This window comes from Rhincodon typus, chromosome 9, assembly GCF_021869965.1.
Source record: "Rhincodon typus isolate 14 chromosome 9, sRhiTyp1.1, whole genome shotgun sequence".
Lineage (NCBI taxonomy): Eukaryota > Metazoa > Chordata > Chondrichthyes > Orectolobiformes > Rhincodontidae > Rhincodon > Rhincodon typus.
In genome coordinates this window covers 35111890-35170433 of record NC_063340.1, presented here as the reverse complement: position 1 = coordinate 35170433, position 58544 = coordinate 35111890, and the positions used below count along the sequence as shown (strand labels likewise).

The 58544-nt window shown below is 40.1% G+C and overlaps 2 protein-coding genes across 6 annotated transcripts in view; both read left to right on the top strand.

Moving 5' to 3' along the window:
- The first annotated feature begins 1017 nt into the window (after window positions 1-1017).
- Window positions 1018-19054, top strand: LOC125484022 (connector enhancer of kinase suppressor of ras 3-like). 5 transcript variants are annotated; one of them, XM_048601106.1, is made up of 5 exons: window positions 1019-1170; window positions 4523-4728; window positions 9070-9159; window positions 15603-15835; window positions 18856-19054. In XM_048601106.1, exons 1-5 carry the CDS (start codon window positions 1088-1090, stop codon window positions 18862-18864), a joined length of 621 nt encoding a protein of 206 aa, XP_048457063.1. In that variant the 5' UTR covers window positions 1019-1087; the 3' UTR covers window positions 18865-19054. The 5 variants fall into 5 exon arrangements, with proteins under 5 accessions (XP_048457065.1, XP_048457063.1, XP_048457064.1 ...); XM_048601107.1 differs by lacking the exon at window positions 18856-19054 and adding an exon at window positions 17599-18793; XM_048601108.1 differs by lacking the exons at window positions 15603-15835; window positions 18856-19054 and adding an exon at window positions 15418-15539 and having other exon boundaries at window positions 1018-1170.
- Window positions 19055-56411: 37357 nt separating this feature from the next.
- Window positions 56412-58544, top strand: part of ipcef1 (interaction protein for cytohesin exchange factors 1) — a 162926-nt gene continuing 160793 nt past the window's right edge. The window contains exon 1 of the mRNA XM_048600998.1: window positions 56412-56450. Coding sequence (XP_048456955.1) covers window positions 56448-56450 — 3 coding nt within the window. The 5' untranslated portion in view covers window positions 56412-56447. The remainder of the gene's footprint in view (window positions 56451-58544) is intronic.

Below are 58544 nucleotides of genomic sequence, written 5' to 3'. Positions count from 1 at the left end.
TGCTATGTAAAAATTGATGATATGTATGCTACATTTACAACCGTGATTGTACTTCAAATGTAGGCATTGGCTATGGAGTTTGTTGCAACATCCTGAAGTTACAAAAAAATACATAGTTGTTCTTGAATTTAGGAGGGTTTGTTTCTACTTTCAAAAAGCAATATGAAGTTATTTCTATGATGTGGAGGTGCTGGTGTTGGACTGAAGTCAGAAGTCACACGACACCAGGTTATAGTCCAACAGGTTTATTTGAAATCACAAGTTTTTGTAGCGCTGCTCCTTCTTCAGGTGACGTGAAGAAAAACACACAGGCACAGAATTTATAGGCCGAGATATCAAAAGACCGTACAAATGATGTGAATGGAGTGTCGACAGGCTGAATAACAAGTCTGCAGGCAATTAAAAGTGTCTATGGTGTGAGTAAAGTGTTACCAGCTGAGTAGCATGTGAAGGGATGACTATTATCTGATTAATTGAGGCAGAGAGGTAATTACATAAACTAAAATGGTTCTAGAGACAAACCAAATGGCAGAATAACACGATAGATGTAAAAGTCGCATGCCGAGGGTCTGACCAAAGTAAATAGTAATCCAAAACTGTACATGCTAATTAAGGTAGAGCGGTCATAACAAGTTACCAACATGATGGTCTCTTTCTAAAGCTCTTTCCAAGCTCTCTTTAAAACAAGGTATAGCATTTCAAGAACTGAATTTTTAGGGAAGTACATAGTTTTAATTTTTGTCAAATGGCACAGTGTGGGAAAATGTGTTAAAATTAATTGCATTTCAAACTATAATAAAGAACAGCAAGTTTTCGAAATCTTGCATTGTTCTGAAGGAAAAACTAAATGTTTAAAGCTGTCCAACAGATGTGGAAATATTTTCCAACTTCTTCTCCTCTTGGCTGTCATCCAGTCAAGAATTGACATGGAATAAGCTGCATGGCATTGATCTCATTTTAACCACATTCCCTTGCATCTCCCTATTCCCTCACTCTGTATAAAGTAAGCATTGCCTTTTAGTTTTTGACTACTTTTTCTTTCCAGACCAGCCCATCACAAACTGCAACTCCATCAACAGCCAGCACAATGGAGATGTCTCAAAAGAAAGAAAAACCTGCTATTAAGGATTTGTACATCCCACCGCCACCAGCTGTTCCATATACGCCACGGTATGAAAAGCCTGTGAAATCTCAGAACAAAAGCTTCTTGTATCATTACAGCTTTAAGTGAGAGCTTACATGGGTCTACACAGGACGAATAAATATTGCAGATTTGATGCTGAGTGGTTAATTTGGAATAGCATGGGAAAATATGCACGCATTCTGTTTACAATGTTTCTGCAGTCAAATGCTACCAGCTCAACATTTGGGTACGTAGCCTTTAATTTATGATGACTGAAAAGAAAGCTACTGACTCAATCATAGAGGAAGAAATAGAAACATAACCAGATTTGAACTCGATCCTTTCATTTTAATGTAGTGTGTAAACAAGAATGGGGTGTTCTTGACTAACATTGATGTGTAACCCTGGGCCAATGACACCATGCAATAATGAATGAGAACACTATGCTATGACCTGGAAAGATCTCTTTCACTCCTCTTTAAAAGATGCATTAGATAATGTAAAAACGGCAACTTGAAGCAAGTGGAAATCTTGTGGCATTAATTTTTTTTGTCCCTCCACTCCTCTCTAATAACTGCTGTCTCTTTCGGTGGATAAACATTACATTTAGTGCGTAAACAATATTCCATTAGTGGACATATTTCATCATTTGAAATTCTAACTCACTCTACCTTCATACTATCATACTGTGTCTATTTATGTTTAAAATACTAGTCTTTGACCCACACCTTTCTCCCCAAACTGAATACGAAATTAAACCATGTTATGAACACTGTTTTCTTGGGGCACCTTCACTGAGATTATTACTAATTCTCAAAAGTAAAATGCTGCCAATGCTGGAAATCTGAAACAAACACAGAAAATGCTGCAGAAATGCAGCTAGTCTGACAGCTTCTGTGGAGAAAGAGAAATAGAGATAACGTTTCCAGTCTAGGATGACTCTACCTCAGAACTGAAAGAGGTTGGAAAATAGCAGTTTTTGTACTTTTGATCCTCGTCTGCCTCTGTTAAAGGGAATAGTTGGTGTGGAGGGGGTGTCTTGGCTGACAGCAAAGTAGACAAAACACATGTAAAATTAATCGTCTGTCTGTAATGAAGAGAAATGCTTATGCTGCTTGTGAATGATGGTTCCTTGCCGAAATTGTGTTAGACTAACTTGATTGAGTCCTTTTTGGAATAACTAAGAGGGCTGTTGAGGATTGATGTGCTGTTTGGCATATAACCTTCCAAAAAGCATTTGATTGAAGTAGCACATGATAAACCTGCTAACAAAATTAAAACCTGTGAGAGCAAGTTGAGTGGTCATAGATATGGAATTGGCTAAGGAGTGGAAAGTGGAGACTAGTGTTGAATGATTTGTTTTTCAGGTGCGAGGGAAGTATACAGTATTGTTTCCAGAGGTCCATATTGGGACCGTTGTTCATTCTAATCCCTACAAACCTCGACTTGAGTATTAGAGAGTAGTAGCAAAGGTTGCTGATTAATACATTTAAGTTTGTTAAAAGCAATGAGGAGGTAAATTGGTGAAATTACCAGACACATGAAGTTTAAATCTGATGTAATAGATTGTAGAACAATATATTTCTTTTGGATGAAATAAGTGAAGTGATCTAAAATGAATGGTACAATCTTAAGGAAGAAAAAGACCTAGGGATGCACATACACAGATCTTTTGAAAGTGACAGGACAAGTTGAGAATGTATTTTTGAAAAATTGCACATGGGATCCTAGGCTTCATTAGTAGAGGAAAAAGTGTGAAAAAGCAACAAAGTTATGCAGAAGCTGTGATATCCTATCTCAGCTGTAAGGGCTGGATGGAAAATGTATATAAACAAGGTTGTATTTTATACATGCCAGCCAAAGAGTACATGCTGACTTTTGGGGACTGGATTTCTGCCTTCTCATGAAGGTGGATATACTAACCAAACCCCTTTGCCCTGCCAGAGAATTACTAACTGTGTGAATTTGAAATTCATAACACTTTTTTGATTCTGATAAGTAAATTATCTGTTTGAAAGAATTTACCTTTAAGGAACACTAGTAGAAACATGCCAGACTCATTCTTCTGTCTCCAGAAGAGAATACAGTTTGCTAATTCCCTCTCTAGGCTAGCATTAATAGCAGAGATGTATTGAGTTACATGTCTTATAATGAACCCTCAGGCCAGCAAGCAAGGTGATATTCTGTGCATTTACCTGCATGGACCACCAGTTATATCTGACTGAAAACCGATTTCTGTCTGGTTTTGTGGATAATGGTTTGCTTTCCTAAAGGTTTAAATCAAGAATGAGGCAATGATTCCAGTTCAGTTAGTTAGAAATGAAAATAAGATAATGTGATCTTTCAGCATCTGTGTAATTAAATGCCAGGTGGAGTTGTCCTTTTTATTTTAATAGGAACATCAAGTGTTTTGCTGTAGGTATATTATCCAATGAAACTGTATCCAAAGATTATCTCCTTTTCTGCATAGCAATATTTCCATTAAACAATATTTTAGAAGTCTGTTCTAACCGGCACAGAATGGGAAGTTTGAAAACTCTTGGCTTTTTGAATTGTAACTGATACCTTTTTTTATGCTTCTAATTTTAACTTGGAGCACCTTTTTCTCTAGCAAAGTATGTAGCAGCTTTGCATCTTTATTATACAAGTCATAGTTGCTGCTTGGAGATAGCCTTTAATTTTAATCTTAATTTAATGTAGCACGTTGGTCTCATCTTGCCCCCCCAGTATGATAAGTAATTCAACTCATATATATGTTTTGAATCTGCCAGTACATCTGTTACATTGCTGACATTCCTATCGTCTGACTGTAGGGATTTTCCCACCACTGGTTTGTGGTTTTCAAACTTTAATGTATTATATCAACAATTGATAAAGTCTGGGGATTCCTCCCGTGTAACTTCTGAAAAATAGTAACCAAAGGGAAACAATACTGTTATGGTAAAGATTTTCTATTTGATGCTATAAAAGGACACGGGTCATTTTTTTTATAAATATAGATTAGTATTTTTCAGTTGGTGTCTTGATGCACCCTATACTAATCCTCACCAGCCAAGAGTTTGATGATCTTGTTCAGTTAGTAAAACAGAGTCTTGATCTGGACAACTGAATGTTAGATTAGCTGCAATCAGTATATGAAAGTTGTGGATTAAAATGCGGGTAGTGCTATATTTACCCACGTTAGTACCTAAAGTGTAATTTCTTTTGTATAAAGTACTTACGATTTCTGGGCAATATAATTAAAAATGTACATTCTTACTTTTCACTTACGATTAGTTACAGCTAATAAAAGTTATTTCAGTAACTGAACTGAATGTGCTATTTTGTTTTAACAGTTGTTTATGCAACCATGAATTCAAAAAGATTGTAAATAAGTTGATGCTTTATTCTTACATTCAGGAATGACCAGGGTGACCTGGATTATGAAGAGGTCAGCAAGCATGGACCAGTCAGGCCTGTACCAAAGGGTTCTGAGTCACCCAATTCTTTCCTTGATCAAGAATACCAAAGGCGGCGGTTTACCATTGCAGAATATGATCAGTTGCCCCCGTATGCATTTGAAGTGCCTAAACCCACCAGAATGCGGGACAAGACACAGCTATATGGTTTGTTATTTGTTGTCTTCTGAAATTACATGGTTGATTTTTGCTTAACTCTCCAACCCTCCTTGCAAACCTCAAATTCCAAACTTCCTGACTCACTGAACAGGCTAGACTTGTTTCCAACAGTGTTACTGAAGATTGAGGTCATCTGCATAGGCTGTCTTCAACGTTCCTCAACATAGGGTTCAGATAATGTCTTTAAATCATCATCAAATTTTAAAAGCTGGTTTTCTTTAGGGGTGTGGCAACAAAAGTTTGCAAGTATTGCAGTGCTTGCAGTGTTTTTGAATCTCCCTTAAGGCCATTCTTCTGCAAAGACTACTGTGGAAAATATTTGGAAATATTTTAAAATGGATATGTAGGAGCACAGCGGGTGGTGTTAAAGAGTTGAAAGAATATTACTGGTGGGGTTTTACGGGGGCCTGTTTTGGGACTCCTTTTGTTTAATATCTTCAGAAGTAGAGGTGATCGGGAGCAAGGAGTCACAAGTGCAATGACTGAATTTGTAGATGACACAAAGTAAAAGGAGATGGAAGACTCAAAACCTGAACAGAACAGAAAATGAAAATGTACTTGGAAATTTGACATATAGAAAATTAAAGACAGTTTCAACAAGTAGAAAGTTCATTATATGCAAACAAAAAAATTCCAAAATGAAACTTTATTCATTTGGAAAGAAAATGAGCATACAAAAAAAAAATCCGTAGTTCTGATGATAAATTGAAGCTAATGCAATAATGTGGTGGTAGTGAATGAAAATAATATTGGAATTTATTGGAAGTTCAAAATACTGAAGGAATCCTGCCACTATCTAAATCACTGTTGCAATCAGATTTTTGATATGGCAACCTATACTTTTCACCTGCAGTGTCCTTTTAATGTGTGGACAGTCAAATCTGAATGTGCGTCCACAAAATGGGCCGTTTATTTCATCATTGGTGCTTGGGGAAACCTTAGCAGCGATGCCTTTTCTGGCCTTCCTCTAGGCACATTGCATGTTGCAAACTTGGCATAGATAGTTTTTGAAACACGCTGAACCAAATTTCAGTGCTTGCCACCACCAGTTTGCTGTGAGTGCTGTCCTGAGGAAATTTGGAAGGATTTTTAAAAAATTGTCATTTAATATTGTCAACTTGTTTGCCATGTGACGATTTCCCCACAGAAGATCCAGCTGACAATTACACAGCTGCTCTCATTTTTGCTTTACACAAAGATATAGCCACTATTAAAAGGATATACAAGAAAGAAACAGGAATAAATGAAGGATTAGATTGAGGAATTGTGTAAATTTGAGGAGGAAAAGTTTTCTTATCTTGACCTTTCCAATTTTCCTGTCACAAAAGCATCTGTCCATGACAAGTGTAGGCAAGAGATTCCTCTTCTTAGTCCTTGTAGGGATGAAGTTTTGCCTTCACACTGAGCATGCACTCCAGCATGTTGTGTGGCACAACCACTGTGCTGAATGGGGTAGATTCTGAACATATCTAATAACTCAGAACTGGATACCCAAGAGACTCTGTAGGCCATCAACAATGGCAGAATTTTGTTCAACCCTCAATCTTCAACCTCTTGGCTCGGCATATCCCTCACTCTGCCATTATAGTGGCTCAATCAAGAGTGCAGGAAGGCATAGGCAATAGTAATATCAGGCATACCTAAAATTGAGTTGTGAACTAAGTGAAACAATGGCATCAAGAATATTTGCATTTCAGACAATAAAAGCAGCATGGAATAGATATAGCAACCCACAACTAATTATTAAAATCAAAGCTCTAGTCCCACCACTTCCAGTATGAACATTTAATTGCCCATCCTCAAAATAGGACAAGGGTCTACAACTATATCCCCGGCCTCATTGGTAGGGGAGCCTAGCATATCTATGTGAAAGATGAGTCTATGTATTTGTGTCAATCTTCAGTCAGAAGTGACAGTTGCTGATCCATCTCACCTGAAGTCCTCAATATCTCAGCTGTCAGTCTTCAGCCAATTTGATTCACTCATGATTACAAAATGGCTGAAGTGACTAGACACTTCAAAGGCTGTGAACCCTAATAAAAATTCCAATAATAACAGCAATTAATGGTCCTTGTGCTCCAGAACGAGCCATTCTCCTGGCCAAGCTGTTCCAAGGCAGCTTCTACACTGGCATTGGTAGATTGGTGTGGTTAGTTTGCAGCTTCACTACAATTTGTATTATGCAGCAACCAAGGTGATTTGAATGCAAGCCCCAAAGTTTGGTCTTTTTTCCCCTCTCCATTCCTATGTTTCTGTTATCACTATTATTTAAACCCCGATAAATTAGAAGTGATTATCTATTTGTATATTTAAAAGTTTTAGAAGTCACACAACACTAGGTTATAGTCCAACAGGTTTATTTAAAATCACAAGCTTATCTCGTTATCTCTCCATCTATACATGCTGTGCCTGTGTGCTTCTGTCTACCTAATGAAGGAGCAGTGCTTTGAAAGCTTGTGATTTTAAATAAACCTGTTGGACTATAACCTGGTAACGTGATTTCTTACTTTCTCCACTCCAATCCAACACCAGCACCTCCACGTCTTAAAAATTTGTATTAATGTTTTGGGGGGGACTGGGGGAGGTGACAGTTGGTCAATTTTTAAATCGGTGGCAGTCCACTTTTCAAAGGTTCAAAAATGAATAAGTTAAATGCATTTTGTTGGAGTTTTTCATGTTGTATTCATCAGGACATTTTGTAGGAAAACAAATTCAAGGGGCATACCAATATTTGTAACTCATGGGAGGAAAGTGCTGATTAGTTGTCAAGTGTCATTTAATTGGTCAAGACATAGCCGTGAAGAATGCATCTGTTAATGCTAATTGATTAGTTAACTGCCAAGCCTTATTAAATTTTAAACTAGGCAGGTTGACTTTGGATAAGGCATTGTAGTGAGAAATCTATTTTGTTCGGTTGAAACAAGAGCAATGCAAAGAACAGGGTCTTGTGTATTGACAGATGTATTATTCAGCATATGCAGTGCACCACACCTGTGAGCCAGATTAATGATCCTAAATTGTCAGAATAATTCTTTGCACGCTATAGATTATCCAGAAAACATCCATTTGCAGAATTGTATGAAATGCTGGACATTCTTGTGAGCTTTGCAAGTGAAGGCTGGTTGCTTATGGCCATATCCCTTGGCTATTCACAAAAAGATAATGCAGTTTGATGCAATATGCTGCCATCAAGGCAAAATGAGTTTCTGCATATCACGCAAATGTGGTGTTTGATAGGAGTGTCATTACCAACACGATGCCAAATATGTGGTTTATACATCCGAAAGGCTGACAGATTATTTCAAGTAGTGTGTCCTTTGCAATGAGCTAGATATTGTGCATACCTGATCACCTTGCACTTTGAAAATCAGTGTCCAACATTAGATGAGGGTCTGGAGAGTTAATTTTGATATCCAAGTAAATATCCCCATTCAGCACCACAAAAATAGTATCATCTGGTCATTATCATATTATTTTGGGAGCTTACTGTGTGTCATTTGGCTGCTGTTTCTTCTATTTTACAGTAGCGGTTACACTTCAGAAGTACTTAATTAATTGTAGAGTACTCTGAAACAGCCTGAAAAGTACTACATAAATGCAAATCTGACTTTTTTTTTGAGACACATTAAACTGAGGACCTTCGGTCCCCCTCAGATGGATATAAATAATCCTTTGGAGCTATTTTGCATAGCAGCAGAGTTCAATCAATGTCTTTAGTCAATATTTATGGTCTAGTCAATAATTTTCCCTCAACAAAAATCACTGAGGTAGATATTCTGGCCTCTGTCTCATGACTGTGTCGGACCTCGCTATTCCAAATTGGCTGCCACATTATAAAACTCACTGCATACAAAATGTATTTTATTAGCTGCAGAGCACTTGGAACCTCCTGTGTGTGAAAACTGCTACATTATTTTAAGTCTTTATTTATTCGTGTTTTCTAATTGCAGGACCTACTGACACTTGGGCTGCATTATAGCTGTATACTTGCCAAAATAGAAAGTAGAAACCACGTTCACACAGTATGCCACATGTGGGAGCCAATGGCAATGAATTTTGAAGATTTGTATCAAGCTGTTTGGCCTTTGATTTTGTAGTTGGGTTATGTTATTTAAAATCCACTTTTAAAATCAACGTGAAAGCCAGCTTCTTGAGTCACTCTAAGTCATTTCATATGGTTTCATTCCAGCCACTTTTCTCAAAGACGACTACATTAATGCTTGAACTTTTTTGCAAGTTTAATATGTTAGATTGGTCTAAGAATTTAAGAGAATGTTTGGCTTATCAGGAAGTGGTGTGCTCAGAGGATTAAAATGCTCTTATTAACAGGAAGACCACGACCTCTGTCAATGCCGGTGAGTGGGAGCTGGATGGCTGAAGTTGAAGCTTGTTCACGGCCCAGAGCGGAGGGAAGGAAAGGTTTGTTAGAAACTATGATTATGCTCTAAAAAAGAGCCACATCGGACTCCATGCTAACTCTTTGTCTCTCCTCCAGTATGCTGTTTTTACTTATCGCCTGGTCTGTTTGCTTAATCTATTCAGAATATTTAAGGAGTTTTCAGATGTCCATGTGATAAAATTGTCTTTTTTGAAAATTGTGTGGCAAATAACATAGTAAAATGGCTGTTCTGAAGAATGGTCACTACCACAGAAAGTGGTAGATGCAGGTACAGTTACTACATTTAAAAGACATTTGGACACCTTGGGGCGGCACTGGTTAGCACTGCTGCCTCACAGTGCTAGGAACACCGGTTCAATTCCACCCTCGGGCACCTGTCTGTGTGTGGTTTGCACATTCTCCCTGTGTGTGAGAGTTTCCTCTAGACGCTCCCATGGTCTAAAGATGTGAAGACTAGGTGGATTGGCCATGAGAAATGCAGAATTACAGGGATGGGGTAGGTCTGGTGGGATGCTCTTCAGAGATTTGGCATGGACTCAATGGGCTGAATGGCCTGCTACCACACTGTAGGGAATTCTGTGAATCTACATCAACAGGAAAGGTTTAGAGGGATATGGGCCAAATGCAGGCAAATGGGATTAGTTTAGTTTGGGAAACTTTGGCATGGACGACTCGGACCAACGGGTCTATTTCTGTGCTATATGACTCGACCACTCCGACTTAAAATATTAACTACTTTCTCTCCACTGATACTGCCAGACTTGCTGAGTTTCTGCAGTTTGTTTTTGTTGTCGATATAAATTGACTTGTTTAATATTAAGTTTTCTGTTCCTTTTTGTGTGATACTGAGTGTTTAGACCATCTTTGTATCTTGTGCACATGTCAGCTTAATAGTCCAATCAATGTTAGGAACATATTTGGGTTCAATGGTGAAGGGATGTTCATTACAATTACAATTACACTTGCGCATAGCCTGTTGAATATGGGCTTTTGAACTGGCAACGAGACATCCAAAAGTTCTCTGTAGACTATCTGGAACAGCGCATTCAGTGTATTTGCTGAGCCAATTAAATTGACAAATTGTTAACAAACCGTGGAGATTCTTAACCAGGAAACTGCAACTGATTCTAAATCAAAGTACAATTGATCCTGGAAATTCTGAAATAACAACACAAATGCTGGAAACACTCAGCAGGTCATCAACTTGAAATATTAACTCTGCTCCTCGCTCCATAGCTGCTGCTTGATCTGCTGAGTAACTTTGAAGTCAAAGTTTTAAACTAATCAAAATAGTTTAAAAATGGTCACTCTAGGGATTGTAACTAATCACTATCTTGGATTCAGAATGATGCATTTAAATCATGAAATATCATGTGGATGGTTTCAGCAGATGATTTAGACCAAAAGACATTGGGCAGAAGTAGGCCATTCAGCTCATTGAGTCTGCTCTGCCATTCAATGAGATCATGGTTGATCTGACAATTCTCAGTTTCATGTTCTGCTTTATCCCTACGGCCTTTTCTTCCCTTACTGATTTAAAAATCTGTCAATCTTAGCCTTGAATGTATCTGATTACCCAACCCTGACAGCTTTCTGTGATAAAGAATTCCACAGATTCACTACCCTCAGGAAAAAAGAATTCTCCTCATCTGTTTTAAATAGAGATGACAACCTTTGAATATGCAATTATGCAATCCAGATTCAGAGTTTCCTACAACAGGAAACAGCCTCTTTGCATCTACCCCGTCAAGACCCTTAAGAATCTTTATATGCTTCAATAAGATCTCCTCTCCTCCTAAACTCTAATGAGCATAAGCCCAAGCTACTCAACTTCTCCTCTTCAGAAAATCCATCCATGCCAGGAATCAACCTAATGAACCTCTTCTGGACTGCTTCCAATACCAGTATAACTTTCTCTGGCTAACGGAACCAGAACTGTTCACTATTTCAACAATAGTTCAACTAGAGTCTTGTATAGTTTAAGCCAGACCTCCCTACTTTTGTACTCCATTACCACTGAAATAAAGGCTAGCAGCCCATTTGTCTTCCTTATTACCGACTGCACTTAGATGCTACCTTTGACTTGTGTGGTAGGATCTCCAAAGGTCATTCTCCATTTAAATAATATTCAGCCTCAGATTTTCCTGTGTTATATTACATAGGGTTTTGCCTTATGTCATCCTCACTAGTTGCCTTCCCACCGGTTTTGTCATCCACAAACCTGGTAATAGCATACTCGCTTCCATCACAGTTAACCATTAAATTATATATTGTAAATAATTGTGGCCGCAGCACTGATCCCTTTGGCAACCCCTAGTTAGGGCTGCCATCTTGAAAATACCCCCTTTATCCCAACTCTGTCCTTATTGCCAATGACTCCCCAACATCATGGGATCCTGAGATAACAAGGTGCAGAGCTGGATGAACACAGCAGGCCAAGCAGCATCAGAGGAGCAGGAAGGCTGACGTTTCAGGCCTAGACCCTTCATCAGAAAATCAGATTTTATGAAGCCATGCTGACTTTACTTGATTATATTATGTCTCCAAATATTCTGCTATTATATGCCTTTATACCAGACTCTTAACATCTGTCTTTGGGAAAATATTATGTTAAATTGCTAATCCTTGCCTAATTATTTTGTCTCCCTCCCTTTTGAATAATGGTGTTGCATTGTCAGTTTTTCAATCCCCTGGGACTTCTCCAGAATCTAAGGATTCTTGGAAGATAACTGCCAGTGCATCCACTATCTGTACAGCTACTTTGTTTCAATAGCCTAGAATACAACCTATCTGGTCCAGGGACTATGTCAGCTCTTAATGTCCTCTACTGTGAAGTCTGATGGAAAGTGTTTAATTCTTCTGCCACCTCCTGGTTCTCCATTATTATTTCCCCAACTTTGTCCTCTAAGAGGCCCATGTTCATTGTTGTCTCACTCTTCCTTTTAGTATATCTAAAGGTCTTTATTGTCCATTTATGTAACTTGCTAATTGGCCTTTAAAGTTTTATTTTCTGCCTTTTAATTGTATTTTGGTTGTCTTTTATTGACTTTTCAAACTTTCCCAAAGCTCTGATTTACCACTCATCTTTTCCACATTTTTTAAAGTTTCTATTTGATACTGCCCTTAAAATCCCAGATTAACCTTAGTCAGTTTATCCTCTTCCAGGAATCCTCCCTCCTCACTGTGACAGATCCTTGCTGTGAGACAGAATGTTTTAAAATGTCTGCCATTGTTCATCAAACATCTTTTCTGCTATGCTCCTTTCTCAGTTCACTCCAGCCAGCTCTGCCCTCCTTCCCATGCAGTTGCCCTTTTAAAAGCTTAGTACAGTTGTGATCCAAAGTTTCTCTCTCAAACTGCATACTAAATTCTACCATTTATGGTCACTGTTTGTTAGAGGATCTTTTGTTCAGAGATCATTTATTAAACTTGCCTTGGACCAAATCTAAATTAGCTTCAGCCTCCTCCCTCATTGGATCCACAACATATATTGAATTTTTCCTCATGACTACCCCTGATAATTTGATTTTCTCAATCAACGTGAAGATTAAAGTCATCCATGATTAATGTACTGCCTTTTTTTAGATGTCCTCATTATCTCCTGGTTTATTTTCAGTCCTATGGAATAGTTTCTATTAGGCAATCTATAGACTATTCCTACCAGCGTTGTCTCCCCCTTGTTACTTACTTCCACCTGTATATCGTCCGATCCAAGATCGTTTCTTGCTTGCATACTAAATCCATCTCATACTAACAAAGTCACCCCACCACTCTTCCTTTCCTGCCTGTCCTTTCAAAAGCTCATACATTGCAGAATATTTAGTTTTCAGCTTCAGTCTCTTAACCAAGAGATCATACGAATTAACCTCTCTATGCCATTAATTAATTTATATTGCTTCAAATAGTATGCATGTTCAAGTAAAGAGCCATTAATTGTGCCGTGTTTTTTTTTAAATTTCTGTTCCCCCTTTGTATCTAATCTCGGGTGCATTTTTTCTTAATGCTTGAACTGTCTGTCTCATTCCTGCATATCATTGTCAAAACAGTTACCCTGTAATACCACCTTATCCTTTTGCACTCCCACCCCACGCACATTCTTCATTCTTTCTGCCCCCACCCCCGGCCCCAATCTTTAAGCCGTGCATTTAACTCCTTTGCTTTACTCACCCTGTGCAAACTTGCCCGTAGCTTATATTGTAATGCTGACATTATCAACTTGGGAGATTCTGCATTTTTGTTTGGCTACTAACTCTTCAAAATCTTTCAGCACAACTTACTTTCCAGTCTTATTGGTGTCATTTATACCAATGTGGACAGCCACAACTGAATCCCTCTAGCTCTGAGGAGATGTCCTTAACTCTACCACCAGGCAGGCAACACAGCCTTCAGGACTCCTACTTATAGCTGTGGAGAGCAGGATCTATTCCCCTAATTACTACCCCTACCACTGCTATGTTCTGTACCCCCACATGAACGGCTGCCTGTGCCATAGTTTTGTGGTCATGTTGCTCATCCTCCATGCAGTCTCCACTCTTATTCTCATGAGTTATGAGAACCTTGTGACTCTTGAACAATTGCAGGGACTAAGGCTGCTCTAGAGCTGTCCCATGAATCCCTTTACCTGCCTCATGTACAATCACACTCCCTTATTTTTGATCACAGATCAAGTTTGAAATGTCTCTTCTAAGTGATATGAATGCCTCCTGGAGTAAAGTGTCCATGTAACTTACCCCTTCCTAATGTGATCCAAAGTCTGCAGTTTGGACTCCAGATCATAAATTGCTTCAACTGCAAATACTTGCTACAAATATATTCACTGTAGATCACTTCTGTGTCAAACAAATGCTGTTGCAATACATCATGTGACTTGCTGTCTCTCTTATCTTTAAATTATTTATTAGTCACTCCAGTATCCCTGCTGATTATACTTTATTGTATTATTTCCTTTTCTTACCGTACTCTTTATAAATCTTGCATTTAACCAGTTTTTTTCCAAAAGAGAGAGAAATGAAAAAAGCCTGGAGACCTGAACACAAACTGAAGACCTTATTTTCACTTTGTAGACGAGAAGCACTCAATCAGCTGCTCTGTTTAGGCAAAAATCAACACTTCCCTCCTCCTTCCACTGAACTGAGATACTTAACTCCTGAACTCTTATTGTAATTCGCACCACATTGGTTACTTGTGTACGGTCCCAATGCAAAGGTCCTAGCTCACACAGGACCTGAGTTTTAGCCAGTTCTTAATTTGGCTACACTTAGACTTTTAAAACTGCCTATTTCCCTTTGCGATGCCTCTCGCCTGGAATGTCTACTTTTGAGACACTAGCAGCTTTGGATCCGCAGATCACAACAAATGACTCTCAACTGCCATCTCATGCAACTTATTCATGGTTTCAAAAAAAAATCAGTTGCAGAATATTCCAGCCATGAAGCGCAATATAATTATGCCTTAACTGTACATCACCCAAATTTACTGTTTATCCGTCAAGTACAGGAACGTAATGCTATTTCAATGATGCTTCCAATACAACGTATTCTCCTCAAATAAGGGGACCAAAATTGTGCACTATACTCCAGGTGCAGTCTCACTAATGCCGTGTACCATTGCAGCAATAAGTCCCTAATTTTATTACTTTCTTCCTTTAGCAATAAATGCCAAAATTCCATTTGAATTTATTATTGCCTGCTGTTCCTGCATACTCATTTTCTGCGATTCCTGTATGAGGACACCCAAATCCCTCTGTACTAAAGTTCTCAAGTTTTTCTCCATTTAAATGTTATATTTGCTTTTCTGTTCATCTGATCAAAGTGGATAACTACACACTTTACACATGTTAAACTTCAACTGCCAAATCCACATCATTTGTAAATTTCTTACTCTTCATTGATACTAAAATAGGTGGGAAAGTAAGTTGCAGTGCTTGAGTGCCAGTTTAAAATTGAGGTGAAATGAAGAATATTTTTGAGGTTTGCAAGTCTCTGGAACTCTTATCCTGAGAGCAGTGGAGACAGGTTCTTTGAATTTATTCCAGGCTGAGTTTGATAAATTTTTGATTGGCAAGGGAGTCCAGATTTATGGGAAAAAACAGGGAAATGGCAATGGAATTGAGACCACAATCGGATTCACCATGACCTTATTGAATGGAGAAGCAGACTGAAAGGGCCAAATGGCCTATTGCTGCTGCCTTGTTCCTCAAAACAGACTGATTTCTCTGTTTTTTTTTAAATATGACTGGTATTTTGAGCTCAAAGTCGGGAACTCTGTTTGGGTTGCAGCATGTGCAGAGGTACTTGCAACTTTCCCAAGTGTTGATTTCAAAGGATGTGACATGAGTTGTCAAAGGAATACATACGACCTAAGGGAAAATGGATGAATCTAGTAAGATTTTTATATTATTTAATTTGTTTACTTTCCAAGTTTCCTTAACTTCAGCTCTAAGAGATAAAATAATCTCTTTCAGGGGATGACTTTCTCTATAGATACTTCAGCAATGATAGAATTCCACCAATCAACGAAGATTGTGCTGCATCACATATTTCTCAACCAGCTGCTGGCAGACATTCTGGAAGGGCTGTGAGTGGGAGATATTCTGTCAGCCCTGAAACTCGCAACAGTATGATATTCCCTAATCAGCAAGATGGACCCCAAAAAAGCGCAAATTCACCACATAAAAGCTCATTGGAACATTCAACGGTCAGTTGGATTACAAGATTTAAGCTATTACCTCACTGAATTTTATATTTTTTTTGCCATTCATTTCATACTTGTGTCTGAGAGCAGTATACTAAGCTACATGTTGTCTCATTTTGTGATGCAATCACTGAGAAAAATAAATTGGTGTCACTTGGTCAATTTTTAAAGTCAGAGTAAAGATGCAGGTCTTAAGAGAGTCCTGTTAATTGTGCCTTATGCAGTGACTAAATAGATTACAATTGCAATCCAATTTTATCCATTTGATTTTATAATCACCACCTCCTAATAAATGTACAGCAAAGTTGCATCAATTTTATTTTCCTCTGGAGATCCTAGGCTAAGGTTTTAAGTCTGAGAGTATATGAACTGAGCAATGTGAGAGGATTTTGCATTGACTTTCATAGTTAGCTCTAGACTGACGTTTGTAGCATCTGCACATTTTTTTTTCTTGAGTAATGAGTAGAATTGAAGAATGTTACAGAAACAGAAAGCAGGGCAACAGTGTACATTTGCAAATGCAATTACTTTGATATGTGGAAATGTATATACAAAACTTTGTAATGCATGATTCATCAAGCAACTTATTTGTTCTGAATATCCTGATTTCCCTCTTGTGATTGACTTACAGAGCAGCCTTGTTGTAGTCCAAAGTGTGAATGATGTAATGAGTGAACTGGTTTTTGAAATTATCAGACCACTGATCTAAATTGTATTTGCATTGTTAGCTAAATCTTTTATGCAATACATTTCTGAAGGGGCAGAGAAACTCTTAAAGGGCATACTCAACTGGTATCATGTACCAACCTGGATTGAGGTGTCAGATTCCTGAAATTTTTTAGTGCTCCTTCATGTTTTAAAAAAATCAAATCTTTGATATCTATTATCATTTGAGTGAAATCATAGAAATTTTCAGCTCTTCAGGAGACCATTCAGCATTTCAAGGCTATTCTAGCTGCTGTGGAACCATCCAGCCTAACTTGCTTTCCAGTGCCTGGTCCATTGCCTCATAGGTTGCAGTACTTCAAGCATATATCCCAAGTAATTTTTAAATGTTTAGAGGATTTTTGCCTCTTGCACCTTTTCATGCAGTGGAGTGAAATCTTCTTCACCATCTGCATGGAATACTTTCTCCTCAAATTATTTGAAAGCTCCTACCTGTCGTGACAAATTTTTGCATGAAAATGTCTTAAACATGTCCCTATGTACAACTCCAAATCATTGATGTATACCAAAAAAAGGCAAAGGACCTAGCACTGAATCCTGTAGAACCCATTGGAAACAGCTTTTCAAGGACTCTGTGACAGAGCAATTTTCATTCTACCACTATGCAAGTTCTAAGTTTCAATACCTTTTTATACTTGTATGTTTCTCCTTAGATTTGTTTTCTTTCAATCTTGCAATCTGTTGATATTTATACTATAGTTAGACTTGGGTACTTTTTGCTGTTAGATTTTTCTTTTTTGATAGATTTAACACATTCTTGTTGAGACTGTTCTGAAGATAATGTATCAGTATAGTTTTTATTTTCGAATGCTGCCATTTTAGAATTGGGGTTAATGCTTATTTTTCCCTATATGTTATTGTATCTATTTTGCGTATTTTTGGGCCATTATTGAACGATTCTAGATTGGCTTGTATTTGGCTTTAAGTCCAAGTCAAATGTCTGGTTTTTTTTACTGGTTTGTGGAAGACAGATGCTTCTGGGTGTGTGAATCAAGGGCATGGAAGTTATTTGATGGACAGCTTGTTTTTGTTTTCTTTAGTGAAAGATACCTGAAGAATTGTGATCAAGAAAATTCGGTGTTCAAATTTCAGTTCCTCCGAAGGTCATTGATTATCCTGAGTTGTGATCTATGTCTGCTCATTCCCAGCTCATAAAGACCACAATCAAATACTGACTAAAATATACTTTTCTTAAACAACATTGATTTCTTTGCTATTGTTTAATGTGCAACTACTTCAGCAGTGAAGTCATTGAACTATACAAATATGTTGAGAAATTTCATAAAACAAAAATAATCAAAACCAAAGTTTAAGAATGTGCACTAAATGTGTGGAGTGTTTAATTCATTCAGGCAATGAGTTATAGTTCAGAGCAACTGGGCAATTTTTCAATGCTCTTTTCCTGTGATATGAATGGAAATACACGTAATGAAATGAGGCATCTGTATGATTCTGGTCAAGAAGGATGGTGTGGATCTCTAAAGTGGTAACTATAAGGATTGGGAGTTCCAAGTTTAGTCTAGAAGTGTAGTTAATTGGGACACAAACCTGCATGTCAATTTACTTGCCAAATAGTTAATTATGCACCTGGATTACTGGATTGTGTAGATTTACAACTATTTGGATGTTAATAGAGTATTTAAATATATATAAAAATATGCTTTACAGTTTTGTTTTTAACTTGTACAATGTTCAATGGTCTACCATGGCTATCAGTGTATAAACTAATTTGTAATAAGTGTGTTGATAGGGTTCAGTAACATACCCCTTTGCTTAAATTGGCAAAATTTGCACAAGAAAGGCATACAAATATTTATATGCAAAGTTTCTGACTGTGTCTATTTTTTTTAAAACATCTCCCCAATAAATTCCATTTCTAGATTTAAGGGGAATGGAAATGTTTATTGTACCTGTTTCAGGGAGTCAGTGTCTATACATGTTTATTTTGGGCTGAAAGAAACAAAACATCAACGGAGTTAAAACAGATTAACATTTCAAATATCATTTGGAAAGATTAACACACTTCAGAATGTAAATAACTGTAATATGACTTTGTCATTGCTTAAAACATGGTGTTAAAACTTGCAGGATTACTGATTAAAGGTGCAGTTTTTTACAAAAATTGTCACTTCATTTTGTGCTATTTGGTGAAGATGCTCTAACATAGAATTGGAGCTCAAGATTCACTTACACTGGTTCGATTTCTGGTGCAAAATAAATTGTATTTATTAAAAATCTGGGTGTTCTGTTGCATGGTTATAACTGTCTACAAGTCATTGCCTGCATTTATCATTCAGGTAAATTGATGGGGGAAGCAGCCAAGGAACGATTTTCTGAATGGGAACTGTTGGTGCAAAACTTCCGGTACTGACAGTGAAAAAGATGTGAGCTACCCTTGATGTTGCAGTCTGTATTACCAGCAGTTGATGTTTCTTCTTGGCATGTACCTGGAAATTTAGTCTAATATATTTGAATAATAAACATTTCAGAACTAAATGGTTTGCTGTATTTACAATATATACAATAATTGAGATGAGGTTGATTTAAAGGGAGAAACTGCAAATACTGACAATTTTTTTTAAGGGTTTACTTGTGTAAAAGTCAATTTTTTTGAGAACAACTTTTATAGGTCACAAGGCTTGGAGTTGTTTTTTTTTAAACAGGGTAGTGGATGATTTATGTGCCCTTATTTGGGCCCAATTAAAATAGGACTAAAATCGTGATTAATAAAAATAAACTATAATTTTCATTTTTTGATTTTTTCCTTCATAATATGGTCACTAATTTGAATCAATAAAATCAACACCGAGAAACGCTCTACTTTTTTTGCATTTACAATGAAATCAAATCATTAACATTTTCAGGATTATGCCTTGGTTCTGAAATTTTTGGACTTTTTGATCCTTGATAAAAACAATGATGAGCTTCTACATAAGATGTACAAAAAAGTTGTTTGTCCGGACCAAAAGTCACAGGGTTGACTTCTACATGCAGTTCTCCTTTTACAGGAGAAAGCAGACACATGGGAGATCACTTAAACTACATCTAAAGATGGGTTAACATTGTGGAGCTGTAGCTGAAATGTTCATCTTCCTGCATGTTGATGAACTTGCTGTATTGTTTTTAAACTGAGAATGGTTTGTGTTAGTTTATTGCAGAAAGAATGTTGATTCAAAATCACATGTAGACTTAGCATTTCTAATTATTAATTTTGAAATATCTCAATTCTAATTAAAGTAAATGATGCAATTGATCTTTTTATCATCATCTTACTGTTTACGCCCTAAACATCTATGGTTGGAGATCTATATACCTGTAAAACCAAAATTAATGATAATGCAAGTCTGACGGTTGTTCATAGTTACCAATACCTTATTCCTGCTGAAGCTTCTGACTTCCAGGTATTTATGTCTGACCTTCCTCCTATAATTTAATGTCATAGCTTGCAAATTGTAAATTGTCAATCGTGGAGGACTGCTCTGACTTTAAAACAAAACTTAAATAAAATAAAACCATACTTTTGACTATGCCATGATATTTTAAAATATTATAAGAATAAGAAGGCAGCCCCCTCAAGCCTACAGTAAATAAAGTGCAGTTTCCAAATCATCAATCAGGTGGGATTAGAAATAAATTGCCTGCAATAATCCCAGAGCAAGAACATAGAGATTACGATTTACTATGTTACTCAAGCAGAGTTGCCATTTGATGGAATTGGATCTGGAGAGATCGATCTGTGGTTTTATACATTTTTTTTGTACATTGGTAATGTGACCATGTTGACGTTTGCCTTCACTGGGGGAATCAATAGCTACCAGCTTCGAATCCCACCGTGGCAGATGGTGGAATTTGAATGCAATAAAATATCTGGAATTAACAGTTTGATTCGTGATAGTCAGCATGGATTTGTGAGGGGTAGATCATGCCTCACCAACCTTATTGAATTTTTTGAAGAGGTGACCAAACACGTGGTTGAAGGTAGAGCAGTAGATGTGGTATACATGGATTTAGGTAAGGCGTTTGATAAGGTTCCCCATGCAGAAGGTAAGGAGGCATGGGATAGGGGGAAATGTGGCAGATTGGATTCAGAATTGGCTGACGCTTAGAAGACAAAGGGTGGTAGTGGAACGGAAAATATTCAACATGGTGCTCAGTTATGAGTGGTGTACCATGAGGATCTGTTCTGGGTCCTCTTCTATTTGTGATTTTTGTAAATGATTTGGATGAAGGAGTGGAAGGGTGGATTAGCAAGTTTGCAGACGATACGAAGGTGGGTCACGTTGTGGACAGTGCGGAGGGCTGTCCTAGGTTACAAAGGGACATTGATAGAATGCAGAGCTGGGCTGAGAAGTGGCAGATGGAGTTTAACCCTGAAAAGTGTGAAGTGATTCATTTTGGAAGGCCAAACTTGAAAGCGGAATACAGGGTTAACGGAAAGATTCTTGGCAGTGTGGAGGAGCAGAGGGATCTCGGGGTTCATGTCCACAGTTCCCTGAAAGCTGCCACCCAGGTGGATAGAGTTGTTAAGAAGGCGTATGGTGTGTTAGCTTTCATTAATAAAGGGATTGAGTTCAAGAGCTTTGAAATTATGCTCCAGCTATACAAAACCCTGGTTCGGCCACATCTGGAGTATTGTGTCCAGTTCTGGTCGCCTCATTACAGGAAAGATGTGGAAGCATTGGAAAAGGTGCAGAGGAGATTTACCAGGATGTTGCCTGGAATGGAGGGAAGGTCTTATGAGGAAAGGTTGAGAGAGCTAGGGCTTTTCTCTTTAGAACAACGAAGGATGAGAGGTGTCTTGATAGAAGTGTACAAAATGATCAGAGGTATAGATAGACAGCCAGAGACTTTTTCCTAGGGTGGAGGTAGCTTTTACGAGGGGACATAGTTTTAAAGTGAAAGGAGGTCGATATAGGGGAGACATCAGAGGTAGGTTCTTTACTACCCTCTCCGGCAATGCATTCCATGCCCCGACCACTCTGAGTAGAGTCGGCCTCGTTAGGGGCATTTAAGCGGCTATTTGATAGGCATATGGATGATAGTGTAAGGTAGCGGTGGAGGTTAGATAGACCTTAGGTTTCAGGTAAAAGTTCGGCACAACATCGTGGGCCCAAGGGCCTGTACTGTGCTGTACTGTTCTACGTTCTATGTTAACAATCTAATGATGACCGTGAATCCATTGTCGATTGTCGGACAAAGCCATCTGGTTCATTAATGTCCTTTTAGGGAAGGAAAATGCCATCCTTACCTGGCCTGGCCTACATGTGACTCCAGACCCACAGCAATGTGGTTGACTCTTAACTGCCCTCTGGGCAATTAGGGATGGGGAACAAATTCTGCCTAGCCAGTGACGCCCTCATCCCATGAATGAATAACAAAAAAGGACTGAGGAGAGATTTGATCAGTTGGGACTATATTCGCTGGACTTCAGAAGAATAAGAGGATATCTCATAGAAACTTACTTTGTATAATCCTGTTAAAGTTAAGTGCAGGAAGGATGTTCCTGATGACTGGCAGGTCCAGAACCAGGGGTCACAGTTTAAGGTTACAGGTTAGCCTATTTAAGATGGAAATGAAGAGGAATTTCGTCTTTCAGAGAGGTGTGAGCCTGTGGCATGCTCTGCCAGTTAATATGGCTGAGGCCAAAATGTTGAACTTTTTCAGAAGAAGTTAGATATGGTTCTGATTTGGATGATCAGCCACAAGTGTATTGAATGGCAGAGGGGCTGAATGGCCTACTCCTATTTTCTATGTTAACTAAAACATTCTTGGTCAGTTCATTTGTCCATGTGCATGTGAAGCAGTGCGAGGACTATATGAAGTATTGCCCCTGTACTGACTTGTAGCTTCTATCTTAAAACTTTTATTATAAAAGGCCACTTTGTTTTAAACTGTATTTTCATAGCTGTTTAAACTTCAAGAGCAGGAATCTTAAGTGAATGATCACACTTTTTTCTAAATTTTGTTAAAATGGTTTTAAATTATTCCACTGTGCTGGAGGTCAGTATGATGCCTTTAAATGATTTTATCTGTCAAACTAGGTCAGGATAGCAGATCCTTTCTCTGAGCAGCAGTGGATGAGTTGGACTATGTAAGTCCAGCAACTTGTGTGGTCACTTTTCTTCAGGAGCCAGCGCACAAATAACAAGAATTGTTGGGATCATTTTTCACAATTTGCCATGATAGAACTCAATTTTTCAGTTGCTAATCCAAGATCAAAACATTTGGTTACCATCAAGAATTAGGCAGCAAAATGTGGGATTGATACCAGGGACCTCCTTTGATTTAGGTGTCAGCATTGCAGACTAATATCCATATTCCACCAACATTTATATGGGCAGTGCTAGCTAACCAGGCTTAACCTGCTGAAGTGTTATCCTAAGACTTCAAGTGATACGGTTTTGACTATTTCCTTTTACTGCTTGTTTCATTATGGGCCTGGAATAAAGATGCATTACTTCAGAATTGTAGATTGTGATGTGATTTGATTTGTAAATCATACATAAAGCTTTTGCAGACTTCTGTACTTATCCTTTGTTTAGCTGGAACATTGGTGTAGATGAGATTTGAATGTCCTTGATCTCCATAGCATCAAGAATTCTTAATCCAGCTGTAGATAATAATGCATATTACTGTAAGCAAAGCAACCTCCTGCCTTAAAAATACTTAAGGTTCTTATCTCTCCATCTCAACATTCCCTGCCCATAATAATTGAGTGGACTCCGATAACCAGCCACCTTGCTCTGGAGGTCAGTAAAGTCCCAAGCCTGATTTTTGTTGAATTGGCTTCAGATAGAGAAACAAGAAATGATACAATATAGTAATTCACCTCTGCCCCAGATTATGGAAGTGAAAACTTTTGTCAAGCTGACTACTTCTCATCGCTATTGAGTGAAGTTTGATGCTCTTGGATGGGTGTGACAGACCTGGATCTAGGGAAGCTGTAATAACTTCTTTTGGTTAAATGATAAACCAAGGTTCACCTTCAACTGGGTCATTAATCTCTGAAGATGAGTGCATTTTCCATTTATATTAATTAAAAACTTGTAGCCTACTTTTCTTTTGTTTCTCCTTAGCATTCTCTTGTTCATGAGATGACAGTAAACTGGGGAAAAAGAACCTAAAAGAACTGTGGTTGCTGGAAATCAGAAACATAGAAATTGCTGGGGAAACTCAGCAGGTCTGCCATATCTGTGGAGAGAAAGCAGATTTAGTGTTTCAGGTCCTCTGACCCTTCTCCAGAACTGATTGGAGCTAGGAGAAAGTTGGTATATGTACTAAAGGTGGGGTGGGAGGAGGTGAAGATGGAGCCTTGGGGATAGAAAACAATAGTTAGACAGACCAACAAATAGGTAAAGGTCAGCCTGGGGGAATTAATAGCTCCTGTTGAGTTTCATTGTGGCTGACAATGGGAAGGTTGAAGTAACAGCCCATGTGATGACCAGGCCTGGTAACTGGGGGTTGGGGTAAGGGCATGGGAAATGATGTTCAGACCCTAAAATGATTGAACTCGATATTGAGTCCTGAAGGCAGTAGGGTTCCCTAGACAGAAAATAAGATGCTGTTCTTGCACTGAGCTTTACTGGAGCTCTTCAGCAAGCCTGAGACAGAAATGTTGACCAGGGAACATGGTGGTATGTTGAAGTGGTACATAACAAGATCATCAGTCATTTTTGCGGACAGAACTTAGGTGTTCCACAAAGCTGTCACCCAGTCGGTGTTTCATCTACCCAGTGTAGAGAATACCACATTATGAGCAATGAATACAGTAGACTATATTGAGTGAAGTGCAGCTAAATTGGTGTGTCTGGACCTTGGATAGTGATGGGGGAGGAAGTAAACGGGCAGCTGTTACACCTTCTGTGATTGCATGGGAAGGGGCCATGGGAATGTTGGGAGTGGAGTGGGGAATATGTGTCTAGGAGTGGCAACCTGCTAGAGATGGAGGAAATGCCTGCTAATGATCTTCTGGATGTGGATGCTGGTGGGGTGGTAAGTGACGGCGGGAGGACTCTTATCGCTGTAATAGGAGAGAAGAGAGGGGGTGAGGGCCGAAGTTGGGGAGATAGGTCAGAGTCTTGTGAACCATGGTAGCAGGGAATCGACTGAGGAAGTAGGTAGACATTTTGGAGGCCCCCTTGTAGAAGCTGGCATCACCAGAACAGATACGATGAAGATGGGGAAACTGGGAGAATGGAATTGTCTTTTGGGAAGTGAGGTGTGAGCATGTATAGTCAAGGTAACTGTGGGAGTCAGTGGGTTTGTAGTGGACATTGGTGGCCAGCCTATCGTTGGAAAGGGAAAGAAATGTCAAGGAAGGGAACGAACGAATTGGATGGACCAGGTGAGGGTAAGAGGAGAGTGGAAGTTGAAATCAAAATTGATAAACTTTCTCAGTTCTGGATGAGAGAGGGAAGCACCACCAATAATATCATTGAAGTACCAGAGAGAATTATGGGTGCAGTCCCAGCAGGATTGGAACAAGGAATGTTCCACACACCCCACAAAGATACAGGTATAACTGGGGCCCATGCAGGTACCCATAGCCATCCCTTTGACCTGAAGAAAATGCGAGGAGATAAAGGAGAAGCTGTTCAGAGTGAGGATGAGCTCGGCCAGGTGAAGGAGGGTGTTGGTGGATGTGGACAGTTCAGGCCTTTTTTTCGGAAGAAGTGGAGAGCACAGACCATCCTGATGGGGGATGGAAAATTTTTAAGCTGATATAAAGCATCGGAAGATTTGTGGATGTCATTAGGAAGGGACCCAGCAAGGGGAGAAAAAGAATAGAGTTGAGGTAGAAAGATGTGCTCAGTGGGATAGGAGCAGGCAGAAGCAATGGATCTGCCTGGGCAGTCCTGTTTCTGGATTTTGGAAAATGAGGTAGAAGCGAGCTGTGTGGGGTTTAGGGACTATGCGCTTCAAGGCAGTGGGGGGAAGATTAGTGACTGTTGTAGACACACTACCCTGGTACACCAGGTGGAGTTATGGTCCGGGGGAGATAGGAGTTGCCTGAGAGCTGGAGCTCAGCTTCTGTAACGTAGGCGTCGGTCTGCCAGATAACAACAGCACTACTCTCGTCAGCAGGCTTAATCACAAAGTCAGGGTTGGATGTGAGAGAATGGAATGCAGTCAGTTCACAGGGAGATAAGTTTGAATGTGTAAGTCTGGGGACGTGGCATCATGCAGAGAAATTAAGGCGGGGTCAGTAAACAGTTCCATAGGCATCAGTGATGTTTCAATAACTGTTTCAGTGGCCCCACGTACATTTTCTCTTGCTGAAAGTAACTGCTGTTCTGGTTTATAGCTCACAATTAGTAATTATAGTAATGTTTTACATTTTGACCTTGAAGTTATTATTGCCTATCCCTCTTAATGTATTAACATGCCAGAACTCAATGGAGTTTAGAAGCATGTGGGGGATCTAATTGAAACTTGCAGAATACTGAATGGCCTGGACAGATTGGATATTGGGAAGATGTTCCCATTGGTACAAGAGACTAGGACCCGAGAGCTCAGCCTTAGAGTAAAGGGAAGACCTTTTAGAACGGAGATAAGGAGAAACTTCTTTAGCCACAGAGTGGCGAATCTATGAAATTCACTGCCACAGAAGGCTGTGGAGGGCAGGCCATTTGAGTACCTTTAAGACCGAGATAGATAGGTTCTTGACTGTCAAGGGGATCAGGGTTAGGGGGAGAAAGCGGGAGAATGGGGATGAGAAACTTATCAGCCATGATTGAATGGCAGACTCTATGGGCTGAATGGCTTAATTTCTGCTCCTATGTCTTATGGTCTTATTATTTAAGAACTTATTCAGCAACTAGTTACAACACATTACCTTTTGAAAGAAGTTTCTGAATGATCATCTTGTATTAAAGCAGGCTCAAGCCTATATAAGGGAATGGATGGTAAGCCTGATCAGCTAAAATAGACTAGCAAAATTAGGATATAGTGCCAATGTCTGGATAAATTTTGATTTTATCCTTTGCTTTGCATGTTAACAATTTGGTTCTTAAACATTAAAATGCTAGTTTGATTTCTGGTGATTTTAAACTGTGTTCATCACAGATAATGCTGGAGAACTGAACACTTTTCCAATCGTTTTAGGACTCCCAATTTCGATATTTAACTTGTCAGTAGTATTGCAGTTAGTGCATTCTGTTCTGCCCTAAAGCAAAGTCAGAAATCACACGACACCAGGTTATAGTCCAAAGGGTTTATTTGAAAACACCAGCTTTCAGAGCCTCAGTCCTCCTTCAGGTGTTAGTGAGAGAGATAGTATCAGACACAGAATTTATAAGTAAAAGATCAAAGGTTCACACCATTGATGAGGATGTACTAAACAAACCTAAGACGCTGTTAAATATTTAATCAGTTAGATGGTTTTATTTGATTTTAATATGTATATGTAAAACTCTGAATTCCTTTCAAGTCACAGTCCTGAGAGAACTAAAGGTTTTATCAGTGAAAATAAGAGGTGACATTTTAGGTCAGACAATGTATGTTAGTTGTGAGGCCTTGTTTAGAATCTGTTTTGTGATTTAGTTTGGACTCAGACTGGTTTTTTCTCTAAAGTAGGAATTTATAAACACCATACTGACTGACTGACTAACTGTCTATTAATTGTGTGTTTATTGAACAAAATAAAATATATCTGCAAATATAAATTCACTCCATAGATTCACGAATGTGTGGAGGAGGGAGGGGGAGTCTCACTCCCAGGCACGCACACGCACACTTTTTTTTACCTCCCCCACACCGCGTGCTCGTGCTCTCTCTCTCCCCCCATCCCCCCCTCCTCTTTCTCCCACCCCCCTCTTTCTCTCCTTCTTTCTGTCTTTCTTTCTCTCTCGCACACACTCTCTCTCTCGCGCCCCCCCCCGCCAATTCCCCTGTCTCTGACACACCCCCTCACTCACACACACACACACACACACACACGAATCTATGGGGTGAATTTATATTTGCAGATACATTTTATTTTGTTCAAAATGCACAGAATTTGTAGACAGTCGGTCAGTATGATGTTTTATAAATTCCTACTCTAGAAATAAAACCAGTCTGAGTCCAAACTACAACACTATCAGATTCTAAACAAGGCCTCACAACTAACATACTTTTTAGGTCAGAAAATGTCACCTCTTTACAAGAATAAAACCTTTTTGTTCTCTCAGGACCATGGCTTGAAAGAGATTCGGCGATTTACATATACATATTAATCTATTAAAACCTTTTAGCTGATTAAAGATTTACAAGTATCTTAGGTTTGTTTTGTACGTCCTCATCAGAAGTTTCTCCTTATCTCCGTTCTAAAAGGTCTTCCCTTTACTCTAAGGCTGAGCCCTCGGGTCCTAGTCTCTCCTACCAATGGGAACAGCTTCCCAATATCCACTCCGTCCAGGCCATTCAGTATTCTGCAAGTTTCAATTAGATCCCCCCCATGCTTCTAAACTCCATTGAGTTCTGGCATGTTAATACATTAAGAGGAATAGGCAATAATAACTTCAAGGTCAAAATGTAAAACATTACTATAATTGCTAATTGTGAGCTATAAAATTGATCTTTTACTTATAAATTCTGTGTCTGATACTACCTCTCTCACTAACACCTGAAGAAGGACTGAGGCTCCGAAAGCTTGTTTTTTCAAATAAACCCTTTGGACTATAACCTGGTGTTGTGTGATATCTGACTTTTTCCACCCTTCCGATACCAGCACCTCCACATCATGACCATAAAGCAATGTAGCCTAGCAGTAACCTCAGAGTGCCCTCTGCTGTTAGTTTGCAGAAGTTTCCATCTCGACCTTTTGTTAATGTGGGAGTTGTGGGTGATTATTCTTCTGCTATTTTATAACCTAAAAATCTAAGAATTCCTGCCAGCAATTGGGTTAAATTCTTACAGCTGACACAATGCAGTGATTTCATTAGTCTGGACCACATTTGAGCCAAGGCCCTAGAGGTAAAAATGAATGATTTTCCAATACTTTTGCTAGCAACGCCCAAATAATGTTCCCCCTCGAGTGCTATATATAAATTTTAACCTATTTCTCATTTGTACAGTATCTTAAAATATTTTAATTTGCAATAACAAGTCCAGGCATGTAGGAGCTGAGTTTAGTTTTAACTGGCTTTTGTAACACAACTTAAAGATGAACTACTTAAGCTCTCTACAAACGTTTACATGTAGAATGTTGACTTTCAAGACTGACCAGCATCAGCCTTAACAGGTAATTGTTGCTCCTTCATTCTCTTATTGTTGGGATTGTGGATTTTTTTTTGGGTTTTGGAATATTTACTTGACTTTAGCTGCCATACAAGCCACTTCTTCTGTAATTTTCCAAATGGATCTTCATTAGAAAGTCTTGAACGACAGCACAAAATGTTGAGGTTCATTTGAAATTCCTTAGAATTCTGTAGTGCATTATCTTTAGTCCAGTTGTTTGAAAACAATTACTGCAGTTTTTGGATAACTTGTTTGTAAATCCTGTTATTCCAGTGAAACTGCAAATTGGTATTTATTTTACTCTGCACTAATTACTCCACAATTCAAACTCTCAAGTTCACTTAGTATTGTATTCCTAGGCTTGGATTTCTGGTTTTGCATGGTGCATTCAAATTCCTTTCTACCAGTAATTTATTGAAGATGTAGGATTGATTTTTAAAAAATTATTATAAGTCTACAAGGTAACCTTCAGAAGACTAGTATTTTCAAAAAGATTATTTATATTGACATCACTTGACATTCCACAGTCTCCATTAAAACCCATCATGCATAGCAAGTAAAATGTTCTCTTTTCATCCCTACACACTTGTATCACCTACCTCCCCTAACCTGTGCTATCTCCTGTAACACTTTGTCTTCACTAGCCCCCACTGCCTCCCCAGCATTAGATTACATCCTGGCCTTGTCCCTCATGCCTTGACTTCCTTGATGTTGGATAACTTTTTCATCTCCGGTTTAAAATAGTTTCAACAAGTGAGCATTCATAGCTACTGAGGTACAGATTTCCTAGTTCTTAAATGACAGATTCCTTGACCTCAGACATTGGTTCCTGCTTCTAGACGAGTTCTTCCTTAAATTGTGATATCATTGGAAAATAGTTAATGATTGAAAATGAATGTAACTTTAGGCACCAACAAGACCAAAACAGCATAGGAACGCTCCATATTTAATTAAATGTGTTGGCATGTTTATAGATTAACATAAGGATGAAGATCCAAGTTTTGAAAATACTTTGTAAAAATACCATTTTTGAACCTATTTATGTTTATCAGTGACAAAAGATTCTGTAAACGCACCCCCCACCCCAAAACGCACATTAGAAACAGCCTCTCTTCCAAACGCCAGTGTGTACACCCTGCTACTCAACCCATTACATAATACTCATTCATTCACTCACTCCCAGACCTCTTTCACGCATTCCCTCACTTTGGACCTTCTCTCCCTCCTTTTCATTCTAGACAGACTTAAGTGATCCCACAACCAATGGATCAGGTCTAAGCTCTGCAGTCCTGCCACAGCCACAGCCACTACCTTCTCAAGGGCAACTGGGAATGGGCAATAAATACTGGCCACCCTGCGATGTCCACTTTCAATAAAAATCAATTGCAAAAAAATGTTGCTATCCTGTGGTAAGGAGTCTACGCTGCAGTCAGAAAGTCAATATAATTGGAAACCTTCAACTAGGTTCCTGGCTCAGCTTGATGACTTCCTGGTATTTTCCCCTCTTCCATCAGTGGCTGTGAGATTTTTTTTCTCCCCCCTCCCTGGAAGGGGTGAGTGAAATAGTTGAGTGAGTTTGCCCTGGAGAGAAACTCACCCCCTTCTTGCCATTTCTACAATTAAATGGGAGTGTGAAGGTCCAAGGTGGTCAGCACTAAGGCCCATTACTGGTCGATTTGACTGTGTAAGGGCCTCAACTCACCACCTTCCTGATCACCTACCTCCAACTGGTGAAAAAGGGGCCTAAGTTTCCAGATTGGGAACCATGGCAACCTACCTGTTGTGTTTAGAGATACCACCAATTGTCTCAATCAGTCAATACTCCAGAGGTCTAGGCTTGATCGGCACACTTTTGGACCTGGGATGCCTGTGAAGAGGACTGTGGGGTGAGTACTCACCTTTATCTTTCACTCAGTTCTTAATGAACTGATGTCACCAGTGAGGACTGCTTGTTAGTTACCAGCTCATACTTGTCTCCAACTAATATGACAGAAAAAGGAATAATGTGTCCTGAGTTACATTTGCCAGCCTCTGGCTGTACCAAGTTGGCAAATACTCAGTCCAGGTTTGCTTGGCACTCGCTGATAATTTGTCCTGTGTTACTTGGTAACATTGCTGCAGTGTGCTCAGGGCTATCCCAACAGAACATCCAGCCTGTTGCGTCTTCTCCACAGTCATCTCCGCTGCTCAGCGCACAGACAGATAGTGACCTCTGCCACTCAGTGAGGGCTCATGAAAGTCTGAGAGCATCTTGTCTCAGCTCTTCAGTCAGGGGGAGCAGCCTCTCATCATCTACCCAGCCCAGCAACCCCCATCACACTCTGTGCTTCAATAAGACCACTTCTCAGTCATCTTAACTGGAGTGAGCTTTCATTGTAGTCCCTCAAAGGCAAATATATGCATCTGTGAGTGACAATGTCCATAATGTTAAGTAAACTGAAATAATTACATTGCTGTTGCTGTGATAAGTTTTATGGGTGGAATTTCCATTCCTGTATGTGACATGGTAATGGCAGAAAGTTGGGGAAAATACAGAGAATTAAAAGTTCCTCGTCTCTTTGAAATTCCGCTTGATTTTTCCCTTGAGCTTTAGATGTTGAAGGGGTGACTGTCTTATTTCCATGTATTTGTATCTCATTAATAACCTAGCTCACCTAGTTTATTCACCATTTCCAATTCACATTTCCTTTACCAAGAAACTAGGTGGCACAAATTTTCAAGAAGTAGGTCAGAGTGGCTAATTGCTGGCTTTATCTCATTGAATGTTTGTGTTGACCATCATCCAAGATACCTTCACCGTAACATCCCTGTATGCTCCATTGCCACCATCTCCTCAACCTTTTGTCCGCACATGTTGCATCAGCATATCACCATATCACCATATCACCATATCACCATATCATCGTGCTGCCTGTTAGATGAGTTGAGACACCACTTCAGTCTTTGAGTACTTTACTTTGGAGATGCTATGACTTGAATGTTTCTGCTGGATATCCTTCTGTACAGTGACAGACACACATCTCATGTATCTACAAAGGATGCATCATGTGGTTTTTAGCTAATATTATTCATGCTCACTCAATTTGAGCTTCACTTGGAGGGTGTCACCCCCTGTCAACATCTCAGTATTTTCCAAGTGCACACTCTGACTTCAGCATTGACTTACAGGTTGCCAGCCTTTGTCCCTTAAATTGCTTTTTAAGAGGAGAGAGGCAGGCAGCTTGTCAAGATGGGGAGAATTGAACAGTCATGGGTTAGGAGATATTGTTGTATATACACCGGGCTATGTCACTGTCACACCACCAAATGCCAGCAGTTTACATGGCAAACGTATGCATGTGCTTCAAACAAATGATCATATCTGAAAATCAAAGGGGAGCATTACTTAGTTGGATCAAGGGGCATTATGGTTAGTCAGGGGATATGGTTACTCTCAGTCAAGGGGGTTAGCTGTAGTCAGACAGGTGCTTATCTGACCAGAGCTCTCAGATCTGTGTCCTTCTAGACTGAATGTTGGGCAATGGTGATATTTTGGGTATTCTTGTGGTAAAGTGGTAGTATCTATACCTTTGGACCAGCAGGCACAGGATCAAGCCCCACCTGCTCCAAAGGTGTATAATAACAGCTCTGAACAGATTGATTTGACAATATTTAAAATGGGGACATTAACAGTTACATAAAGGACCTCCATGGAAGGGGAGATAGCAACACAAAATGAAACAGGATGTTTTGGGGAAAATTCTTGCATCTCCAGTATATAACTCTTTCTCTGGAACACAAGGCTGGAACCTTGCCATGGTGGATTAAAAGTCAATTGCATAAAATTGCTGACACCACATGCAAAATGGACAAAGCAAGGTACCTCATTTCCTTTGGGACAGAGCAAAACTGTTTGACTTGGAGGCCTTGCTCGGGAGAGTTACTGTAATCTTACCTCCAATAATTCCGCAGCACGACCCATCTGGTTTCAGTTTTAACTCATTGGCAACACATTCACTTAGAATGCATATTCCAAATCTTGGTGTCAAGTGATCAGGAACATCATTGTAAACACTAGAGATAACCAGGTGTAGAGCTGCATGAACACAGCAGGCCAAGCAGCATCAGAGGAGCAGGAAAGCTGACGTTTCGGGCCTAGACCCTTCTTCAGAAAAATGCTCCTCTGATGCTGCTTGGCCTGCTGTGTTCATCCAGCTCTACACCTTGTTATCTCAGATTCTCCAGCATCTGCAGTTCCTACTATCTCTGAAACCATTGTAAACACTAACTTCCTCCTCATCATGTCAGCAAAATAATTGAAATCAGGTAAAGGCAGTTCAAAGCAGAACCTGAAGTTCCCATTTCCCAAGCACGCTCCTTAAAAAGGATGACACTTTGCAGATGCCACATCCTCACACTGAAATGTAAGCGTAAAACGATGTAGTTCGCAATGTGGAATGGAGCATTTTCTTCAGGTGAAAGAAGTGGATGGTAGTAACAGTGTCTTACTAGTACTGTTCTACTTCCAATTTAACATCAAAATGTTGCAAAGTACAACTGGATAATGTCACATACTTCAGAGGACCTTCTGTAGACAAGACACAGGAAGCCTGTGTGCTACACTATGTGAGGGCATAACATGGAGCTTCATTTTGATGGATGCAAGGGCTGAGGAGTTTCTGCAAGAAAAAAAAATCTTTCTGACATTCCTCAGATCATCTGCTCACAGACCTCATATGAAGATATTGTGGTTGAACTTCCTGAACTTCATTTTTCAAAGATCTCCAATGTCTGTGGCTTTTTGCAGTGAAGGAGACAGTAGCTTATGAGAGATGAGAAATTCTTGGAAATTGTAACTTCTTTCATCTTTGAGATGACTGGAGAAGTTGCTCATCTCATATAGGTGTGACTTAACCAGGTACAACAGCAAAAAATATACTGTAGAAGAAATTTTAAGAGTACAAGTGAGATACATTTCCCATTATGGCTAAGTGCAGCCCTGATTTCCACAGCCCCCTGACTCCATAGCTCAGTGGTTAAAGCACTGTTCTTGTAAATCATCAGTTGTGAGTTTGAGTCTTACTGTGCCCTTTAAAGTATTTCATATCCCTGTTCCCTTCAACATAGATGGAGTGATTTACATTGGGTGACACGGTGGTTCAGTGGTTAGCACTGCCGCCTCACAGCACCAGGGACCCAGGTTCGCTTTCGACCTCCGGCGAATCTTTGTGTGGAGTTTGCACAATCTCCCTGTGTCTGTGGGGTTTTCCTCTCACAGTCCAAAGATATGCAGGTTGGGTGGATTGGCCATGAGAAATGTAGGGTTACAGCGATAGGGTACGGGGATGAGTCTGGGTAGGTTGTCCTTCAGAGGATCAGTGTGGACTTGATGGGCTGAATGGCCTGCTTTCAAACTGTATCGATTCTATGAACAGCTGGGGTGGATGGAGTCTGCTCTGAAAGACTTGGGTGGCTGTTCCTGGGGGTGTTTAGGCTTAAAGCCCCAAGGCTTGCTGTGAGTGTCATTGCCAAATGCAGGCTTACCTTTCTCAGCTTGAACTTCTAGAGGCTTTATGACCACAGCCAACAGGCATATGGAGGTGCACTCTGGAGAATTGAGAGGAGAAATGTACTGTGTTCTGTGAATGACTCTCTTCCTCCATATGGGCACCTATTGGCACCACCCTGACAGGATTGGGCACCTAGAGTAGGTTGAGGCTCCTGTTCCACTCTTGTCTTGATATTGATGCTCATCTCCTATGACTACAGCATTAGTGTGCAGGTCCCTGCATATATCTGACAGACTCGGGCTGTTAAGCACTTCTGCCTCTCTTGCTGTGCAATTCCTTGAGAAAGGACCTCTTAAATGTTAATTCTCTCTCGCTCTCTCTCTCACTCTCTCGCTCTCGCTCTCTCTCTCGCTTTCCCTGCCCCCCCCCCCCTCTCTCTCTCTGTGCACCTTCTCTGCGGCTGTAATACTGTATTCTGCACTCTGTTCTGCTACCCTAATGCACTTTGCATGGTACAACCTGCCTGTGCAGCATGTAAAACAACACTTTTCACTGTATCTCGGTACATAACAATAATAAATTAGTCAATCAATTGAAGAGGCCGCTAGCATCATTAACAAAGTGAAGATTAGAAATTGAGTCAGAAAAGTTATTCAGAGCCATAGTGGACCAGGCACTATGAATCTCACTCAACAAAACATTTCAACTGAAAATAGAGAACCCCGCTCAGCGTTTTGTAACATCCCTTGGAACGTAGTAATTTGTAGCAGCAGGACTGTAGTCTGTCCCAAACACATTTAATTTGGAAGGTGCCCACTTGCTCAGAAGTTATTTTTGTATCTATTCTACTGTGTGCTATTGCAAATAGAATGTCTAATTAAATTCAGAATGCATTTTTGGAGTTGCACCCATATTATTAAGATATCATTTCATAGATAGCACCTTCCAAACACACTAGCAATTCCATCCAGAAGGGCAAGGATAGAAGATACATGGAAACACCATCACCTCCAAATTCCTCTCCAAACCAATCAACATCCTGACATGGAAATATATCAACATTCCTTCAGTGTTGCTGGGTCAATAACCTGGAACCTCCTCCCCAATGATTTTGTGAGTCTACCTACAGCAAATGCACTGTAGCAGTTCAACATAGTAGCTCATGACCCTCTTCTCAAGGATAACCAGATACAGGCAAAAATGTTGGATCAGCCTCAATAACCCATATCTCATACAGAATTACCTTTTGAAGTATTAACCATAAATCCTATAAATGCCGACTGTACATATAAGTATTTATATCTACTTGTAAAATCTTTATGGGGAAATTTATAGTACTCTTTGAAAGCAACATTTACTGTTCAGTTCAGCTTACCACTATCTCTAGGGATGGGCAACATATGTTGGCACAGTTAGTGACATCCCAAAAATGCATTAAAAAACACACATGTAAAAGTACTTGAGTTTTATTTGTAATGTGAAATTCTGACATTTTCAAGCAGTTATGAAGTGGGATGTTAGAAGTTCACTTTTAAATATTGTGAATTCTGAGTCTTGGCTGGACCGGATGAGGGAAGTGGTCAAGTGAATATGAGCCATTCCCCCTGAAAGATTGCAAGAATGTATCACCCCATACTTGGCTTGAAATAACCCTGGGGATTGGGTACTTACTATCTCTACAATGGATCTAAAGTGGGAGGAAGATTTTATCATCAAAATCAAGTGCAACCCCTCCTACAACACAGACTTGTGGATTTACTGGGACTTCACCCACTTTCTCTAAGTTTATAAGCCCCATAGCATGTCTAAATAGAACTTCTACTGAACTTCCACTGAAGCTCCAGTGATGGAAGGGAGTCCAGAGGAAATTCATCACTTTAGCCAATGTTTGGCAATTTTTTTTAATTGCTTCCCTATTTGATTTATCTAACCTCTTCTGATTTGCTATGTCTTGATACTTTTTTGTGACTATCCACCAAAGGCCAGCAAAGTATTTCAGGGCTTCAAAGATGATTAAGGTAAGATATCTCTTCAATATTGATTTTACGATTCGTGGAAAAGTTAAGATGTAAATATTTTATTTAGAGTGACCTCACTGAAGAATCATAGGCAATCAATATTGCACTTTTACTATATCGAATCTCATTTGTTCATTTTTTAACTGAACAATACGTATTACAAAGATTTGAATACCAATGATATTTTTTAAAAGAGAAGTTATATGTAGCTTCCATCAAGAAGCAGACTTCAATCTGAAGCACTAATGTTCTGTGAAATAAAACTAGTTTAATTTCAGCAGTGAATGGCTGTGCAATTATATATTATTGAAGTGTTCTTTTTTCAAAACACAAGGTAGACTTTATCTCAGAGCTCAGATAGTTTCACCCTTTGTCCCATTAATCTTATTTTAAGAAAGCAGCAGTTAATATTTGCATGAATGTTGCAATTCATGAACTGAGCACAATGTCTTAATTGTGTAAAACAATGTGACCTTCCACATGTAATGAAACTGACTTAATCTAGATTAGTGTCTGTAAGTGTGAGACTGTTATTCCACCTAAGCTCCACGTTTCACTGTTACACAGTTAAGGTCATCCATCATTTTGGATTTATTTGCTCTTCTACCACATCCATATTTTACTTCTCAAAATTTTGATATTTTGCTAGTTTTGTTTCTTCGTTCTAATTTACAATGTCCTGCAAACTGTTCTCATGGATTGTCTCTTGTACCAGGAAACAGGTAAAAATTAGTAACATTTCCAGAATCTTGCCCAAATATTTGATCTATCAGTTGATAGTTGACAGTGATGCAGTTTGTTGGAGTCTCAATTTGCTTTTGCACAAGTGTGCCTCAGCAGAATTCAATCCAAAGCATTGCTTTAAAATTAGCATAAGCTCTACATATTCATAGTACATAATTGAATTTCTTAATGGCTTGAATGCAATAACAGCAATAATCAAGTCAGTATTGACTATCCCTTAAATTAGGCTCAGGTTGGGACGTTTATGTGATTGTAGGTTTTGGCTGTTTAATTCATTGTGCGTCGATGTAGAGGGTGAGAGAGACGTTATATTGTCAATCTGAATTACCCAAGGTTACCTTCTGATGTCAGATCCTTTGTATTAATTGTTATAAATTATTCCAATATTGTACTGAACAAAAAAAATGCAAAATATCTGTATATTTTTAAGAAATGCCCAGAGTTTGCTTCAGATTTAGGCACACACTAGTTCACTGATTCAGTTGGGGTGTACAGACATAATTTATCTCAAACCAGTAGTGGTAGGAGAGGAGGGTGAAAAAAAATCAGCCTATTTCTGATACTTATGACATCCACATGGGAATCAGTGGATATGAACATAAGAAATAGGAGCAGCAGTCGGTTCTCCAGCTCCTCAAACCTATTCCAGTATTTATTTTCACTTTGCCACCTGATCCCTGTAATTTCCCCAGTGTCCACAAATTTAATGCTCTCAGCTTTAAAGATGCTTAATGACTGAACATTAACATCCAGTAGCATGGTGGCTCAGTGGTCAGCACTGCTGCCCCACAGCACCAGGGATCTGAGTTCAGTTACACCTTGGATAACTGAGTGGAGATTTCACAATGTTCCAGTGTCTGCGTGGGTTTCCTCCAGGTGCTCTGGTTTCATCCACATCCTCGGACTGTGGGAATGGAAGACGTGAAATGTAACAAGGAAGTATTCATTTTTTAAAATGGGTGCTAACCTTATAACTGAAAAATTAATATTAGTCCAGACACTGAGGTGCCTGTGACAGTGAGTATGTCTATCATGAGCTATTAATTAACACCTGCTAGATCTTTCAGGCCACATTATCCACGTCTTCGTCTCTAATGCTACAAGGGATAAGGTACGCATTGCCTCATCAGGTCCTTATGAATCAACTCAAGATATTCCCTGACATTAAAATGTGTGATAAAACTATACACAGCTATAATGGTTGAAAATGTAAATATCCAAATAAGTATGAGAGAATGTGTGATTATGTACAAGTGAGTAGTCCCAGCAGCTGTCCTGCCTTGAAGCTAGTCCTGAGTACAGTATGACAGATGACATGCTTCAAGTATAGACTTGGACAGCAACAATGGCTAGCTGCATCAACACAGCACAGCCAGACCCCCACCTTATCTCTATAAACCCACATTTCCCAAGGCTAACCCATCTAGCCTGTACATCCATGGATACTGTAGGGCGATTTAGCATGGTCAATCCATCTAACCTGCACATCTTTGGACTGTGGGAGGAAAGTGGAGCACCCGGAGGAGACCCACACAGACACAGGCATTGACTCATCAAAAGAAGATACCCAGCTGGAGGTGAAAAACTCATCTCACTGTTTCTTTGGCAAATCTGCGGAGCTAATACAGATACCATTCTTTGAATCCTTTGAATGCTACTGGCTTATTAAACTGTCAGATCTTATACGCCGATCTTATACACCTGCAACATTTGTAGGTGATTGTAACACCTCCTTCATTGCTATGGTTGAGAATTCATCGTAGGCCAGGTATTGAACTTTGCACCTTGCTGATTAATGTGATCTGTTTTTCAAGGTAAGCCATAAAACAAAAAGTGACTCACAATCCTAAAAGCAGACCGTTCTTTGCGCCTAGTTCCATCGGCCTTTCTCAAAAGTTACATAGTCTTCTAATTTGAAGCTCCTTTTCGATATTGCAAACCAACATAAGTGTCAAAAAAGTTGGCTAGTAGATGACATTTCTGAAGAAGTGTCATCTTCACCTTGAAGCATTAAGTCTGTTTCTGTCTCCAGTTCTGCCAGACCTTCCTAGTATTTCCTAGTATTCGCTTTGTTCAGAAACATTCTTCAAAAAAAATCCTATTTGACACAAATTTAAGTGCACCGCTTTTTAAACCATTTTTGTCTTGGCTTGCCTATCAGAGTCTGATTGTGTTTTAGCCTCTTGTACATAATCTGCACTAACCTACTGAACTTGCTTTACAGGAGTATTCCCTTGTCTGTGTACATCAAACATGATTTAATCTATTTTCTCTTACAGGTTTTTTTTTCTAAGTCCAACTTGCAATTGACTTTGCCATTCCAATATAGGCAAATAAATTTGGTATGGCATTTCAATAGTGTTAGCTTCTGTTGCATTTCTTATCATACATCGAAACATGCATAGAAGATAGGAGCAGGAGGCAGCCATTTGGCCCTCAAGACTGCTCCACCATTCATCGCGATCATGGCTGATCGTCCAACTCAATAGTCTAATCCTGCTTTCCTCCCTTAATCTTTGATCCCATTCACCCCAAGTGCTATATCCAGCCACCTTTTCAATACATTCAATGTTTTAGTGTCAACTACTTCCTGTGGTAATGAATTCCACAGGCTCACCACTCTTTGGGTGAATACATGTCCTTTATTTTAATTTATTCATTCACGGGATGAGGCGTCGCTGACCAGGCAGCATTTATTGCCCATCCCTAATAGCCCAGAGGGCAGTTATGAGTCAACCCCATTGGTGTGGGTCTGGAGTCACATGTAGGCCAGACCAGGAAAGGATGGCAGCTTCCTTCTCTAAAGGAAATTAGTGAACCAGATGGGTTTTTCCTGACAATCAACAATGGGTTCATGGTCATCATTAGATTCTTAATTCCAGATATTTTATTGAATTCAAATTCCACCATCTTCCATGGGGGGATTTGAACCCGAGTCCCCAGAATGTTATCTGGGTCTCTGGATTAAATGCCTCATCTCTGTCCTAAATGGTCTACCCTGAATCCTCAGACTGTGACCCCTGGTTCTGGATACAGCCAACATTGAGAACATCCTCCCTGCATCTACCCTGTCATAGTCTCTATGAGATACCCCTTATTCATCTGAACCCCAGTGAAAACAATCCTAACCCAGTCAATCTCTCCTCATACATCAGTCTCGCCATCCCCGGAATCAGCCTGGTAAACCTCCACTGCACTCCCTCGAGAGCAAGAGCATCCTTTCTCGGAAAAGGAGACCAAAACTGCACACAATAATCTAGGTGTGGCCTCACCAACGCCCTGTATAACTGCAACAACACATCCCTGGTCCTGTACTCGAAACCTCTCGCAATGAGGGCCAACAAACCATTTGCCTTCTTTACCGCCTGCCCTACCTGCATGGTTACCTCCTTCTAGTTTTGATAGATCAGAGTTTGGGAGCTCAACAGTTAATAAATGCCTTTACGTGAGTCACATGGTGGAGGTTCATTTTTAGCAAGTATGAGATTATCCATTTTGGGTCGAGAAAGAATCAGTCAAAATACTTTCTAGATAGTGTGAAATTATATACAGTGGATGTCCAAAGCGATTTAGGGGTTCAGGTAACTAGATCTTTAAAATGCTACAAACAGGGGCAGAAAATAATCAAGAAAGCTAATGGAATGCTGGCCTTTATACCCTAGTGCACTAGATATAACGATGTGGAAATTATACTGCTGTTATACATAACTCTGGGGTGGGGGGGGTGGTGGTGGTTAGACCCCACTTGCAATACTGTGAACAGATATGGGCACCACACCTTATAGGAAATATTGGCCTTGGAGGGAGTACAACATTTACAAAAACGACACCTGGGCTTGATTGATTAAATTATGAGGAGAGATTGTGCAAATCAAGCCTGTTTGCTACAGAATATAAAAGGTTAAGGCGTGATCTAATTGAAGACTTCATGATATTAATAGGAAAAGACAGGGTAGATAAAGATAAACTATTTCCACTGGTTAAAGATTCTAGAACAGGGGACGAGTCAGAGAATTAGGGACAGACTGTTCGGGAGCGATGTTAGGAAGCACTTATCGTCATAGAGATGTACAGCATGGAAACAGACCTTTCCATCCAACTCATCCATGCCAACCAGATATCCTAAACTGATCTGGTCCTATTGGCCAGCATTTGGGAAAATAACCCTAGCCTATTCAGCCTCTTCCTAAAGCTTTAACCCTCCAACCCTGGCAACATCCTTGTAAATCTTTTCTGAACCCTTTCAAGTTTCATAACATCTTTCCTATAGCAGGGAGACCAGAATTGCATGCCGTATTTCAAAAGTGGCCTAACCAATGTCCTGTACAGCCACAATATGACCTCCTAACTCTTATGCTCAATGCACTGACCAATAAAGGCAAGCATACCAAATGCCTTCTTCACTACCTTGTCTAGCTGCGACTTCACTTTCAAGGAGCTATGAGCTTGCATCCCAAGGTTTTTTTATTCGGTAACACTCCTCAAGACCTTACCATTAAGTGCATAAACCCTGCCCTGGTTGACCTTTCTAAAATGCAGCATCTCACATTTATCTAAATTAAACGCCGTCTGCCACTCCTCGGCTATCTGATCAAGGTCCCGTTGTACTCTGAGCTAACCTTCTTTGTTTTCTACTACACCACCAATTTTGGTATCATCTACAAACTTACTAACAATACCTCCAATATTCATGGTCAAATCATTTATATAAATGTCAAAAAGCAGTGGACCCAGCACCGATCCTTGTGACACACCACTGGTCACAGGCCTCCAGTCCAAAAAGCAATCCTCCACCACCAACCCCGGTCTCCTATTTTGAGCCATTTTATATCCAAATGGCTAGGTCTCCCAGTATTCCATGTGATCTAACCTTGGTAACTAGTCTACCATGCAGAATCTTTTCAAACGCCTCGCTGAAGTCCATATACACAACTTCTACACAAAAAGGCTGGTAGATGTTTGGAACTAACTTCCACAAATGGCAGTGGACAGTGGATCAAGTGCTACATAGAACATAGAACATAGAACATTACAGGGCAGTACAGGCCCTTCGGCCCTCAATGTTGCGCCGACCTGTGAAACCAACCTGAAGCCCATCTAACCTACACTATTCCATTATCATCCATATGTTTATCCAATGACCATTTAAATGCCCTTAAAGTTGGCGAGTCTACTACTGTTGCAGGCAGCGCATTCCACGCCCTTATACTCTCTGAGTAAAGAACCTACCTCTGACATCTGACCTATATCTATCACCCCTCAATTTAAAGCTATGTCCCCTCGTGCTAGCCATCGCCATCCAAGGAAAAAGGCTCTCACTGTCCACCCTATCTAATCCTCTGATCATCTTGTATGTCTCTATTAAGTCACCTCTTAACCTTCTTCTCTCTAACAAAAACAGCCTCAAGTCCCTCAGCCTTTCCTCATAAGACCTTACCTCCATACCAGGCAACATCCTGGTAAATCTCCTCTGCACCCTTTCCAATGATTCCACATCCTTCCTATAATGCGGCGACCAGAACTGTACGCAATACTCCAAGTGCGGCCGCACCAGAGTTTTATACAGCTGCAACATGACCTCATGGCTCCGAAACTCAAACCCTCTACCAATAAAACCTAACAAACCATACGCCTTCTTAACAACCCTATCAGCCTGGGTGGCGACTTTCAGGGATCTATGCATATGGACACCGAGATCTCTCTGCTCATCCACACTACCAAGAATCTTACCATTAGCCCAGTACTCTGTATTCCTGTTACTCCTTTCAAAGTGAATCACCTCCCACTTTTCCGCATTAAACTCCATTTGCCACCTCTCAGGCCAGCTCTGCAGCTTATCTATGTCCCTCTGTAACCTGCAACATCCTTCCGCACTATTCACAACTCCACCGACTTTAGTGTCATCTGCAAATTTACTAACCCATCCTTCTACGCCCTCATCCAGGTCATTTATGAAAATGACAAACAGCAGTGGCCCCAAAACAGATCCTTGAGGTACACCACTAGTAACTGAACTCCAGGATGAACATTTCCCATCAACCCACCCTCTGTCTTCTTACAGCTAGCCAATTTCTGATCCAAACCGCTAAATCACCCTCAATCCCATGCCTCCGTATTTTCTGCAATAGCCTACCATGGGGAACCTTATCAAACACTTTACAGAAATCCATATACACCACATCAACCGCTTTACCCTCATCCACCTGTTTGGTCACCTTCTCAAAGAACTCAATAAGGTTTGTGAGGCACAACCTACCCTTCACAAAACCATGTTGACTATCCCTAATCAAATCATTCCTTTCTAGATGATTATAAATCCTATCTCTTATAATCCTTTCCAACACTTTACCCACAACCGAAGTAAGGCTCATTGGTCTATAATTAACAGGGTTGTCTCTACTCCCCTTCTTGAACAAGGGGACAACATTTGCTATCCTCCAGTCTTCTGGCACTATTCCTGTAGATAATGATGACATAAAGATCAAAGCCAAAGGCTCTGCAATCTCCTCCCTAGCTTCCCAGAGAATCCTAGGATAAATCCCATCCGGCCCAGGGGACTTATCTATTTTCACACTTTCCAGAATTGCTAACACCTCCTCCTTATGAACCTCAATCCCGTCTAGTCTAATAGACTGTATCTCAGTATTCTCCTTGGCAACATTGCCTTATTCCTGTGTGAATACTGACAAAAAATATTCATTTAGTGCCTCTCCTATCTCTTCGGACTCCATGCACAACTTCCCCTTACTGTCCTTGACTGGCCCTAATCTTACTCTAGTCATTCTTTTATTCCTGACATACCTATAGAAAGCTTTAGGGTTTTCCTTGATCCTACCTGCTAAAGACTTCTCATGTCCCCTCCTGGCTCTTCTTAGGTCTCTCTTTAGATCCTTTCTGGCTAACTTGTAATTCTCAAGCGCCCTAACTGAGCCTTCACGCCTCATCTTTACATAAGCCTCCTTCTTCCTCTTGACAAGAGATTCAACTTCTTTAGTAAACCATGGTTCCCTCGTTCTACCACTTCCTCCCTGCCTGACAGGTACATACTTGTCAAGGACACGCAGTAGCTATTCCTTGAACAGGCTCCACATTTCAATTGTGCCCAGCCCCTGCAGTTTCCTTCTCCATCCTATGCATCCTAAATCTTGCCTGATCGCCTCATAATTGCCTTTCCCCCATCTATAACTCTTGCCCTGCAGTATATACCCATCCCTTTCCATCGCTAAAGTAAACGTAACCGAATTGTGGTCACTATCACCAAAGTGCTCACCTACCTCCAAATCTAACACCTGGCCTGGTTCATTACCCAGTACCAAATCCAATGTGGCCTCACCTCTTGTTGGCCTATCTACATACTGTGTCAGGAAACCCTACTGCACACATTGGACAAAAACTGACCCATCTAAAGTACTCGAACTAAAGCATTTCCAGTCAATATTTGGAAAGTTAAAGTCCCCCATAACAACTATCCTGTTACTTTCGCTCCTATCCAGAATCATCTTTGCAATCCTTTCCTCTACATCTCTGGAACTTTTCGGAGGCCTATAGAAAACTCCCAGCAGGGTGACCTCTCCTTTTCTGTTTCTAACCTCAGCCCATACTAACTCAGTAGACGAGTCCTCATCAAATGTCCTTTCTGCTACCGTAATACTGTGCTTGACTAACAATGCCACACCTCCCCCTCTTTTACCACCTTCCCTGATCTTACTGAAATATCTAAAACATCTAAACCGAAACATCTAATAGATAGATCAGATAGATCAATTTTTGTTAAGCAAAAAGGCATTAAAGAATATGGGCCAAGGGCAGATATATGGAGTTAGGTCACAGATTAATCATAATCTAATTGAGTGTCAGAACCAGCTTAAGGGGCTGAATGGCCTACTTCTGGTCCAATGTAAGTTTCATTGGAATGTGAACCATAGTTGGTAAAAATCAGTTTGTAACCATATAAATAATGCTTGACCTGATGGTGCCATATAGGTCAGGAGATCGTTTAAATTCCCTGCTCACTGCTGAAATAGTAGACGACATCATTTCACAACCCAGTGCAACAAGGGGCTTCTGAATAGGTCTCAACAGTTTTGTGGGGCAGCAGGGGGAGAAAAATTAGCTGCTTTGTTTGTTGTGTACCAACTAATGCTGGAACTGTTCAGAAGGGGTTTAAAAAAATTGTTGTGAGGTGAAGATCAAATCCCTCCTATGGTTTTATATTCTCTGAACACTCACTATATCCAAGTTTTGCAATGCGGAATGACCTCTGTGTAAGGTGCTGGAGTTGTGACCATTCCATAAATAAAGGAAGAATCACTTCTAGGAGAGATGGAAAAATGTGTTTCAAAAATGTTGGATTCAAGTCAAGATTGTAAAAGGTTTCTCTCCCTCCTGGTACCAAAGATCATTAGTCATGCAATACCTCCTTCAGGAAGTAACAATCCCCCTTTTTTTAAAATTCATCTTTGACTATTAAACTAATTTATGCTTCCTTCACAAGTGTGTTCAAACTGGGTAAATAAAAAACAGTGAAAATATTGATCAAAATGACGACATAATTCCTCCCCACCCATCTCAAATAAACAAATTTTCTCGGGATGATGTTTTGTCAATCAGATCTGTGAAATGTCCCATGTGTAAATGCTGACAGAAATAAATACAAATGCTGTTCAAATCCAGTTTTCATTTACAGGAGGTGGGAATTACTAAGATGGTTCTGGGGAAGGGTTACTGGACCCAAAACGTTAATTCTGTTTTTTCCTTCTCAGATACTGCCAGACCTGCTGAGTTTTTCCAGCAACTGTGTTTTTGTTACTGAGATGGAGATTGATTTTGCAATTCCAGAAGTTGGGTTTAATTTCAGCTCAGAAATCTCCAGTCAACCTGAGTAACTGAAAGATATTTCAAACCATGCTGCACCAATAAATTGTGGCAATAGTTAATGTTAGAAATTGGACAATTCACTCAGGTGCACCTCTATTCAAATGCTGGGAAAAAGTAGGGGATCATGACCAAACTTGTGCCTTTGATATCCCTGATCTAGGATTGCTGTAGTAAAGGCAAACCACTTAGTGTTTCCAGCGTGAAGTAGGATGTAGCAGAGTCACTGAGTGGCTCCTAGGTATCCAATTGAGCCTTATTTTAGGTTATCATTAAAAAAGTATTTTGGGAGCAATTAATTTGTCAATCTTTTGGTCGACATCTTTTTTTGAGGCAAAAATAATCCTGTTTAAATAGTCTGCACCCTCAGGGTCAGCTGGAAAGGTGTACAATCCATCAAAGGCCTAGCAATAGGGAAATGGAGAACCTTGACTCTATGATTCTATGAATCCTGGTAACCCTCCTCACATGGAGACAGGGTGGTGCCAATAGGCAGAGAAACCACATACAGGCACTCTGGCAGTTTCAACTGGCAGCATAGCAGAGATGACAGTCCTTTCACTTCCCCAAGTCTGATCCCTCTGATTCCTGCAAGTACAGACTGAGGAGGGTGGGGCCTGACAAGACAAGTTCTTCCATGATCTCTAGTCCAACCCTCCAGGGCCAAACTCCATTGACAAATAGCCATGCTCCATCCCTGCTGCGGAACCAGGGATTATACAAAAGATGTGTTGGGAAAGAGTGGAAGAAGAAAACTTAGTCAAAGAACCTTGGTGGAACAGATGACAAATGGGTCATATGTGACTTTCTGCTTATGTATAAGTGTTAGTGCCTCAAACATATGCATGTTTGAGAGTGTCTCTGTGTAGGAGCTAAATGCATGGTTATGCCATCCGATCCACTTCATGGCCATAATTGACGATTCATGGATGAAAGTCCATGTTGACAGCCTGCTACACCATCTGGAACCACAGAAACATAGAAAACAGCAGGAGTAGGCCATTTGGCCCTTTGAACCTGCTCTGCCATTCAACAGGATCATGGATGATCATTCTGCTTCATCCCTTTTCCTGCTTTGTCCCCATACTCTTTGATCACTTTAGTTCTTGAAATTCCTTCTTGAAAACTTCAATATTTTGGCCTCAACCAATTTCCGTGGCAGAGAATTCCTTAGGAAGAAGGGTAACAATGCAAACACATAGTGATACTACTGGCCCTCCCTCATTAAATATCCGTCGTGTTTGGCTCCCTCTGTGCACAAGACATAGCTGTGAAACCAATATCCAGCAGCGGTTGGGCCAAGAAGTTGCAATGCAAAAGAGAGGGTCAGTGCTGTCAGGTGGCCAGGGAGTAGGCAGCCCCTACGTGCCTGTGGGTCTGTGACAAATGTTCTTTCCCTTTTAAAAGCTTTATGTTCGGTGATTGCTGCAGCCTCCTCCCTTATTGACTGAGTGACTTACCCTGTCCAATCCAAGGGTGCTCAGAGCTGTTTTTCTCCACTTTCTATTTCCAGCATGATGGAAGGTGATAGTGAGTTCTCCTCTGCCAGTACATCTAACCACAAACATCCCAACTGGACACCTGATTGCGGCCAATCCTTTGGAGTGGTATCGGAGGTTGCCCTTCACTTACTTCACCAAGACTCCCTGACTGACGGATGCCTCCATGGATTTTAGTGAGGACTTCTATCCTAAGACTTTGAGACCTGGCTGCCTGCTTTCTACACATGCAGCTTGTTTGTCACAATCTGCTGATATATGGTGTGGCTGAGAGATTGATTTTGCACCCTGCTGTATATCCTCTTGCCTGAGGACTGCTGACTCACAAGGCAAGCTACCTGGTTGTGTGACTGCTCTAATTGGCAAGGCAAGGCAAGACATGAAAACTACCAGCATACAGGGAGGTGCTAAGTGATCAAGCAAGCATCTCCCAGATGCAGCCTAGCCCAGTGTGCAAGCTGGTTGCTGGTTGCCTGTTCCTTTCCACAAAGTGCCTCTGATGCAACCTTTTAATGGTAGTTGCCTGGGTGCCTGTCCATTGGAGACATACCAGGGTGGTCACGAGGCCTGGCAGATGCCAGATGTCAATGTCCGTGGAGGAAGGGAGCATACAGTTGATGCCCATGGATAATGCTGGGGATGTGGTTTGAATATAAGATTGTGTGAGTTTGTCCAGAGCAAACAGTGAGTTGAATCCACCAGGATATGGAAACCAGTGCAGGTATAAGTTTCCCTGACATCTAGCTTGGTTGGTAAAATATGAAGCTGAATAGTAATGTCACTTGCAGTGCCGTGAACAAGGTGTTTATCAAGCAATAACCACAGCAACTCCCACATGCCTAGCAAGAATCTTACCTGCCACTTGTCAAAAACATAAAAGATGGAACAAGATGCTTCCAAAGTTTTTCTGAAGAAGGGTCCCGACTCGAAACGTCAACTTTCCTGCTCCTCTGATGCTGCCTGGCCTGCTGTGTTCCTCCGGCACCACACTGTATTATCCCTGACTCCAGCATCAACAGTTCTTACTATCTCTTCCAAAGTTGAGATGGGTCTCACTGGAGTTTTCGTCTGATTCTGCCACACATCTCACCACAGGCCACATTATTCAGACCCCTATAAGATTCCACCCTGAATCTCTGCTGGAGGTAAGGAAACCAGCCAACTAGTCTTGCCATCAGCCTTCTAATCTTTGGTTGCTGATAAGTAAAGATTCTGCCCACAGTAAATTATAGAGATAGTCTGAAAACAAAATAGATTTTGCTGAAGATACATCTGACCAGTAAATGGCATTCAGTATACGTGTATTGGGCTTCAATCAAATGCATTTCTGAATTCCCATAATTGTGTAATTGCATAGGGAACAACTGAAGTGCATTGCGTAACCTAATATTTATAACAAACAAACAGCAAAGAACACAGGCAGTGGATAATTGAAGCTAAAGCAGAAACTACTTGAAGGGTTTACAGCTTTAATGTTGCCTGCCTTCTCTAAAGATGCTTTTTTTCTGTTTTTGACCAATACTAGAAAACTGTAAGACAGCAGGTGGAAAATTAAACTCTGAAATTGAATTTTAAAAAAGAAATCAAGTCAAATTTACACTTGATAACTTTAGAAGTGAAAACAGCAGTTTCAAAAAAAAACAGTATTATGACGTGATTGCATGATAGTAGACTTCTAATAGCAATATTTTTGATTGTTTGTAAGACTGAACGCAAGCTTTTTTGAAATTGTCTTCTGTATGGATTAATGCTATTCCACCTCCCCTATTTACCTTGAGATATTAAATAGGAAGGAGTCGAATGTTAATAGCATTAGTTTCAGGAAAGAGAAGCTTCTAAGCCAGGTCAGTGATCAATATGTCTTACATAGGGCTCTAAGCCTTTATGTTTTTAAAGTTGTTTTACACTTTTCAGAATTGAGTAGTACATTAGCAGTGACTCTAAATACAATAATATTTAGATACACTGATTAGATTTCCAGTTAATGATCCAAATTATCAGAGAAAGGTTTGTGTCAAGCTGGTGGAATTTCCAGATAGTTTTGATTGTATTATTCCTGGGCTCAAAATTGTTCCAATCTTACAGGTCAGAAATGGTTGGTTAATCTTTCAGAAGGAAAATACTCTGACTTTTTCCACTCCTGTTTCCTCCAAAACACACATACACCTCAATGTTATTGATTTGGAACAACATATAAAAACATATCCTTTAAAGTGTGCAGAACGGTTGAGTCTGTCCATAAGTATCTCACTTCTTTCACATTTTAGAACACCATCCACTCGGTAAACCTTTCTCAAGTATACCCCCTGTTATTATTTCACCTGGTCCATTTTTAATTTCTTTTTAAAAATATGGCAAGTGTATTTATACTTGCTGGTCTCCAAAAACCACAATTGAAAGCACCAGAAAATGTAGGAGGACACTCCATTTATACCTTTCACAATGGTATCTCCCCGGGGACAACGAGTCCCAGGTGGAGACCAATGTAGGGGAGGCAGTCCTGGAACTTACCTTGGAGCAGCTGAGTGCCAGTACAGAGTGGACTGGAGACTTGGAGCGGAGCAGGGGCAGTTACTGGACAAGGGTCTGGCATGGGCGGTCAGACCACATGCGGATGCCCTACACTCAGCTGCTACATTGCAATGTTTATTTAAAACTTTTTACCTGACTCTAATGTCAATCCTCTAACGATGGCTTGTTTCTAACTTATTTTTTAAACTCTGTAAACTCTACAACTACTTTTCATTCCTCTTTTGTATCCAAGATTTGTACCTAGGTACTTATACCCTTCAAGGCTAAACACCATAGAGGAGGCCAAGACTGAGAGAGAACTGTCAAAACCCTCATGCAAAGTTTCCACCAGCTTGAATATGGTGGGTCATATTCCTCTGGCTGTCCGTGTTCAGGGACACTTTGGGATGAGAGACAAGTAGTAGAAATGACAACGTGGGAGGGTTTCAATTATTATGGAGATGGTAATGTTTCAGTGCTGAAATCAAATTGACATGCATGACTGTTGCACCCAACGTGACTAGGCCATATTTAACTCTAGCAGGTACCTGGGGACCCACTGCTGCAGCTCTACTATTGTTGGACAACAAGGTGCAGAGCTGGATGAATACAGCAGGCCAAGCAGCATCATAGGAGCAGAAAGGCTTTCACAAGCTCCAAAATCTCCCCTCCCCCTACCGCATCCCAAAACCAGTCCAGCTCGTCCCCGCCTCCCTAACCTGTTCTTCCTCCCACCTATCCCCTCCTCCCACCTCAACCCGCACCCCCATCTCCTACCTACTAACGTCATCCTGCCCTCTTGACCTGTCCATCCTCCCTGGACTGACCTATCCCCTCCCTAACTCCCCACCTACACTCACCTTTACTGGCTCCATCCCGCCTCTTCGACCTGTTTGTTTCCTCTCCATTTATCCTCTTCTCTATCCATCTTCTTTCCACCTCCCACTCTCTCCCTATTTATTTCAGAACCCCCTTCCCCTCCCCCATTTCTGATGAAGGGTCTAGGCCCGAAACATAGCCTTTCTGCTCCTACGATGCTGCTTGGCCTGCTGTGTTCATCCAGCTCTGCACCTTGTTGTCTCGGATTCTCCAGCATCTGCAGTCCCTACTATCTCTACTATTGTTGGGTTGGCTTTGATTGGGAACCATCCTTCCCCATCATTCACTATCTCCCTGATGCCGCATACTTTCTACTCCTGAAGGAGGGAAAGAGGACTACGAATATTACCTGTGGAATGTTCGGTGTTGAATAGAGTGACATTTTAGGATGATGTTGGTGAATGTCATAAGATCATAAAACCACAAGAAGCAGTAACAGAATAGGCCATTTGGCCTCTTGAGTCTGCTCTGCCAATCAATAGAATCATGGCTGATCCTACATTCCTTGTGTCTACTTTCCTATCCCTTCTCCATAGATTCTTGATCAGATGGGGAATCAAGGGCTATCTCAGCATTAAACATACGGAAGCTCTCTGTGGCAAGGCATTCCAAAGACACTCAACCCTCAGAGGAGAAATCCTCCTCATCCCAGTCTTAAATTGGCACCCCTTAATTCTAAGACTGTGTCCTCTGATTCTAGATTCTCCCATGGGGGAAACATCCTCTCAGCATTTACCCTGTCAAGCCCCTTAAGAATCCTATGTGTCTCAATGGAGATTCTCTCATTCTTCTCAACTCCAATGTTTAACCTTTGCACATAAGACAATCCCTCCGTACTAGGAATCATCTTGGTGAACCTTCTCTGAACTGCATCCAATGAAGTACAGGAACTGGTCAAATTAGATTGTCCAATATGCCTCAAGGGAGAGGAATAAGTTCATATAAAATGATGTGCTGAAGAGTGACATGCAAGAAAAGACTGAGGTTCGCAACTGAATGAGAAATGATACTCACCTTTCCACCCTGATCATAACCACCTTCTCAAGGGCAACCAGGGATGGGCAATAAATGCTGGCTAGCCAGCAACGCCTACATCCCATGAGTAAATTTTTAAAAAAATTATTTTTATTGAATCTTCAGGAGCAAGGCACCACACTCCAGCTCACTTCCACTGCTATTTCTGCCTGCATCTGTTTGCTTTCTAGGTGCTCCTCTTTTCTTCTGTGGGGGAGGAGGGGAGCCACTGAGACCTGACAGCTGAAGTCTAGAGGGATAATTGGACCAGCAGATAATTGTTGGTATGTGAGTTTTAATGTTCCCTTCTACTCTAAATGCTCCAGTATAAATATAGCACTGAAAATATGTTAGTCCTTTGTTAAATTAATGATTTAATTAATTTGTAGTTATACTGAATAGCTTATCATTGAATGCATTTCAAAACTTGAATTCATAATTTACACAAAACATAATAAAGATGGGCAGGGCAGTTAATGTTTTGCATTTGACAATGCCGCCTTGGATTTAAGTAAAGACAAAATTACAGAAGTATGAAGAAAGAGCTGGCTATCGTGTATCACGAAAATATGTTTAAAAACAGTGGCAGACACCAAGGAGATATTTCAAAGTGTTCGCTTTAGAAAGACAGATTCTCAAGAAGGATGCAAAATCTAAGGCTAAGGAAGTTAAGAAAAGTTTCATATTGAATAAAATGTGCACAATGCTGCAAACATTAATGGGAGGCCAGAAGATTAGAAAACATTTAGAAAGCATAAAGGATGAGTCTTTTTTTAAACAAAAGGAGGCATTTGGAGATAAGTGAAACTAACAAGAAAAGATAAAAACAAGACAGTAAAAGCTTTGACACATATACTAAAAAGGAAGAGAGGGTGCAAACGAGATAAGTTTTTTTTTCTCAGTGGAAGAGATGGGGATAAGAATATGGCAGAGAATTAGAACAAGTCGTCATCAGTTTCACTTTGATAATAAAATCCACTTGGTGTTATGAGCTTTCTATTCTGGATCTTCAGGCTAATTCTCAATCGACAAATATTCAAGCATGTCTGGTATAATGCCATACAAGGTAATGAGAATAGACCGCCGGATTTGCTTCCTTTCTTTACTTCTCTGTAGTAACTCTGCATTGTCAATAGGATATTGTAAATGAAAGTCTGATGCACTTTGGACAAGTTGCTACCATTTTGAGTAATGGGTAGCAAGCTCTCCCCAGCATTAAATATTAATACTGACAAAACTTCTTGGAGAATTTCAAAGCGCCTTTGAGGACAAAGAAAACACTTCAATGGACTCCTGGCTATTTGAGAGCTGAGAATACAAGACTGGGTAGGAGAACTCCTTTTCTTCCATCCAGAAAATGTGCCGAATCCATTGGTATGATTTTGTGGAGGGTTTTGCCTAAATGCTTGCAGATCTGCCTTCAAGGGGAATGTTAGTGTTTATGTGATCCTCTATTGAATGTAAAAGGTACAGTGCAGACATTGCTAACTGAACTTTTCAAGTGCCCTGTACTCCTCTGATACATAGTCCAGTTCTCTTTGCAGTGCAAGAGTGTGGTGATGATAACTGCTCTGTATATCAGTGGTTTTGTTGATTGTCTTTATTGTTGAACGCTCCCATGCCATTGTTTTTCAGAAAGCTAAGCTGATCGGACATTGGACATCCTCATCTTTGGTGGCCTTTTGAGAGAAGGGACTGTCAAAGGAATGGGAAAAATTCAACATATTCCAGAGTCTGTCCTTCAACACATGTGGGATTGGGCATATTTGGCTGACCAAGCTGACAAGAGTTTTGGTTTTTGTGACAATCGAAGAACAGGCCAAATCTTGTCTGTGCAGAATTGAAGAGTGGCACAACTTAACTGGGAAGATCTGTATTGTTTCACAAGCAATCATAAACAGATGTATAAATATATACAATCCCAATGAGGCAGCCAAAATGACCAATTTGCCTGACGGACTACTTCTCAGGACAAAAGCAATTCACACCTCATTTCATCAATAACAGCCAAACCACTCTATACATTTACTTTTAGCAAAAAGCAAAACGGATAGATTTCTAATCTACTATCATGAGCCTTCAAAAACCCCAAATACATACTCAATTACAATTAAGGCAAGCAAAAGTCAAAACATTTGACACAAACTGTGATTGGAAATTAACAGAGGGGTGAAGTTTTAGAAAACTTCAAAAGTCTCCGCAAGAGATGGATAGGGAACTATTTGGCAGACAGAAAACAAAGTAGGAATAAGTGACAGCAAGTAACTAATGTGGAACTACAGGGATTAGTGCTTGGACCCCACATAGTCCCATAGGGTGAGCTGTGAGAAGGATGCACAGTTGTGTTGTATTCCAGTTGCAGACTTCAGATATGGTAAGTTTTTGTTCACATCCACACTGTTCCTCTGGATGTGGGAAGAAAGAGAAATGCCCCTCCAAACTGGGAGTGCAACAATTGTAACTATCTTCAACAAGGGAGATAAATCATGCTGTGGACATTTTTGATACATTGATAATGTTACAAAGTTGGGTAGAGTAATTGTGGATTGGAAGGCAGGAAGTTAGAATTTGGTATTTGTAAAATGATAGTGGGAAAAGCAGTGCATGGTCCCTTTAAAAGATTATGTGCATTTTTATGCTTAGAGATTCAAAAAAGGATGTCTCTGGGCAGCAGCTTATGGGTTTGCAGGTGCACAGAGTGCACTCGAATTGAAACATTTATATCAAAAAGCCATACAGATAGCAAGTCAAGCTGCAGCATTGTTTTGTTACCAAGACAACAAGTTTTGATTTTAGCCAAACAATTTGAATCAGGCACTTAGATACCAAAAATCAATTAAACTTAAATCTGATAATTTTGACAACATAGGACCAATCCTGTTGTAAGAAATTTTGAAATGTCATCGAGGGTATAAAAGAAGGGGCAGTTGGGCAAAGACAGCAGAGCAAACTACCATCTGGTAGCGATAACAACTCTCAGCTCTTAGAGAAAGTGTCATCTATTCACAATGGTTCCATGGCACTCCTTGCTAAGATGTTCAATGGAGAAGGCATAGAGCTTTCTAGAAGACATGTAATCTGGCTGTCATTTCAAGAGACTAAATTCTATTTTTTTTGTATAAGTAGGACTTGTTTTATTTGCAAATAGTTAGTAGTTAGAAGGGGTTTGTTCAGTTTGTTAATAATTTAGCTAAATTTGTTCATTTTTAGAGTTAGATAAATAAATTATTACTTGTTGATTGCAGAGTGAGTGTCAGGGATTATTTTATTTAACCACCAGAAGTTGCTGAAAGGCAGGTTACATCACTTTTCACACTCCTTTTCAAACAGATTACAGGATGAGGTGCTCCTCTTTGGGTGTTTCGGTTTTAGTTCTTGGTGGGGAGTGTGTCAACCTCGCTTTCTCACAATATCTTGTCAATAGAATCAACTATCACTGTGGATTACAATTGAGAAACTATTCTTTCCAGTCTTGAGGGATGGGATTCTCAACCTTAGAAAGAGAAACACCATTCTGCAAGGTCTTTACATGGCCCTGGTGGCTTCAAAGATGCTTCACATGTCAAGATAGTCAACATATTGTTAGAAATTTTAGGCTTTCTCTTCCAACCTTGCTATTTGTCTTCTGGATTTGACTTTGAGCATTGGCCTTGAGCATTGGAGATGCCATGGTCTTGCAATGTTAGGTTGTTTTGCCAGGCACTATAGGCTGCTATTTTCTTCCCCTAAAGAGGTCACATAATTCAGCATTGTTTTCATCAAACCAGTTCTGTTTACAACAGTGATTCAATCCAAAAGTCTAGACGTAGAAGTCTTGTATAGCTGACTTTATTTGATCACACAGTTCTGGATTTAAGTTAGGTTGTGAAGATTTTCCAGTTTTTTCATGAGCTGCATTTGTTGGGGCTGCTTTATGACAGAAAATTGATCTTTTTTCCCTTTTGAACCTTTGGATCTTGCAAAGTCTTTGTGCACAACAGGTGTACATGGCAGATTGAACAAATCAAAGATCTATTGAGCAGGCATCAGCCTGAGTAGACTAAAGGTACAGACATCACATAGATCTTCGACTTGAATAATGACATTAGTCAGGTGATGAAATTGTTTTGATCTCAAATACCTCCATGTGATTTTGAATTTGACTTTCCAGCAATAAAGGGTGTTTGAGATTTTGAGGCCATGCTGAATACACTTTGTCACCAAGAGGACAATATTTGCATTGTTCTGCTCCAGGCATCGGAGTCACAACCACCCAACCCTAGCATTTAAGTGCGTAGAAAGATGATCTTCTTTTGGAATGGCTGTGAGGATCCATCAAGGTCAGAATAAAACTTTTTATTAACATTTTCATCTGAGTCAATCCTTAATTGTTAATGACGCTGGCATTTTAAAAAGAAAAACCCTTCTCTTCCACTTGTCCAATTGGGAGTTGGTGACAATGCATCCAAAATCCTATTCCAGATGGCTGAAGAAACTCTGAACAAAGTTTGGCATCAATCTTTTTTTTTAAGTCAAAGGTTTATCTCTCTCCTTTCCTTTCAGCTTCTCCTCCTGAGAAAAGTGGTTCTCACTGATAACAACAGTATCAATTCTACAATGCCTTGATGATTCATGTGATACAAATTACAATTTGTCTTTTTGGATGGTTAGTCTTGAAGATTATTCATGAATGTTTTCACATTACAAAGTTTCAAAATTTAAAATTTCTTTCTTTGCGCACAATAGATGGTGATGCCTCAGCCAATAGTTCCCCAACCAAGAGAAAATTTGACAGTCTGATCTTAGGTCACCTTCTCTAGTCCCTCCCCATTTGAGCTCAGTAACAGATTCTACTGCCGATACACACCTGTACCTAAACACAGGTGTCCAACAACCTTCATACATCTGGTATCTATATGCAGGCTCTCAACTGGTGACCACCACATTCACAGCCTTATTGCCATGGCCAGTTCTCCATCACCACAAGACTTGACAAATGGACCCCAGTAGAAGCTTGTGTGACTTTGTTTAACGTGGGGGAATCTTTGTGCACTTGATCTTAACAGGTCGGTGCTCAGGTTTCAGTAAGGCATCACGCCAGAGTTCAAAAGCGGTGGGCAGAGAGTTAGTTGTGTGAATGCTCGGTCTGTGGGCTTATGTTCTGAGAAAATTCAAAATGTGATATCACAGGGAAATAATGAGTATTGTGCTTGCTTAGCTTTTAAGGCTCAGGCTTCTTTATTTCCTACCCTCTCAATCCCTGTACTTGCCTCATTCAGTCATATGCTCTTATCACTGAACAGAGAACAAATTAGAAGATCCTACTTAAGGAGTATGACTACCTCCTGGAATGGTGGGTCCAGGTATCATTCCTCCTCCCTGATACTTTGCAGCATCTATAGCTCAGCCTCCAGCTCAATGACTGAGCCAAATCTCCTTGAGCCACAAACACATTATTTCCTTGTGATATCACATTTTGAATTCTCTCAGAAGATGAGTCCACAGACCAAGCAGTTCCACATGGGGTCCACTCACTCTCTGCTCGCCATTTTAAAACTCTGGCATGACATCTTACTAAAATTTCACCAATCTATTTATTTTGATCAAGAAATTCAATATTCTTGCAGCTTCAGAATGGAGAAGTAAACTGCATTGGGGGTTTAGGAAACCATTAACTTGGGAGAGGTAATAAAAATGGAGTGATACTGGAGTGGTGGGTTCTGTATAGTCAGGGAGATAAGCACAGATCTCTGTAGCCAAGAGTGAGAGTTCAGAAGGTTGTGTTGCCAACCAATGTTAAGGTTCAGGATATCTGCTCTGATCAGGAAAGTATCTTGCGGTAGGAGAGAGTGAGAATATCCAGTGGTTCTGGTCCATGTAGGTGCCAACAACATGGCTAAAACTAGAAAAAGACATTCTGCTGAGGGAGTAAGAACACCTAGGGGATACACTTAAAAAGCAGAACCCAATACATTCTGCATTAATACCTGAATAACATATGGTGAACAAGATTAGGGAGTTGAAAGATTGGTGTGAGGAATAGGTTTCACCAGTGCTGGGGAAAATGAGAGCTGAACCATTGGTGCAGTCTTATATTGAACCATGCTGGAACCAGTGTTCTGGAGAATTGTATAAATAGGGTGGTAGAGAGGGCTTTGTACCAAATAATGAGTTTGAGGAAACAAGTTAGAGGGGATGTGATAAAATAGTGAGGACAAGACAAGAGAGCATGGTATAGGTAGGGTAAATGATATTCAGAACTTAGCAGGTAGCCACAGAGTATACAGACTTAGTGTGCTTGCAGATAAGGCTCTGGGAAAGGGAGGAGAACAATAAAATTAATGGCTCTGTATCTGAATGCACTTACTATTCATTTAAAAAATGAATTGACAGCTGAATTCAATAAAAATATGTCTGATTTCAATGATAAGAAGCACAGAGTAGGGAAGTCTTGCTATGATTGTACACGGCATTGGTGAGATCACATTTTAAGAGTACTGAGGATATTTTTGGCCACCTTATTCAAGGAAGGATATGTTTGCATTGGGGTCTTCCAGCAAAGGCTCACTAATATTAATTCCTGGAATAAAGGGGTTTTCTTAAAGGAAAGGTTGAGCAGGTGGGTTTTATACTCATTGGAGTTTAAAACAATAAAGAGGTGTTCTTATTGAAACATAATACCCCAAAAGGAGTTTGACAGGATAAATGAGATAACAAGGTGTAGAGCTGGATGAACACAGCAGGCCAAGCAGCATCAGAG

Coding starts and splice junctions, on each gene's coding strand:
- LOC125484022 (XM_048601105.1), top strand. CDS start 1,088: ATGGAGATGTCTCAAAAGAAAGAAAAACCTGCTATTAAGGATTTGTAC. Junction 4,729..9,069: donor GGACAAGACACAGCTATATG/GTTTGTTATTTG, acceptor TCTTATTAACAG/GAAGACCACGACCTCTGTCA. Junction 9,160..15,602: donor CAGAGCGGAGGGAAGGAAAG/GTTTGTTAGAAA, acceptor AATCTCTTTCAG/GGGATGACTTTCTCTATAGA.